At 35.2% G+C, this 72089-nt stretch overlaps 1 long non-coding RNA gene across 1 annotated transcript; it reads right to left on the bottom strand.

Moving 5' to 3' along the window:
- Window positions 1-24420: 24420 nt before the first annotated feature.
- LOC125688212 (uncharacterized) lies at window positions 24421-31791 on the bottom strand. Its single transcript, XR_007374652.1, has 3 exons — window positions 31558-31791; window positions 29490-29533; window positions 24421-26173 (listed from the first exon to the last, which is right to left on the bottom strand). It is a non-coding gene; the product is annotated as an uncharacterized LOC125688212 (long non-coding RNA).
- Between the last annotated feature and the right edge of the window lie 40298 nt (window positions 31792-72089).

The following is a 72089-nucleotide window of genomic DNA, read 5'->3' as shown; positions in this document are numbered from 1 at the left end:
AAGGGGGGGAAAAAAGCATTATTTTATAAGATGGGATGGCACTGCCAAAATGCCACAATGTGCTAATCCAGCTTCTGTATGAAACCCCTGTAAAGTATACTTTATCTGATCAGTTAAAGAAATTTTGACAAATATTACTTTAAACTGCACAGAAGAAAAACACCTATTTCAGGATGTAAAGCTATAACATGATCGAAAGTACAGAAATAACAACAAGGTGGCAAAGTCTTCAGCTGCAGCAAAGGAGCACAAGCCCAAATGCAGCAGCTCTAGATATAGAAACACGGGGGAAGGAAGGAGAAGAAAAAAAAAAAAAAGCTACTGACCTTCGCAAAATCACAGGTAGGCAGGCATCTCCAGATGAAATACCTTTGCCTCTCCTACCAAACCTTAAATGAGGTCTGGGAAGGGATGGAGCCAGAATCCACCCCTTCCAGTCACTCAGGTATATGGCTGAGTTACCCTGGGTTGGCCCTGCCTTTCTACTATGTGCTCAATCACTGCTTCAGGCTGTGACTTAGCATTTCTGCTACACAGGAAAAGGAACAGCAAAAACATACAACTGTATCCAAACATTTTTTGTGAAGATTTATCATTTATATATGTTTTTAATTTATAAAAAAATCTGTTTATATACAAGTTTCTAAAATGCAGAATTCACAGATGTTACATAGTAACAGTGCAAACACAGTATCATAGAATGGCCTGTGTTGAAAAGGACCGCAATGATCATCTAGTTTCAACCCCCCTGCTATGTGCAGGGACACCAACCACTAGACCAGGCTGCACAGAGCCATATCCAGCCTGGTCTTGAATGCCTGCAGGGATGGGGCATCAACAACATCTCTGGGCAACCTGCTCCAGTGCATCACCACCCTCTGTGTGAAAAAATTCCTCCTAAAATATCTATGATAATATATATATTATCTATGATATCTATGATAATAGATATAGATAAAATCTAGATAATAAATATTATCTATGATAATATACAATTGTATGTATATACTCTTCAACACAGGCATAATTCAGTGACTGAGAGCAAAATCCACTTCAGAGTAATGAAATAACAATTCAAATATTAGGAATCAATGTAGTTAAAATGACTGAATATATACTTAATGATGTTCTAATGTTCCAATATTTGGAGAAAGTGAAAAATTCTATGAAGTCATTAATAAAGTTTAAGGTAACAGTGTAATCAAGTTTGTTTAATAACAACAGCTGCATATTTACATTAAAACAAGAACACTGCATCTTTACTGCTTTTTGTTGAGATTTGGCAAACTATGCTTTGATTTGTATTATATTCTAATGATTTATATTTATATTTTAATGTACTCATGTGGTATGTACAGAGGCAAGAAGACACAATGCCATTCTTCTGTGTTTCCCAAATCCCCTTTGACATTGTGCACCAATACAGCCCTCAACCTGTTATTTTTTAAGGCCTTTCTTAGTAATGGTTGAATTGTTCGGGTATGCAAGAAGATGTGGTTGGAACTCTTCTAGCCCTTCTGTGCAACACATTTTTGGAGGTATTATGGAGGGAAAAAGAGATCAAAGCTCACATCACTGTGGGACTCAGGACTCAAATAAAGATTTTGTAACCTCTCTTGGAGCTCATAGGTACTACTCAGGATTTCTATGCAGATGTGCCCTATGTCAATCCTGAGGAATTAAAGGAAGTATTTAAGGGATGTATGGACATGGTATTAAGGGACATGGTTTAGTCATAGGACTCGTTAAGTCAGGCTGAGGTTGGAGTTCACAGTCTTGAAAGTCTTTTCCAATCTAGACGATTCTATGACATCAGTTAAGTAAGATTTAGTTAGTGTAATATATATCTGATAATAGCAATAATGTACTTCCTAACACTTCTGGGCAAGATACAGTGCCTTGCCATCAAAACTGGTGCCTTAGTATACATTTAAAATTATTTAAAAGTTGTAACAAAGTAGTACTGAGTGTTTCTTTCCTTTCTTTGCCACTCTGTTATCTTTTTCCATTTGATGCATCAGTCTCACCTCCTTCCAGTGCCTTTCTGTACCAGAAAGAGCCTTGAGTAAATGAGGCTACAGATTGTGATGGTGATTCTGAAATTCAGAAGCTCTGAATGTAGTGCAACCAATCTTTGCTCCTGGAGAGCTCACATCTAACAGTTTCATTTTGCTCAGGGAGTGTACAGGCTGATCAGAAAGGTTTCATTCACGAAACAGTTCAATTTCAATCCAGATGGCTGGTATTTCACTACTGCAGCAAAACTAAAATCACGATCTGCAATATTTAATTGATTCCTCATTTTGCATATTATGTCCAGTGTATGTACACATGCATTTAAATTTGTGAGGCATGACATACAGAAAGTCAGTCACACTCTTACCCAGTGTGCAGACGTTTGGTGCTAACAAAATCATTTTTTTCTCTTTTTCATATTTTTAGAATGCATTATAATAACATACTGTCACATTCTGAACAGTGAAGGACTCCATGAGTAACATAACCAGGGTAATGTATATAACATTTTACAAATACATGATTCACTGAATTAGTCCCCAGTTATTCAGCATTTCAATTTCAAGATTTCACGTATGGTACATAAGGCATTACAGCTTGGACCCTTCATAAGCCATTGTAATTTGGATTTGTATCCTCCTCCTCATATGCTGCTTATATTTAATTTAAGGTTTCTTCATTATGACCAACTGTTCAAACATTAGCCTTTTGGGGTAAAGATTCTAGAATAAATTCTTCATTCTGGGAAGCAAATTTAACTGCAAGAATTCAATGACTTTAAAGAACAAAATGAGGAGAAGGATTTGTTCTTTTGTCTATGAACTTTTAAAAGATGGAATTATTAGTGATTTTAATCAGAGAACAGAAGTATTACATAGATCTTACCCATTTAATTTGGAAAGAACTTGGACATTGCATCTGAATTGTGTCTGAAGTTACAAAAGCTCCGTATAAATGAAAGTACTTGAAAAAAGCATGGGAAAAAGAGTCTTTAAAAAAAAAAAAAAAAAAAAAAAAAGTTTCTGGTCAATGATTTTTCATAACCAGTCTGAAACTAAAAAGAAGTTAGATTTATATCGGAATATTTAAAGAATGGATAAGATACACAAAAAATAGGAGATAGGATATAAGAGACAGTTAAAAAAAAAAATGTAATATACAAGAAACCAATTAAATGCACTGATTGCTGATTTCCTTGCAAAAGGTCTTGATCATAAATTTCCTCAAAGTTTCCTTTTTTTTCAATTCATTTTTCTTCTGTATGTCTCACTTTAGAGGTAAATTAAAAAAGAGAGGAAACAAACAAACAAACAAACAAACAAACGACTAAAATAAACCTTTTCAAGTGAAATTACCAGAGTGTAAAATAAAAGTTTCACATGTCATGACACTCAGCTGAGAAAAATAAAATGATACATACTTTTCTTAAAGAAAAGTTACTAATGAAGTGTGGCTGGGCATCAGTCTAAAAATAAGAACAAATTCTAGTTGTGATAAAGGTCACTGATTTCTAAACTAAAACAATAATAAAAACTAAATTGATTTAGTATCTAACAGACTAAAACTATGTACTAAGAAATCTAAATGATCTCCTAATGTCAGTCAGCAACGTCTTCTACTGTTTTTCCACTCTTTCAGAAACGCCTTTATCATTCCTTTTTAAAGTACTGCATTATTGTAATGCCAACAAAATGAAATCACAGACCTAAACATATCAGGATAATAAATTCATTAGTACTTCCTACATAGCGTAATCAACCCAGCCATTGTTGCAATGAGAGTCACATTAATGCAACTATAGACACAAAAATGCTAACATTTTTCATTCCTTTTTCCTTTTCATCCAGAACCTGAAGGGGGCTTACAGGAAAGCAGTGGAGGGTCTTTATATTAGGGCATGTAGTGAAAGATCAGGGGGAAATGGCTTTAAACTGGAAGATTTAGACTAGATATTAGGAAAAAATTCTTTACTGTGAGAGTGGTGATACACTGGAACAGGTTGCCCAGAGAGGTTGTGGATGCCTCCTCCCTGGAAACATTAAAGTCCAAGTTGGATGGGACTTTGAGCAGCATGGTGTGGAGGGAGGTGTCCTTGCCTACAGCAGGGGGATTGGAACTAGGTGATCTTACAGATCCCTGCCAACACAAACCATTCTATGTTTCTACAATTCATGGCCATGAACATTTATGGCTTCCAAGTTTCCCTTGTCTATAAATGCTCACTTTTATGAAGAAGAGATGACGCAGAAACTTCCATATAAAGCATAGAGAGAAAAGGTCTCTCAGGGTCTCAGATGGAAGCCTTACTTTAACTGATGAAATGGTATTTCTGCATATACATGTGTAGTTTTGTAAGGATTTTCTATCTGACACAGTTAAGAAAAAAAAGTAAACTTTACGTGCATCATTTTTCCTACAGAGGAGCACCTGCATATTTTTTAATATTCACATTAAATATTCATGGTAGTGAAAATCATACCCACATCCAAAGAGCAGTTCCAGGTGCACATAGCATAACTCATCCATTGACATACTCATGAATGAATAGGGGCGAGAGATGGTGGTGAAGAGAATAAATCATATTAACAAGGACTGATATCTACACAGTAGACAGAAAAGATGTAAGCGTAAAACTCACTTTTTTTTTTTTTTTTTTTTTTTTTTTTTTTTTTTTTTTTGAGAAATACTGTAAAGTCCCCCTTTTTCCTGTTGTTCCCAACAAAAATAAATGCTATGTTCATTTGTTCTGGACAAACGTCACCCTGCAAAATAGGTCTCACAAGGCACTGGCTTGAATCTAATGACTGAATAAATGTTTTCATGTGAAAAATAAGGATTTTCATGATAGTTGCCAAGTGTGTTTTAGTAATTAATTCCTTTTAAATATACTTTTGGAAAATTAGCTATCTTATACCACTTGTTTAAAAAGTAACCAGAATTATGGAAGCAACAGCTTTTATTTTTTTTTGTTCCTTCCTTTTTGTGTTCACTAAGTTAATGACAGATACACATAGGAATGAAGTGTAATTAAAATAATTTCAAGTTACAAAAGCTGTGTAAAATGCATTTACTCCAAAACAATAAACACGTACATGATTAATAGCTTGCAATATGCCTACATTTGATGTGTGAGCATAAAAATGATGCAGCAGCTGAGTAACTTTGAATCAATTCAGCGTTCACCTTGCAGAAAAGCTCATTGTTTACTGCAGACTTAGGTGCTATAACATAATTTTCAAGATCTCTGGCTGAAACTCTTCACAACAGAAAAATTTAATTCTTCCTCTTCTACCGCCATGATTTAGTCCAATTCCTAGAGCAATAAATCCCTCCAAATATCTACAAAACTGTGTGGTAAGAAACAAAACTAGAAAACATAACTACATACTTCTACACAGTGATAAAAAAAGTATAAGCGTTTACATGTTAAGTTTATTTTTTGCAAAAATTTGTCATAATTTTCTGTGCATTTACAGATCATACTTACACAAGAAAGAAAATATAGAAGGGTCCTTAGTAACAGCTCCTTTTTCATTAATGATCATTGCACTTTGAATCCCTGAATACAATGCTGTTCTACTCTGTAGCACAGTAACACTTATTAACTACGCAAGTACACCGAATATGGCAATACATATAAAATGACAGTATAGAGAAAGGGATGTGGTAATACCAAAGACCATTCTGTCTATATGCAGAATTCTATTTTTCTATTTAATTTCAAATGTGTAAGAGAGCTGAGTCTACTTACTGCTTCTCAGCATATTCCTAGATGAATATTTGCTGCTAGTTTCATTTGTCTCACTGGAGAAGTAGTTCTATGTCAGTGATGAGTAATGGTAATACAGACCAGCTGAAGGCTTGTTTAAGGTTAATTCTTTATGGTTCTCATCTAGATTGTGTTGCTGTCAAAGCAATAGTTATGCTGGAATCAAAATCTACATTGAATAGGTTCAGAAAAATCTTTTATTTCTCCTCAAATCTTTTAGAGTGATCTAAAATGCCTGAAAGTCGAGATTTTGAGATACGAATAACTCAAATGGAAGAAACACACAAATTTGATTGACTGTAAGTCACATAAAACAGATTTTGTAGTATGGATGTAATATTTAGTCCCAGACACATCTGCACACTCCAGAGATGTTGCACCTACTTTTAAGTGAAGTGGTGAACTAAGAAAGCAAGTCAAGCTACTAACCCCTAATTTTGTTTTCTTCTAATACTTGGAGTCTATTAATAGTTTAATAGTAAGAAGAGTCCTGAATGTGGTTATAATAGGATAGTACCTGCAATCTTGCATAATGTCATATGATAGAGGAATTACCTGTATTTGTATTTATTTATTATAAATATGACTTCACCAAAAAAAAGTGCATTTCTTTAAATGGACGTGGTAACTTAAATAAATAAATAAACAAACAGGTATGGGAATTCTTAAAAGATATAGACTAACAAAAGTAGCAATTCTTTTTTCTCCTGAGCAAAACATAAGAAGCTTAGTCGAATGTAGAGAGAAACAGTGACTGCATGCAACTAGTGTTGCTAATATCTGTGTTAGCTCCTTGGAGATGCGCTGCATTTATTTCATATCAGATGACCACTCGAGTTTCACAGTGTGCTCTACAGCTCTTTTTACAACAGGGAGCGTTCTGCTCAAGCTCTGGCAAGTTGTCATTGATTGTTTCAAATGTTCTGTATTCAGCTATTCAAAGAATAATTCCCTGGCTTTTCAAACTGCAAGCAAGCCTAGTTTGTCAAATATGCTTCTGAAGATAAAGGCATTTGTAAATGTAAGGCATCTTTAAATTCAAAAGGTGTTTAACTATGTATGCAGCCTTTACAAAGCACAGGCAGCAAGCATGAGACTGTTCCTAGTGAGAGAAAAAAAAAAAACTCAGCATTATTTTCCTCTTTCTGAATTCTGATTTCAAAATGAAGATTTCGTAGAGTTAGTAGATTCAGACATAACGAAGTTAGGAATTTAACCAGTGCATCAGTTTTGCCACACTACTTCTCTATTTTATGCACCATAGAAAATCTAGTACTGTGTCTCCCAAAGAACTGCAATTTCCTTCAAGTATATGCAGTATAGAAATACAGGGGCTAGGAGGCCCCACTGGGCAAACCTGCTGGCAATGAAACAATAAACACATTGGCATATATTTGCATATATTTACTCAGAAAAAAAATGAGGTAAGGAAAGGTCTGAATGGAGGGTAAAAGACAGTGAGACCCTAAAATTTCAGTATTTAATTACTCCTTAAACTATCACTCCTTGATTTTGTTATATTCCCACTTATTTCAAAATCACCTTCCCACAACTCTGTTCCTTTAAACAGAGAAAGGATACAGCAGATTTTCAGCTCTCTTTTGGTTTAACATTGAGATCAACAGCTAAAGATTTCCATTTTTCCCAGTCCAAGTGAGCAGAAATGGATTAACAATAGCCTTGCTATAGAGGAACTCTGCACTAGACAAGGATAAACGATCTTGCCTAGCTACCTTTTCCTTGTTTGATTTGGGCTTTACACGTAGGGACTGGGGTGAAATAGGGATTGGAGGGTTGTAGTGAGGTAGTTAAGATTTTAGAAACCAGATATTTAATGTATTGAAAGAACTGGCCAATGGAGGTCAGTTCATTTGGTTGACCCTGCTTTGTGGGAGGGTATGGAATACAAGACAATCAAACAAGGTGAAGTCTGGCCAATCAGAAAAGTCTGAATTTTGTTCTTAGTTGAGAAACGGGCATAAATAAGTCACTTTAGCTCTTTGTGCATTTATTTCCTACTCATGAAGTGAGCATTTGATTCCTGAAGATCTTCATGTAAATGCAAATGGTTTCTGGTAGAACTATATGATGATTTCTCAGAAGGAAAACTCACATAGCGGACTTCTTGAAGATCTTGAAGATTTGTCCCATCAGTGGACTGAGGATCAGCTGCTGGCACAAGAGGGCAGACTAACCTTTACTGAGGTCTTTGTTAGGTCTTTTCTTATTTACTGCTTGTGGCCTCTTACATTTGGAGCTTGATTCCACAGGGAACTTAGTATATTCTACATCTTTGTCATCTTTGTCTTTTAGGAGACATATTCAGAGGTCTAGAGAAAGGTCATATTTCTTCTATTACTCTCAAAGAATTTCCCAGACTCTGTGATCAGACTTGCCAACCCTACTGAGATGGTCAACTGGTTATTTCTTCTCTTGGTAATATGCTACCCTGCCATTCTGAGCGAGTGTTGTGCTAGGCACCCAGAGTCCCAGGTTGCTGAGCTCAGGAGATGTGTATTGAAACATGCATCTCACAAGCATACCCAGTAAGTTAAGAACATGGCTCTTTAGACAAGTAGCTTTTAGATTTGCGTATGCTATGCAGAAAACCTTCTGAGTGACTGAAAGAAGGAAACAAAGACTAATGAGAAATGAAGACATAGATATTCATGCACTGATTTGAAAAATGAGAAGACTCTACTTTTAAATAATTTATTTAATTAATTTTAATTCTCTAAAATAAATTAAATCCTTTCTTTCAATGTGTCTTCAGCATGTATATCTCTGTTTTCACTTATCCTGAAATGGTATACATCCAATGTTCTAATGAAAATTAATTTTCTTTTTTTATGATATTTTTCAACTTTGTTCATTAAGGCTTTATTAGGGATGATGAACCTATTATGGGAGAAGCTGAAACAGTATTCATTGCAATGTTCTGTCAACCAAGACATCTTCCAGGTATCTGTAATATTAAACTGAGTATGTGTGCTTCTGCATGGGTGACATGGCACTTATGCTAACTTTTGCCATATATCTACTCAGTTCTCATTCTCTGTTAAATTTGGCACTACTGTAGAGATGCACACGAACTCCTTTTCAAAGAACCTCACAAAACGTGTTCAAGTCTTTGCTTCTGACAGTATCTATGATGTCTAAACAAATCTCTAAATGGACATAAAAAAGCAAAATATATGCAAATATGGCACAACAAATGGAGGAATTCCTTTCTGACATTGCTAAAAACATGCCATTCCAGCCTACTTTCCCAAGTTTGTTGTTGTTGTTTTATTATTTTCTTCTCTTCTTTTGTCCTGAAAAGCTCAATCTCAGGCCAGTAGGGTCCAAATTCAAAACAAAGATAACTGGAGGACATTTGTCCAGTTATGGAGAGGGAAAAAAAAAAAACCCAACAAAAAAAAAGGAGTTGGATAGCAACTCAAAAATTTACTTGTTCCAAAAATTTCAAAAATATTTAGAGCATAGTGCATCTCAGAAAATCAATGCTTTTTTATTTATGGAAGCCAGAAAGGTGTCCACACAGAAATTCTTGCAGCCCTGGGGGATAGTCTCACTGTCCAGCTGGGTTTTCAGCACACCAGCACAGTCCTCATGGAGGCAGAATTTCCCTGACAATCCACACCATGCAGCAAAACAGCAGGTGTTACTTCGACCCCAGTATCTGAAGGAGATTACAGATTGCCCTAAACTGAGAGTTGGCAGCATATCAAAGTGGTGTGCCAGACTGTGTGTTTCCTTCCCAAATTAGAGATTCAGCATGCTGGAAGAGATATAAAACATTCAGCTTTTCAAGGAGGCAAATTGTTACCTATTAGTTTAGTTTTAACCCAGTGTTAAATGTGAGACCAGCAACATTATTTTACTACAATATTAAGCTGTGTTACTGACCATATCTTGCTCTTGTGTCAAGCAGTGATTCAGTTCCCAAAAACTTGATAGCTAATGTCTACATTTAAAGAGGTCTAAGAATATTTTTGAGCTCCCTGCACCATATCCTAACTTCGTTACTGAGGTTGGACCACTGACACTTCTTCCCTCCACCCTTCAGCATAGAGTAGTCTGCATGGTAAAACAACTAAGCTGCTTGTCAATTTGGAGGCATAACAGTTCAAGAATCCCAGTTCAGACAAATGTGAAGCCACAGAAATGATAAAGGGAGTGGAGCTTCTCCCTTACCAGAAGAGGCTGAGGAAGCCAGATCTCTTTAGTTTGGAGGAGACTGAGTGATGACTCATTAATGTTTATTAATATGTAAAGAGTGAGTGCCATGAGGATGAATCCAGGCTCTTCTCAGTGACATACAATGATAGGACAAGGGGCAATGGATGCAAGGTGGAACACAGGAGGTTTCACATCAATATGACAAAAAATTTATTTACGATAAGAGTGACAGAACACTGGAACAGGCTGCCCAAAGGGGTTGTAGGGTCTCCTCTGGAGACATTCAAAACCTGCCTGGATGCATTCCTGTGTGTCCAGGTGTTCCTGCTCTGGCAGGGGGATTGGACTAGATGATCTTTTAAGGTCTCTTCCAATCCCTGATATCCCATGATTCCATGATTCTGTGATTCTCTGATTCTGCCGTCGGTGAAGGTCAGTTTGCACATAGCTAGTACCAGTTATCAGTTACCAGGAAGGAGGCACTGCTGTTTTCAGTTCTTTCTCTCAGAAAAGCATGACTGTCATTGTAAAACTTGCTATGTGCCATTCAAGATTCAGCCACATCTTCCGCACCATTGCTCTCAGTTAGCTGTATTCATTCTATCCAACCTCAGAACCTTTGCAGTCTAAAAGTTTGGCATTTAATGTAGGTAGTCATTTACACTCCTGCAACAGCAGTCAGATAGTTACGGAAAGGAAATTTTCCTCGTTTTAGTCATGTACAAATGGATAAAAGAGGTAAAAAATATTTCATGATAAAGAAAATTTAGAATAAATGTGTAAATCGAGAAGCAAAATGCCAGTTACTGTATTTTGCAATAAAATAAAATTCCAAATACTTCAACTTAAAATATTTGTGCATCCTTCCATTTCGATTAATGAAAGCAGTGTTTGTATGAAGTGTGGAGGCTTCCAAAGACGATTACAAATATGCCCAAAGTAGCTCTAACTTTAAATGAAACATGGTGTCAGTGTGGGTTAGCTGCTTTTTTTTTTTTTTTTACTCACTTGGAAATTTGTGTACTATAATTCAGAAAATTCCTTGGTGATCCTTCCCAGTTTTATGAATCTCCCTGAATCTTATACGTGTGAAACAAGATCAGGTCATCTGGAGATAAGAGGAATGAGTGAAACAGAGAAGGCACTAAAAGGTATACAATGAATATTTTAAGCTTGATGGTACTTTTGTGGAAAAAAAGAAAAATAATAACATCTGTGTTGCTGGGAGAAAATATAAAGTATATGTAAGTTCATAGACTTACAAACATATGAATGCACTCAAAACAGAATTCTCACAATGTAGAACAAGTCATAGAAATTCTGTATACTTCAAGAAAAGACAGAAACCAAGTAAAATAGCAAATCATTAAAATGAAAAATCAAAAAAATAGCACAAGTACAAAACACTCCAGAGAGAGAATTTTAGGAAAGTAATAGTCAATGTGTACAAATGATTTGGCACAATGGATTTTGTGTACAGTGAGGACCTTTGTTACACTCATACCTAATTTCTAACTTCACCAGAAAAATCACTACCTTCCAGCTGTATGTGATTGGATTATGTACAGATCACAATTATTTACTGAGCCAAATGGGTAATATAGATGAGACTCCAGTTTATTTCAACACACCACTCAATTACACCATTGAAGAAATAGGTACAAAATTTGTCATCATAAAAAACTTTGGGGAGTGAAAAAATGCACTTTACAGTCATGTTGGCAGTGTTAGCAGATGGTATAAAATTGCCACCATATGTGGTTCTGAAGCGTAAAACAATGCTGAAGGAACAGCTGCCTACTGGAATAATTGTTAGGTGTCAAAACCAGGATGGATGGCTGAAGACTTAATGAAGGATTGGCGGAATGTTGTTTGGAATAGGTGACCAGGTGTGCTATTAACAGAAAGGAGCACTACTTGTCCTAGATGCTTTCAAAGGGCACCTACCACTAATGATATTATTATCAGAGACAAAATATTATCAGAGAAATTAATACTGTTCTCTGTTAATAGCAGAGGGAGGGCAGACACAGACACAGGTGGCTTGATGTACAAGTTCTTTGAAGACCATTTGAAATCTGTATATTCAGAACATCTCTGGATGGATGGATGATCACACTATATTTCCTATAGAAAAAGATAATGAAGGTAGGCACAACAATCTTTGTCATTGGAGTTAAACAATATGGTACCAGATAAATCTACAAGCTGCAACTCAAAGTTTTAAGAAAAGCCACATTTCATATTCTGCTAATGGAACCAAAGATGATTTGTTTGAGTTCAAAGACACTGAAAGCACTAAAGACAATGAAAATGGCCAACAAATTGAACATAAGCAGGAGAGTGACAGAGACAGAAATGTAGAGGTGTAAGATATTGAAACCAAAAAGCATTAATAATAAGTACAAGAGAGAGAGAGAGTTAAAAGTATATATGTTTACTGCACACATTATACGTATATAATATAAAATCTTTGAGTTTGAGATTACCTCTACCACTGCCCAAAATGCAGAATATTACAGACTGAGTCATCTTTCTTTTAGGTTAATATAGTAAACAAGTCCAACACTCAGTCTCCACAGCACAACTGGCAACTGCACCTAGAAAATGTCAGAGGTGCTTGGCAGAACCACTTGTGTGGGATGAAATAGGACTAGCCACGTGTCAGAGGAGTGTAATTTTGCAGATAACAAAGCATGTTCTCTATTAGTTCAAATTTTTGTGAACTGGTGAACAGTAGTTGAACACAACGAACACAACAGCATTGCCAAAGCATCTCTGCTTTACAGATTAAAGACAATAGCACATGTAACTGAAGAGACAGTTAACCTAGCTCAGACAGGATCTCAGAAATTACCAATATGGCCTCACCAGTGCTTCTTGCTCATAGAAATAAGACCAAATAATGGTAAACATACAGAATTTCCTTACCTAGAGAAAAATTAAAATTCTATCACAAAATATTTGCATTTATCATGTGGCCTCTGGGATTTCAGCATATCACTGTTGACCATTATTTCACCTGGAATACAGGATTACAGTCATGACTAGATATCTTTGAAATGTATATTTTTTAAATTAATAACTGTATGCAGAATAAGAATGTTCTTTAGAAATATTTCTGTATAAATATGTCTAGATTGGTGAATATATACGCACGAGAACCTGTACAAAACTTCAAAGCCTGTTCAAACCACCGAGTTGCTTTTTCATATTGCAAGATTCAGAGGCATATCAATTTAGGCATTCTGTTACGATAGGAAGTATTACTGCATTAAAGATCTCCAGCATGAAGAAAAACTGCCTAACAAGAATATAATCAAGTCCGTATAAAGAGATCAACTGCTCCCTGCCATGCTTAATATAGTCAAACTTTTGTTAATGACAGCTGCTCCTGGAAGCATCCAAAATTTCAGAATTTAAACACGATTGCCTTTGAAATTTGAAGGCCTGCAGGAATTGACACGGTTCTTGTTCATATCTATTGAAGTAGCACTGAGACCTGGTTCCTCCTCATTGCTGCTTGTAGAGAATGCTCTTAAGAGTGTGGTTTGAATGACTGGAGGTGGAAGAATTTTAAATAGATTAAGTGGATATTTGTGCTTTATCTACCTCCCAGTCCCTGTACTAGCTTAGGACTAAATCTTTCTCCATCAGGTGCTCTGAGGTTTTCTTGGTATTGTCAGGAATTGTGTCAGTGCCCCAACAGCCTCCTCAGGAAGGAATATGAAGTTACCTTAAAGTCACCTTTATTCACAAGCATTTCTGGTGAGGTTCTTTTTCCTTGATGTTGCATCTCAATCTCTGCATCATTTTCAAACTAGTTTTAATAATTAAATTTTAAAATTACATTTAAGTGGAACAATCTTTGAGTCTGTGTTGAATAACTTTGGCTTTTGTTCAATGCCTAAGAATATATCATCTACATATGACAAATTTATCAATTTTTAATGCTAATACCATGTTTAGGAAAGGTACCTTGGCTCATTAAATATTCCAAAGTCAAGATGTTCAAATTTACAGCTCCCACAGAAGGTTTAACTATTCCTCTGTGTGTATACTTTTCAACAAGACCTTTTACTATGTGATCACAGGCAGTACTTTCGGAGACAACAGATTGCTATTTACTGTATGATGTTAGATTTATCAGGAGAGGGGTAGGGGCAAATGTAGCTTTAAATGTAATATATACCAGTTGTTTAATCAAGTAAAGAAACACTGCCTTTCTTGCTTCCTGAGAGATAATCTCCCATTTAGTAACCACTTTCTATTAAAATAAACAGTTCTACTGATATAAAACTTCAAGAAACATGAAGAGGTACTGGGTTTGCCTTCTGTATCTGTGCAATATATGAAGGATAAAAAAATTATCTCTTCAAAACAAGAGGTGCTTCACCATACCAGTAATATAAGAAACAGCATGGCCCATCATCTGAAAGCTACTTCCACAGACATTAATTTTCTCTACATCTGTTGCCTTTTTGTATAAATAGAATGAAATACTGTATTCTTTCTAAAATGAGATTGATTTGCTTCTGACGGAATTGATTGGAAAAATTCCTAAAAGTCTCCTTGAAAGCAGTGAGATCACCATGAGCAAAGAGTGATGTGTGTGTCTAACAAAAGAAGGGAAGTAGTAACTAGAGACAAAGGAATTTAAAAAGTATTTCTAATTGATTTCTCCACACTTCTCTATGCAGCTACTGTTCCAGGACCAAAGTTTCATTTTCCTTGTATTAAAATACTTCTAAGAGAGAAAATCATTTCCCCTCCAAATATGTGTTCACTATTAGACCTCTACATCCCTTATATTGGTTTATGCAAAATGAATTGTGGGTCTCAGTCCAGTTCCCAATCTATGTAAAACTCATTGCAACTGAATCTCATTGTCCCAGTTAAATAGCCAAGCACTGAATTAGCATAGAGACAAAGAATAGCTCTGAGCAGTAAGTTAAAAAAAGATTTCTTGCAGAATAAATAAGTATATAGTAGACTGGAATAACAGAGACTTTAGTGTTGTATTCATAGTAGACCCATGAAATTTAAAGAGATTCCTATCAGACTTAGCAATGAAAATAAGAGAAATATAAAAATGAAAAATAGAGAAAATAAAACAGTCAAGATCTCAATGTTTTTTCAGAAAGAACTCATTAATACCTATTAAAAATACAAATCAGAATACACATCTTTGTTGTTTCAAAACTAAACATCAAAATATTTCATCTGAGAATGATGAAACAAAATGTACATCTTCCTAGAGGAAAAAAAATATATTCACTTTTCTCAGGGCAAAATATTGAACTATCAGGACAATTAATGTTCCTTAATCGTTCCCTTGCAAATATTTATGCCCAAACTCTGTGGAAATCTAGCCATAAGCATTAAAGATACTGCTAGCTTCTGCAGCTAAGTCGGTGAGGAGTGCTGAAAGGTGAAGTCTGGTCATACTTAGATTATTCCTAAACTCATGTCAGCCATGAAGCAGGGTAAAACTTTGCAAATGGAATCTCCAGTGTGGGAGTCTAATCCTGCAAGCTTCACAATCTCCTCCATAACCTGCCCAGTCTCCAAACATGCTGATTCAGTCTCTGAGCCTTGACTCCAGAGTCCAGAGCTGTGAAATAAAAAGTGTTGTAATGGGCACATGAAGACTCTTTTGGAAGGCACAGGACTGCAGCCCAGCTTTCCACAGCAGGGATGTGTGGTAGAAAAGCACTGAAAATAAATGCTTAGTGATCCCAACTTGTGATTATGCAGAAGAAGACAAGAAAATCTAGAAGATAAGCTGTAGAAGGTAATCTTCGCAGAGATATAGTAGCAGCAACAGGAAGCTGACAAATCATAACTGAGGCAAAGCAGCTGTAGCCTGATGGGATGAAGCCCACAGTAGTTCTTGCTTCCAAGAATAAAGGAACGTGCCTGCTTCAAGAAGGTAAAGCATGGGTTTGACACACACCTGCTCTTCTGTAACAGGCTGGCACAGGCCTGGAGGGTGCCATCAACATCAGCAGTCAAGGTGACTAACTTTGTAAGATACTACTTAAACAGAAACATAGCTTGTGTTTTATGTCAGCTTTGGAAGTTACTTCTGCATCTGCTGCAACAGAGTTTGGACTTTGCGACCTTGAGAGCAAGTTGTAAGTCTCCCAGAAATAACTGAAGTAGAGAAATATATTACTCTGCAGTATTGCAGATGTTTCTCTGTCAATTGTCAGTGAGCTATCACTTCTGAAGAGAATACTGAAGTGTAAGATCTGTCTGCAATCCTCAGTGAAAACATCAGTCACTCTAATTAAAGACCATCCAGAAATTGCTTTCTTTTATAAACTGTTCACCATCAAAAGATAGACTAGGAAAAGACTGCAGCCTGTTGTTGGGATGATACTGTTAAAAAAAAAAAGGAATCTGGCAGATATTGACACCTGTACTTTTGGCAGCAGTTTTTGTTCAAAATTCATCCAAATATTAAATAATTATTCATGTAACTAAAGAAGAAACAAGAATTTCAGGACAATATCAACAAGACAACACGGAAGTTCCCGTTAAAGGGAATCTAACGGTAAAGAGAAGATCCTGCTGAATGTTTCTCTGAAGGGATGTATTGCCAGAACAGTCAAAGTAGAAATAGCTTGGCATAGCCAGTTTATGCTTTGCTCTCTATTCTCAGACTTTTAATACTAGGTAACAGTAGTAAGGAAAACCATTTGGGTTTTGCCCCTTTCCCATTTACACCACTGGAGAAAATGCATGCTTAGTCATTCCTGCAATCTGCTGTGCAAATGCTATCTAACAGAAGAATAGCAAATAGTTGGGGGATGAGTGTTGAAATTACACTTATAAGAAAAACAAAACCTCCAGCTCTAGTAAGAAGATGATATAATGGTGATCTTAAATGTCTAATGGTCCAAGCTGAAGGAGCAGAATTCTGAGGAAAGCAAGCAAATACCGTGTCATTTGACTGGAGTCTGCCAGTGTCAAAATAGGACACAATTGCTTCAGTCATAGCAAATCTAAATCTAACTTAGCAAGCTAAATGTTTTGGTAAACCCCATATCAGTGGAACTTATGAATGGGATAATTGTACGCTGTTAGCTTTTCTTGTTTGAATGATGTTCTCTTTAAAATGACTGCTGTAGTTGCTTACCTTCCCTTCATTTCATTTTTTTCCAAGACTAGATAAATTATATGGTGTACAATACACACATATGTGCACATACACAAAAAAAAAATAGCACAAGAAAAGGCAAAAGGTCTTGTTGTCCATAAGTATGCAAACAATTTACCAGACACAGCTAAAACGCAGGCAGCATTTATCATTGCCTGCTTTCATCCATAAATCATGGCACAAGTTAGCTACTTTATTCAGGGTCAAGAGGGAGGATAGCAAAGAGAGAGATAAAAACAAAGTTGTAATTTTTGTTTTCCTAAGCTCTTGGGTTACATTTCTGTTTTAGTAAGCAGTTCTACTTCTGGGTGAAAAAATCATATTCAAGGAGTAATATATAGATACCATTATATGTTAGTTATCATTATAACTAATAATCTTCTATATCCATTCAGTTTAAAAATTTAGTCTGAGGAAGGAATTATAGCCTTCTATTAGAGATTAACATCAATGCCTATAACAGTCAATGATGTCCAATAGTTTTCTCATTATCCTTTGTTATTTAGGGAATCTTGGACTACATTCTCCCATTTGGACTCCACTAAAATTTTCTAGTTGTATTTGATATTGATTTTGATAGAAATTTTCAAACAGGAGTGAGTGTTAATGTAATTTATAAGCTAAAAGCAGAGCAAGTAAGAAAAGTAACTTCCTTGGTAGACCTGTTCTTTGAATTACTTGGATCTCTGTAGGTTTTTCTCCCCACACTTTGATTTTTATACACAAAAATTGTATAGGCTTTCCCTTACTACTTAAGGAATGGGAAACTGAGCAGGATGACTTCATTTAATACCACCATACTCACTAAAGGGGGTGAACTGCCTTGGAATGTCACGGCCACACTTAAGGGGATTCCACGCTTTCTAATCACATTCCCTGCTTCTCATATTGGACTGAGTCTTAATGTATTGTACTATGACATCTGGATTCACTGAGTGATAAGAAATAGTAGATGTAGTCTATCGGTTCAGTGATATTGTACATTGTAAATGTATTAACATTTTAAAATATTCTATGAGGGAAAGACAACCCTGCAGAAAAGGAAAGCAGAAGAACCAAAGAAAGAGACTGCAAGAAACAGTGAGAAGGAAACAGTGAGAGTGCTTGACGGTGACAGGAAAGAAGGGTGAATTTGCCTTATAATCTTTTGAAGGGGTAGCTAATTAATGCTTATGGAGAAGGGAAATTGTTCTTTATTAAGAATAATGAGAAAAGGTAAAACACAAAAGTAAAGTAGAATTACAGCACTTTTTGAACTACGTAGTCAATGGAGATGACATTGAAAAAAAGAACTGAATAATTAAAAGCCAGCCAGATGTCCTAAATGTATAATCCTGTGTGTGTATATAAATATATATTATATATATATATTGGTAAGTGTTAGAACAAGTTGAACCCAAAGGAACTGTGTGTGTGAAATAAAAAAAAATCATAATATTAAGCTACTTCAGCAAGAAAAGCAGTGTTTAGAATATATTATATATTATCAAAACATGTGAATTGAAGATTAAAACTCTTCTGAATCTCCTACTTGAGAGAATACAGTAATTTGATGTTGTATTTCATAGCTTCATACCTCTGTGAGACTCATATATAGCAGCGAGCTGCATATTCTTCTTAATATGCATCAGAAATACTGCAGTAGGGTTAAGAGAATATGGTATGCACTAAGGGCTAATTCCTTCTACATACAAAACAGTGAATACAACTGTTCTATCTGAAAATGCTTATGGAACTACAAAACATCACAAATTTCTCTTTCTATAAATGTAATAGTACTGAGACTCCTGCAGCTTTTCTGATAATAGTCAAATGGGGATTTTGCTATAGGGATGAGGAAGGGCAAAGGATACTAATTCAAAAAATGTATATTAATAATAATAGAAAAATGCCATATGTCTACTAAGGACATTGTTCCATCTATAATGAGGTACAAAAAGTCATGGGATCTCCCATTAATGAGATAAGTTGGCCTAGACTACATTCACTTGGGAATTCCCACTTGCTTAGCAAGAGAGGGGGAAAAAAATGAATTTTCCATTACAGTGCAAGTGGGCGACCTGCCTTGTAACCCTTATCGTCACATTGCTGATTTGTATGCCTAATGGCCATCTCCCTCCAACTTCAGGTCTGAAAGAACATTGTGAGCTTCTGATTAATTAGAAAGAGCACATGGGCCAGGTTCACTTGCTGCAAAAGCAGTTCTTTTTGAAGGTTATCACCTTGATTTCTAAGGCTTTAACCTTTGGCCAGTATTTGCTTTTACTACTCACAAAGGATGCTTATAATATGCACTTGAAAGAGAATTCCTCTAAAGTATAGCTCTCCACTCCTATATACCATACAGGTTTATAGAGCCTAGAAAAAATCTTGCAGCATTCAAACTTGAGAACAACCTGCTGAATATTATCAGACCTGTCTATCCAAACTATTATTAGGTCAATGGTAGGAGTATTCTAACATTTCTTCCTTGTCATATAAATTTATCTCTTTAGTAAAACAGAAAAACTGACATCCTTTCTCAAAATTAATTTCATATTTTACCACAAAATGATGTAGCCAATCACAGATATAAAATAGTCTGTCTGAATACAAAGTATACACACACAAACATTTTTGTTTCTGAGCGTGTGTTAATCCAGCAGAAGACAGGTAGGATTACAAATACACTCCTCATGTAATCATTGTTTCCTAATAGGTGTGAGCATTATTGTGATAGCTTTTGTGGCTCTCCGCCAAAGCCATCTAACCTTCCTGATTCACTGTACATGGATATGAGCTGCCTAGCCTGGGCTGGTAAATGATTTGAGTCCATGCTGTGGTCCATTACTTTGCTTAGTGTAAATAATTTATTTCCCAACAGATAAGTTTCAAGCGCCAGATCTGGAACCAAACCCAGTACAATTAGTTCTCTACCTACCCCCAGCTGTCTAACAGATACCGTGGGGAGAATGAACGTAAGGTAAGAATGCAGCAACATGAGACATGTTGACATGTGGACAAGGACAAAGATATAGCAGTATTTCCATAGAGTGCTTCTTCAGCTTCCAAAGTTTCCTAACTCTGATACTTACAGATAACCTAGTCAAATCACTCAACCAAATTGGCAAAAATTACAGTTAAGGATAGTTCTAACAAACAAAAGGAGAGAGAGACTGGTAAAGAGAGAGATCAGTAGAGAGTCTATATTTCTTAGGCTGGAGGAAACCAGCGTTCGTAGATCTATCAGGCTTGTATCCAAGAGTCAATTAGCAAATAAGTGATGGTGACCCAGACTAATAGCACCTCTAGATTTTCCTCTACAAAGGTAAAGGAGAAGAGAATAGAGGGCTATTCAGCACTTTTATTAAGAAAGTAGAAAAAAAAGTAAGCAATGAATTGAAAACCTTTCTGATGTTAAATATTACTTAGAATAATAAAATCAGCAAATCGTGATACAGACTTGCAGAGAAGTGGTCAGACAAGATACAGTTAATGAAATATATTTTCTTCAGTGTACAGTACCACAAATGTGTTGAGAAAGTTATAAAAATAAATATACAAATATATTCTTTTCTTTCTGTCTTTTTTTAGCCATTATTAGCAACACATTTAAAATTGATTATATATTATATTATATATATATAATCAGGGCATTTCTACAAATCCATCTACTATGTTTTCCTGTCTCTACTGCAGACTGATTTTAAAGGCTTTTGGAAATCACATAAGAAAAATAGAAGATATATGATGCTTTTTATCCTCACATATCCTCTTCACCATCTGTATTTAGGGATGTCCTGAGCTCATAGCTATGTGTGCCTTTATGAGTATTTGTGGATGTCCCATCCCTGGAGACACTGACGGTTTACGTTGGATGGGTCTCTGAGCAACCAGATCTAGCTGTAGGTATCCTTGGTCATTGCAGAGAAGTTAGACCAGATAACCTTTATAGGTCCCTTCCAACTCAAATGATTCTATGATTCTATTCAATTCTACATTGTCAGTAAGTATGAAACAAGTACTTGACTAGGTTGAAAAAATTCTAACTACACATATGCAATGACACATTACCAACATTTTGGACAGGTACATAGAAGCCAGTGTGGATATTTCTCTGACAACACCACTTCCATATTCAGCTGTGGTCAGACAGGATGCTGACAGAATTATTAGGAACATACAAAAACAATGAATCTAATTGCAGTGTTTCATAAACACAATATGGATGCACATTTTTGAGTTTCTCACACTAGTCTAGTCAGCCCATCTCCAGAAGGATATGGTAAAATAATATACACATTTTAAATATACATGTGTACAAAATACAATATAAAATAAATATGATATAAAAATATTAAAAATATATGGCTTTATATGTCCACAGAAGGGCAATGAAGCTGGTGAATGATCTGGAGTACAAGTCCTATAAGCAGCACCTGAGGAAACTGGAATTGTTCAGTCTGGAGAAGAGGAGGTTCAAGGAAGACCTCATTGCCCTCTACAATGACCTGAAAGAAAATTGTGGCAATGTGGGAGTTGGCTTCTTCTTACAGGTAACAGAGATAGAACGAGGAATGGCTTCAAGTTGCACCAGCAGAGGTTCAGGTTGAATATTAGGAAGAAGTAAAGAAAGATAGGTATTGCATTGGAACAGAGTGCCCAGGGAGGTGGAGAAGTCTCCATTCCTGGAGATATTTAAGGAATGGGTAGATGTAGTACTTAGGGACATGTTTAGTGGGTAATATTGTGGTAGGTGAACAGTTGGACTAGATGATCTTAGACACCTTTTCTAACACTAAAGATTTTGACATATTATAAAATATCTGTACAACATAGTCTACATCCTATGTAATACAAATTTGAAAACATTATCAAAAGTGCTCAATGTTATCTTCATAAAGATTGTAAATATAAGTGGACTTTAGCTTGTAAAGAGACAACAGACAGAAATAAGGCAGAGTTAAAATAGTTACATCCAGCATGCAGCAACAAGTGATCTTTCTATTTTTTCTTATATTCAGGCAAAAATTATATTCATTACTAAACATACAGGATATGTCCAGGATTGGAAGAAAATATAGTGCTCGTTGGGTTTGGGGTGTAAACATATTTCTATTTTTCTTCCAAGTAACTTCTACGGCCATTAGAAATTTCACAACACATTGTGCACATGACTCTTGTAAACTGAATGCAGAAATGCTGATATGTTATGTTTTGTTTGTTTACTTTCCCCCCTCTCCCCCCCTGGTGTGTTTTATCCTCCATATGGGAGCTTCATGAAACAAAATGAAGCCAAGATTTTCTGTTTGACTACAAACCACCTATCCAACAAAGAAAAAAATATAAGACTTTTCAATCAGTCTGAAGCCCAAAACTGTGGAGACCTATGATTGGCTGAAGTAGAAAAGCCCCCAGAGAAAGATGGTTTTCATCCATTTTAGCAAAGAATGTGAAATAAAGACAAAAAAGTAAGATTCTATATTTCACACTTCTTGTAGAAATTTGATTTTCAGCATAGCCTATATTCTTGGAGGATTTCAATTAAGACAAGTCTAATGGTTAGGTCTATGAGCAATGAAGTTATGGGGGTAAAGCAGGCATCATTTAGGTCTTTCTCATTTAAAGTCACAGAAGTAAAGGTATTAAACTAATACCACTCTGCACAAGAATTCAGTAAATTCACAGTTGTTTGGGCATCTATACAAAACAAACAAACAAACAAACAAAACTAAAATGAAAAATTAAACCAAATGAAATGAAACTAAAGTCCTGAAAGACAACCATTACTCTCATTAGTAGTAACATATCAGGAGACTTTGTTTTCTAAGTATGGTATGTGTCGTAGGGAAGGAAAGACTAATAATCCCTTTCTTCAAATAGCTGTCTAACAAAATCATCTCTGTATGGCTTCTTGAATCACAATGGAAATGTTGCAACTCTTGTTTAAAAAATTGTATCTCTTTTAATGATAGAGAAATAATGATGAAATGATTAAAAAAAACAAATCTAATAGAAAATCAGAGGTAAAAACAATGTATTTCTTTTCAAGATTTCCAAGCCAAGGAAAGTAAAATGAAAATTGAATAGATGCCTTCATGTAGGTTCTTTTATAAACAGTTATTTCTATAATTCAGAAGAAGAATGAAGAAGACACTCCAGATTCTGAATTAGCAAAATACAGTTTTACTTGAGAAAATGATCACTGCATACTTTTGATTTTACTTTTTGATAAATGCTTTAAGATATTGCATTGCAAACAATGCACTAGTAGCACATAGCAGTTACTTTGAATTCCTTAGGATTTTCAGTGAAATCTGACATAATCCCACAGTAAATGTGTTCTATCCAAGGGAACGAAGAGGAGTTATGAAAAGATACTATGTTGATACTTGATTCCCCCCAGTACAATTTTAGTTACATGCATAACCAGACTTTTAAGGCAGACAGGCTATCACAGCTTCTGGGAACAGCAGAAAATGGATTTAAGAGGCTAATGTTAGGTGAGGTACAAGGCCTCATATCAGACGTTTAAAACCAAGAGGTCCAGCTTTAAGTAGTTTCTTTTCAGCCACATGACCAATTCATAAGAAAGAAAAGGAGATTTGGACACCTAGGTCCACCATAGGTTTTAAGTTATAACAAAAATACTTGACATTCAAAGAAGAAACCTCTTTGTTGTTCAGGACTTGAGTGGCTGAAAGCACCTGTTTCCCACTCCACCCAACACAGAAATCACAAAATATGAGCACAGATCAGAGAAGCACACTGGGCTTGATCTCTCATAACTGGAGACAGCTAGACAACAACATTTTAAGGACTGTGAAAAGTATCTGCACCACCAACCCCAGTTCAGGATGGACAGTTTAAGCAGCTTAAGTACCTTGACACCTGCTCTAAAATTTTATTAAAGGTCACAAGTCCACAACTGTAATTTGCCACAGAAGGACAGTAAAGATAAACTGCACTGCTACAGAACATGTGCTTTTTATGAATTGGGTGTTATTATATAGAACTTCCAGAAGACATTAAGCACCCGTGTTACAGAAGAGGATACAATGGCCTTGCTCCAGTAATCATCAGCCTAATTAAAGAAGAAAATCCACTTTTCCAAATTAGGTACAGGTGACACAAATTTGGCTTGTTCTAGGTGTGCTATAGCATTTGAAGATAACCAATACTTTACACACACACACACACACACACAAGGATGGCAGCAAAGTAATTTATTTTTATTTTTATTATTATTATTATTATTATTATTTTTAATATAACAAGGTACACAATACAGTCTCAAAAAATCTGCTCCCTCTGTGCCACTCTGAGAACAAGACCTGGATATCTAACAGATACATTTCTGGCATAGGAGCTCCAGCACCAGCTGACAGAGACGCCATACACATATGTAACAGCTACCAACAGACACTCTTTGCCAAGGGACAAACAAATCCTAATCAGAGCATACTTCTCTCCAATAGATCTTAGCTCTGGAGTGTTCCCCCTGTTTCATGTTCTTAAGCACAATTTAGAGACTGAGATGTTGTGATTGAACTCTAAGTTATCCAGGAACCTCTGTCCAGGCATTATCACAGAGATGCCAACTGTCCTAAAGTCACCATTCCCATTTGCATCTCTTCTTATAAAAGGGTTAACTTCAGAGGATATGCAAAAATCAAAGATCTGAAATAAAGCCAGGTCTAGGAATCAGTAATTAAAAGAATTTTGCTTTTAAGAATTTTCTGGACCTTCCAATGAGAATGAAAATGGATTGGTTATGCCAGAAAAGTTAAAAAACAATAAACCAAAAATAACATCAAAAATGCGTGCAGCAATTTAATTGTTCAACCTTTAATTAAAAATGAAAGGTTTTTTTAAGAAACATTTAAGAAATACTCACACACCTCAGTAAAAGCATTTACATTTCACTTTTCCTAGCATTCTGAAGTTACACATGTAATTTCCCGCATCTCACAGTGATAGTGATTCCCATAAACTCAAGCAGATGATTACTCTCTGTTGATGCATCAGGGTAAGTATTTCAAATCATATCAGACAAGTGTAAAAATTTAAGGAGATTAATGAATTTAAGCTTCAAATCTAGCAGGGTATCTTTTAATAAAATGCATTTGCAGTGTTCTCTACAAAGATGGATTAATTTATTAGACATATATATGATGTGATACTTTTCCTTAAAATATTATTGTCATTGCTAACTGCCTTTCCTTTTTAATCAGCTCTTCTCCACTTGTCCTGAATCCATATTGGAAAGAAAGCTGCCACTCTCTTCAAAAATCTTTTCATACAACATCATATGGTATGGAATATCCCTTCGGCCAGTTGAAATCAGCTATCCTAACTCTGTTTCCTCCCGGTTTCTTGGGCCTTTCACTGCAAATGGCCTTGGCTCTCTACAACACTGCTTAGAAGCAACTGGAAACTGGTGTGTTATCAACAGTGTTTTTCTCCTAGAACCAAAACATAGCATCATACCAGACACTCTGAGGAAAACAATTGCATCCCAGCTGAAACTATGACAGAGAACATTACTTTAGAGTAACATAATATTCTGTTTATCTGAAGCTTGCTACCAGAACATGGCAATAAATATACAGAAGCCAGCAGAAGACATTTCCATGCTTGAACTTTATTGCAACTTTTTGCTTTTGACACAATGTTTTATCCTAATGGTCTTTTTTATTCTCTGAAAAGCGCTTTAATTAAACAATAAATAAACATCAGTGAAACATGGATAATTACTGTAGGCATGTTAAAAATGAAAATCCTGTGCCATAACTGCCTGCAAGTCAATGAAAACATTAGTTATAGAAAAGTGTACCTTATTGGATATTTCAATTGTTTACCCTTATACTTTTAATCAGTGGCCATGCAACAGTTAGGAATAGAGAGAAAATCTGGATGTAGGAGACAAGTCACATGAACAGCTTAAAGAATTCTGGGTACATAAGAAAATTCACCTTGCTTGTTAATCTGAAGAATTTGGGGTTTCTTTGTTTCTTGCAATCCTTTTAGAGGGAATGTTGTTTCTTCAAATCCATTTACCACTGCAAACACAAAGATAAGACTGTCTACTATTTTTGCTGAAATACAGCAGAAAAGTAGAAGTAAAATGCTTTCCCACATCCCCCAGCATCTCCAGAGAGACAGCTGTTTTGATTTTGCAATCTGTGTATCATTGTAACTATTGCCACAAAAAAAAAAAAAAAAAAAAAAACAACCAAAAAAAACCAAACAACAACAACAACAAAAAAAAAAATACAAAGGAGTGTTTTGGGGTCAATCTGTTTGTTTATTTGATCTTCTCAATTTAACACAATATTTGCCCCCACTACAGTAGTTCATGCTGTGAGAAATGCCCGTATTCAATAGTCCAGGATCAGGCAGAATTTGCTATTCACAAATAATATAATCACAATTTATTTCATGCTTTTGCAAGAGCAGACAACCATGTGAACCAACCAGAGACATGTAACAGTTTGTATTTCCTACTTCCAAGCACAGATTTCCTCTCCTGTTTCTCAGTACTCAGTGCTTGAGTACTCCAGGATTTACATTCTATCCAATTCTTCTAATTCCCTCAGTGGATGTTCCACCCCTGTTTACTGCTTTGTTAACTGCTCTTCTATTCTTGCTTAGTTTTTACCTGTTATGGTATGCTGGGATAACCTATCAAAGCTGACCTTACCCTCTGACTATCATTCAGACTGCACAGCCAGTTTCTACCAGTACATCCCATGATGTTACTCAAAAATGCAGATATTCTATTCTGCAAGCAGGAATTTATCATGTATCAGAGCTCCTTGTTACCTCTTTGGAGTCATAGCATCTCACTATTATGCAAAAAAAACCCAAAAAACAACAAAACAAAAAACAAAAAACAAACAAACAAAAAAAAAACCCAAACCAAAACAAAACACATTTCTTTCCCCACAATGGAGATATCTCTCTTAATAAAAAGATAAGCCACACCTCTTCAATTCTTAGGTCTGTTACTCAGAATTGCCTAAAGCTAAAAATCTGTTTCTTTCTACCTTTCCTTTTGCTGCCAAGGGAGTAGGCAGCTGGTATTCACCTATGATTCTTTCCTGTCCAAATACACTTGGCATTTTGACGCTGCCTGTCCCACTCCTTCTGGATCCTAACAGCAAGTGTTTAGGGCACACTGATCATCTTCTGAAGGCTTAGTCACCATCCTTCTACAAGCCTGCCATGCTATGTGAGAACACATATTTTTTTATGTCACAAAAATGTGGGTCAGGGTTTTTCCCTAGCTGGAAAATGTTTCTAACTTTGTCCATTTCGTGTAGAGGAAAAATTGTATCTGAGAGATATGTGTGACAATGAAATTCTACAAACTATGTAAGCTATTCTACTGAGAGCAGAACTGATCTTTGAAAAAATAATGGAGGTGAACAACATGATTGATGTCAAAGTCTCTTCAATTCATTTTTTTCTGTAAAAATCTCACCTAATAACATTCAAGTAAAAATTGTTAGTGCCCTTTCTTGTCAGAATTTTTTGACCATTCTCAACATATGTGTGTAACACAAAAGTATCTATCTCAGCCTTGAAGACTACTTGTACCTGGAAAGGCTTTTTCTTTTGAGAATCAGATTCTCAGTATGAATGGATATTAACACCTGTGTTCCACCACACAACAGCAGAATTTAATTTCAAAAGAAAGATAGTCAAATAAGAATTCCAGGAAGCTCATGATACCTCAGAAAAAAATATATGTATGTAGTCAAACATTCAAATTTCCACTGAGAGCAAACTCAATAGAAAATTTTTAATCAAACTGAGAAATGGCATGGACAGTTTTCAAGAGAATATTTCACATGCTTCTCTGCACTGCAGTGAAACAGTGATTTGTTTCCATTCAGTGTGATATGTTCAACATAAATAGAAATAAAATGCATGTTACATCACCCTCAGCAATTAAATTCAGCTCTTACTGTCCTAACGTCTATCCATTTGGTTGAAATCATCACTTGAGTCTTAAGCTAAAATATCTAAAAACTGACTCCTTAAATGTTCTTTTGGCTCTTTCCCTTTCCACGATGTCAACTAGACAGAGAATAGAAATAGTGATACCATATTTCAAGTAGTGGAAATTAGGCAAGGCATTGAGAGCATTTCTCTGAAGAGTTGATAATGGATTCCCATCATAGCTCTCAAAATTAGTCATCAAGTCACAATTTGAGATCAAATAAAGAGCTTTTCAAAGAAAAAGAGTATGAACTGGAAATTAATACAATTAGACTGGAAATTTGAGGTTTTCCAATTATAAGAAGTGAGAATCTGAAGAAATCTCCTGAGTAATAATAAGGAAGACAGCCATGTAACCATTGCTGAAGTGAAATTTGATGACTATTGTAACCAAATTGACTATAGTAACAAAAATTCATTTCCTGAGTTCAACAATTCAGAGAGTCACCTTCAATGCTTATTTTCTAAAAGCGGATTTATTTATTATGGTAATATGTAGCTTCTGAAAATATTCTGAGTTGAGTCTCACTTTCCATCATATGGAAGAGAAGGAATAACAAATCATTACAAACATTTTTACATTTTTGATGACTGCATCCTTAGATTCCTACAACCTAAATAGCAGACATATACAATAATTAAAGCTTTAACAAAGACTATTGTGAAAATTTAGTTTAAGCAAATACTTTATATTTCTGTAATCTCAAGGAGTCCTGGAGCTTGTATGCATATGGAAAAAAAAATTCAAATAAGATTTCAATTAATTAGAATTTGATAATTAGTTAAATTTTTTTCCCTCTCTAAACTCGTAAAAAATACTAAAAAACAAACAATACCACAGCTTATCCAAGTAACATTTTTGTAGAACTCCACTTCTACTCTGAGCACTTTTAGTCATAATGTATAAAACTCCTGCAGAAGAAAAGGATTTGATACTTACTTGCTGATAATTAAATTTTAAAATATGAAAATATCCAGGAAGATTTTTTTCTCTTTTTCTTTGGTCAGTTTTTGAGTTCAAAATATTGGATTGAACTCTGTGACAACAACACAGTATCGTTAGATCTATTTTAAAATAAATGTATTTTACCCATAATTTTTTTGTTACTTTCATTTTCTACTTTCAGTTAGAAAGACCAATATTCAGGATGTTTATATGTTCTATAAGACATGCAATGATAAATAGTGATTAACTTCAGAAGATAAATGTATCACATTGATCTTCAACATCTCTACAGTGCTGAACTTGTACTGACTCAGTGAGATGACAATCAACTCTAGACTGTAGAATCTGCCAGCAGCAATCTTTCCCAGGTTTGGTATTTCAGAGATTTAAATAGCCATATTCTCTTTGACCTCAAATATACCTACCTCATGGCATGCTCTTCAATGTGGTACAATAACTACAGATGTTTCTGCAAATAGAAATGTACAATATTGATATATTAGTTTTGCCTCAAGTTACAAAGCAAACTCTTTTTACTCTAGTCTTGCATAAGATGTAAAATGAGAAACTTTATTTACCAAAGGAGAGTAAAAGAGCTTAATGCATTTACCTAAACAGAATGAAGAGCCAGGAGGCATACAGTTGCTCTCCTAAATAACAAGCAGGAAAACTAGCTAGTTCACCTCAGCAGAAGTACTAGTAACACTGGCACTAGAATAAACTTGTGTGGACTGACTGAGAAAAAAATCAGGCCAGATATTGAAAGACTTCAAACAGACTGGGGAACTATTTTCTGTTAGAAAGAGTAGAAACAAAGGAAAAAATGCTCATTTTCAAGACTGGATAAAGACTATGATTAAAATATGACATGACAGATCTGGGGCTGACAGCCTAAGAGGCTCTTGGCTATCTTATATCCTGTAGTCCTTGGAGAAAAAAAATGACATTAGTCACTCCTTCTTTTCAGTTGGAATCAGTTCTACTTCAAGCATAAAATTAAAAGCATCCTCTTTTAGTCTAAGCAATGCTTGGTTTGTGCTACTTTAGTGGTTTACCCCATAGAAAAAGCTTATCTGTAAGTCAGTAGAAATGCATGCAATGCATTTTTGCTTTCAGATCTTATGAAAACATTTGTTTAGACATACCAGAGCTTTAGTCCAGAACTTAAGTCCAGAATGGTTGTGTACCCTACATGCATTTGCGTTTATGCACGAACACAGCTGGCTAACTACTGTCGGTTGACTAACACAGTGCAAATCTAGACAGGCGAAACGGCCAAGCTGCTCTCTGTCTGACCTGTGATGCTGCTGGCAGAGCACCCTGTATCAACACTCCTCATCCATTTCAGCTGCAATATCCATTGCCTCACCTTTAATTCAGCCACTTCAGTTCACCTGGCTCAAGGCTCTTTAAAGCTGCCTTCGTACTGAGTAGATAGATCACTGTGGCACTGACTTCATTTGTCTGCTGACTGACAGGATGTTAATAGCCCCCAGAGATGGGTGACAATTACAAAAGCGTAGGGAGGAGAAGATGGCCTTCATCTTATGCAATTTACAGAAAGGACACAGGAAGTATCTGGCCAGGCTTTTTGATTTGTGAATATGGGATTAGGCATTCAAACAGACCTCCTGGATTTGAGAAGTACTGAACAATGTGTTGTGATGGTATGGGGGGTAGTAATATACTGTGAATGGCATGTTTTCATGATGCAGATGGAAGATGTTCTTACAGATAAAGAAAGTTCTGCTTAGAGGCTCACAAATTCAGGCCTCAGTTGCAAACTATTCGTTCTTCTGATCTCCTCTCTGCTGGTATCACTCAGAATAATCTGTGTAACTCTCAATCTCCAGTCAGTAAAATAGGGCTGACAGAACTTCCTAGCTCACAGTTTCATAGGGATTGAGAATGGTAATATCTAGATAAGAACTGTAAGAATGTGGAAGTAATTTATCATTTAAAGTTTATAAAACAGCAGTTATTTTTGTATGCTAGAGGAACATACTAATGCTAATAAGAAAAAAATGATTTGAATGTATAGCAAAAATTAATTAATTGAATAGCAAACAATGAACATTCTTTCTTGGCACAAAAATACTGTTGTTTGCCCAAGAAATATTGTAGGAATACCAGTACTCCTTCAAATTCAGAAAAAGACTGTTCATATGCTCAGAGAAAAAAAAAAAAAAAAAAAAAAAAAAAAAAAAAGACATAATTATGCAGAATTCTAACAAGTAATTAAATTTTGAAATTGTGTCCACAAGTATTTGGCAATTATTCGAACAAGCTGCAAACTAAATATAATCCTTCATTAAAAAGATTATTAAGACAGCAAATTCAAGGACTAAAATATGACAGAATCACCAGACTTAACTTGCTTCTGCAACCTCGTTTGTAATCCCTTATCTACAGTAAAATTTGACAATGAGATAGCATATTATAGATATAATAGATACAGATATAATTTTTAAGAAGATAATTGAAGGTTCTTACCTGTAGCATACTAGTCATGTCACAGTACATGACTTTTACTAGCTGGAAGCGGCAGAAGGAAGCCAATATGCAGACAACAACCAGAAAAAAGAAAATCTCTACATTAAAGTAACTGTCCATTCCCAATTTACTGGAACTTCTTTATGGAATTACTGGGAGTCAACTGAGACAAATGCGGCTTAGAAAACCTATGATATTGTCTGAAAGTGTTCTCATGCCTTTAATGAAAGATCAGCTGCTTTTTGGACTGGAATAGTAGGAAAGCACAGTGAACATGTAGTCATTTGGAAGAGCAGGAGATAAGTATTTCAGCAACTCTTTGCTCTTGTAACAGTTTTAGAAATGAATAATTTAGAAATAATGTAAATATAAGATAGAGATTCCTACAAGAATGTAAGGTTAAAGCATAAAAAAAGTTACATTTAGCTTTTTTGTGTATTTAGTATTTTCTTTTTCTTTTTAATTTCTCTGTTAGACATGGTGTGACCTATTTCTTTGCATAATCCATTCTTTTTCTAACATGGTTTCAACAGTATTTTAAGTAGATCATTTTATCACCTCCTCTTACTCTTTTCTTTCTAAAGTGTTTCTCTCACTATTTTCTTACTATTTTCAGCATGCTTTTGGAGTGAACAAGCTCTCTGTGAATATTTCACAGATGGGAAACTGAGTCACACATAAATATAACATTTGCAAATTCTAATTTTGGATTTAGATTGATGCCAAGTTATGTATTTTTCATATCAGAGAAGCTCCCATGTCTGAGTAGAATCGTTGTCAGCAATTCTTAGAATTAGGATTTTGGACTGGTTTCATTCCATCTTAAATGCATCTGAACTTGAAAGAAAACAGGCAATTAAACAGCAGAAATCTTATCCAAAAGTAGAGCCAAAACAGACACAACAGCTCACACCTGAAAAGTGCCATCGACAACAAATGGAATCAAGATATCAAACTCAGATGTAAACATCTAGAATTAGGTGACGTGAATCCAGCTCAGTATTCCTCAGGTTGAAAACCCTTGACATCAACTTAGACCACCTCAGTGGCATCATCCCTCAGAAAGGACAGTCATGATAAATTTAAAAATTGTATTAACATCCCTTGTCTTTCATCAACTGCACTTCCCTTGTTCAGAGGGAAATGGAAGAAAAAGATGCCCAGCCCCTCTCTTGCCTCAACTGATGGGAGAAGCAATTTAACGAAAGCTTGCTTTTACATCTCCTTAATGCTCTTGCCTCAGTCTTGTTCTTCCCTCTCCACCCACAATCCCCTCATACTAAAGACAAAATCCTACAAATATTAGCTGTCAAATCTGTAAGAAGACAAATAGAATACCCCTCTGGACTGTTGTCTATTTCGAGTCAAAAAGCTTGTGTAGAAGAGTGAAAGTATAAAAAATAAAAAAAAAGAAGCCTTTTCAGATTATAATTTAGAAAAGCAGCACTCCATAGACATCTCCTGCAATATCCACCTGCCACTGGGAATTTTACAAGCCAAGTGGATGATTGTTGCACTGGCTGCAAATGAATCTCAGACCTCCATTATGGAAGTGTTAATTCAGCCACCAAATGAGCAGAAGTACACAGAGTAAGGCTCTCTCTTCCCCAAAAGAAAGATTTTATTTTCAGTCAACATACTCTGCTTGCAGGATCAGCTGTCCTAAGACTTTTGAGTTTGTGTTCCAAATGTACTCAAAGATCCTAAACAAGTTTGAAGCTCTTTCGTACAGACATCCATATATATAGGCAACACACTGCCTTTCCTCCAGAGCTTGCAAACCTAAACAGGCAAATCAGCATGCAGTAGCAGAAAATGCAACGTGAACAGACATTTTTTGTAAGTATCTTCAGTACTCTTCTATCATTGCTGTTTCGTCATTTGGATATATTTATAATCAAGCACCTTATTGATTCTTTGATTTTAGACAATTGTAGGGCTATTCTGAATATCACTCCCTCAGCATGGACATAATGAAAAGCAAAACTCCTTTGCAAGATAGCATGAATCAACAGAAGCCTTTGTCCCATAAGAGTATAGGAGCAGGCAAAGCCACATCAGAAGCATGAGGTGAGAAGTGTTTGATAATAACAGAGAGAGGCTAAAGGACTGGTGGGCAAGCTCTGCTGTCTGTCAGAATTGACCCAGTTCCTCTGTTCTGCTCACAGCTGATTTTACGCATTACAGCCTTTCCTGTCATACAGTTTAGCAGCAGTGCATTCTGCTTTCTGCAGTTCTAATTTGTCACTCTTCTCCATATCTACATTCTGATTTAATTTGCATGAATAACTTTCCCTCTCCCCACTTTCTCATGCTTTGCCAATCATTCCTTTTCAGGAGCCTCAGCTATTTTTAAAGGGAAAAATGGAAGAGAATTTTTTCTACAATTGAACAGCTCTTCATCTTTTCATTCCCACACCATGTCCTCAGAGGCAAAGGTAATCTTGTGGGCTTTCTCCTGACGGAGGAAGCTGATGGTGTTTCATTCTCACAGTAGGGTGTAGGGAGCTCAATGTCTTGTCATTGGCATAAATGTTTAATATCCACACAGGCAGAACTGTCTCATGATGGCTTGCTAATTATCCCTGTAGCAGACTGGATCTGATGCCCTTAAATTATTCTCCTTATTGGCTAGGCTTTTAAAACTAATCACTCATCATATTTTCAGAAAAATCAAACATAATGTTTTCACAGTAAAGGTTCTACCAGTAATGGGAATGATACTAAAAACAGAGCAAAAGAGGACAGTGGTTTCTTTGATCAGGCATCGTTCCTAGCCATGCAGACTGGAATTTGTACGATGAGCAAAATTCCACTGAACATGAGATCTTCCTTATACCCAAAGCTGTGGGCATTACCTCTGCTGAATGAGTAATTAGATGCAATTTGCAGAAAATTAGCAAATTTTTAGAGGATTCCGTTTTAGTTACAGTAGATTTGGTGGCATAGAACTTGAAAGTATGATTCAGCATTACAGCTACACAATTCATTGAGCATTTGTGTGTCTCTCTAAAGCAGAAACTGAAATAAGAATGACTGTAGAATCCATTATCAGGTGAATTAAAGCAGACAATTACAAAAAAGTAAAACAGTTTAATATTCTTTTTGCTTTCAAGCCATCATCGGCTCAAAAGTATATTCAAAAATATAGTTGACATCCTCTCTTTCTGGTACCCAGTTAGGATGCAGAAAGAGCAAGGGTTTCTTCATATTGTATTCTGAAAGAAGAGAAATGAACTACCTTTCTCCTTTTCTCTAATGCAACAGAAACACAGACAGATAAACATAAGCTGACACACTGAGAGTGAAATGAATGGAAGGTTCTCATAACATAAAAGATTAGAGTAAACATACAGAATGAGTTCAGAACAAAGCCTATCTTAACAAAATTCTTTATTTTTCCATGACCGTGTATTATTGACTATGTTACCTAATGAAGCCTGGAAAGATTATTTTGGGAAGATACAATCTATTTTTCATTTACAGCAAAAAAATCTAAGTCTTTATTTTAAATGCAGAGTTTAAATGCTGGCAATTGAACATACAACTACATTCAAGTTATTTACGACTGGTATAGCATCAATTTAGGTGCAATATGTGTTTTAAAGGTTCTTATGCTCAATAATAATAAAACCAGATATCACTGATATACAGCTTAACCATGAAACCATTAATGATTACAGAATCACACAAATCCATGTGAGCTGAAACACTGTTGTCACCACCATAGGCATCTCATCTACACATGGAGAATAGTAGACAATTGAGAAACTCTATCTAAAAAATATACCTGTATAGTTGTACTACCTGTGGGGAAAAAAAAGGAAATAACGAAATCCCTTCAGAAAGCAATAAGGATGGGTATTTTGCTCGAAAGGTGTGGATTCCTGAATCATTAAGCTGGTAGACTTCCAAATTATACTGAACAATAAATACTTAACTCCATTCTACAATATTCTGTTAAAATGTCATTTCAGCCTGCTCAACATATGAAGCCTATTATTGGTATAAGCAGCTGGTAGCCATGCCTCAACCTACTTACGGATATACTCAATGCTCCCAAAACCTTAGGGAGAATTTTTCAGCAGCTCTGATTTTTCTTTTTATTAAATTATCAACTTCTTATCCTCTCAAAAAAAAAAAAAAAAAAAAAAAAAGAAGAAAAAAAAAAAAAGTGTCATCCCCTCTCTGAAGGCACTCAGCCACTGCAGATTTTCTTTGTATTTTTCTCATTTAGGAGTCATTTCTGCTCTGTTCTGTCATAAGTCAAGTACCTTATGACAAGTCATTTATAAACTTTCTTAATACTTTCAGACTCATTTCCTATTATTTTTTTCTACAGCTAGAATAATCTCTGCAGAATAGCAAATTAATAAACAGTATAACTGCTGTACACGTGACTTGAATTTCTATGGGTAACTACTAGTCTGTGTTCTCTGTGGGAGGCAAATTCACTTATGAATCCACTGGCAGTTTAGAGTAGGTAATTTCACCTGTTTCTCCAAAAGATCTGTGTCTGGAGCATATGTTGATTTTGCTGACCAGTTTATATAGTGGTAAATGCAAGCTTTTGATAAACTACACTACTATTAAAACAAAACATTGGCTGCATTTTAAGTTAGTACTATTTCTTATCAATGCATAATGAAGGATAATGCACATAGCTCTAGAGCTCATTTTGAGTTTCAAAACAAGTTACAATGCAATCACCTGTTAACCTTTTCATCCCAAGGGTTTTTCTACAAAAAGCTAATATCCTTGACAGCTCCTTGTTTATTTTCAGATCCATTCACTATTTGCCACTAGTGACCTTGCAAGCAGATTCACACCTTGCAAAGTCCCTGACCTTGTAGTCATTAAAATCAAATCACACACTGGGCAGGCTTCCATATTCATTAGGACAGCAAGAAGATAGATTTGAACATGGATCTGAAGTGACCAATACATTCATCAGCCAATTTCCATAATCTTCAACAATTTCAGCTTGCTTAGGGATATTACCAGATTAATTGATACAGAAAATTTTTTGCAACAAAACAGTAGCAATGTTAAACGAATGCAGTATGTTTCTAATTAAAAAGGCTGTGATAAAACATAAGTCATAAATTACAGGTTGTCCTATGAATACTCATATGAAGTTACAAGACAAGAGCTCGGGTTTTTCAAAACATGTTGTTAGTGAAATCTAAGGAAAGATCATGTCTACAACTGGAGGAAACTTTGTATAGGATATTTTGGGAAAAAAATAAACTGGAGAATGCTAAACAACCTTATTCATTTCCCGTGCATCCATTTTGTAAGCTTGTTAGCAAGATAAAATAAAATTTTAACAAAATAAATGAAAAAAGGATTAATGACAAGCAAAAAGTGTAATATTGAAATCTGAAGGAAAGAAACTAAGATCAAAGGTAACATTTTCCCTGTAATGTTTTGGCATACATTTAACTTTGTCTACAAAGTTCTCAAGTAAAAGTGAAATTTATGTGAATATATTCTGAGGGGAAAAAAAATATATCGTTCACATTGGGAATATTTACGCATGACCTTGCTTGAATTTAAAGGGAGAAGCATTTGAAAGAGAGTGGTATAAAGGAAAAAGTTTCACATATATAAATAGTAAGTCTCAACTGAATCACTCACTGTCAAAGAGTTTACTCAAAAATCTGTGTTTGTTCTCATCATGAAGCACATTTATAGTAATACTATTCAAAAACATTTGAGATTATATGGTAAAGGCCAGTGTTATATCAAAACATTTTCCAAGGGACTGAGCTTCAATAATTTGGTCAAAGGTCTCTTTGCACAGAAGGCAGTTGAAGGCAGGCTGTAAGCTCCTCTTGAATTTTTAGCTTTTTTTTAATTATTATTTTTATTGTTGGTGTCTTTTCTTCCCTCTTACATTCTGCATGGGGAATCCACCTACGTGAGTTTTCATGAACACACACATTAGAAACTTTAAAAAATCAGATTTCTTACTCTTAGTCTTGAAACCTTAAGTTATACGTTGCTAACTGGCTTTGCATTTTCATTCTGGCAGTTATTTTATTTTTCACTGAGAATAGGCACAGTGGTGATAGCAAATAAAAACAAAGAATTGTAGAAGACCACTTTTGATTTAGAAGGCCTTGGCCTGATTAACAGCTTCCAAGTGACATTTGAAAAAAATCACTTCTTTTGAGAAATTTCTCCAGCCCTACATCAGCAGAAGTTTATAATGGCAGTGTCCTGCAGACATCAGTAAAATCACTCTAGCTACTCTATGCATATAAGCCAGCATATAATTTATAAATTATCTTCCACAAATACAAACTTGTTTAAAAAACAAACAAAAAAGACTAAACACATTCATATCTGAGAAGACAAACAGTTTAAGGATGAAAGATAATTCTAGAGCTGGGATCTTCAAGAGAGAGGAAAGAAAAGAATGACAGAAAAATCAATACTGCTTTGGAAATGCATTCCCTGAAAAAGGAAAAAGGCCATTGTCTTGAGAATCCAGTGTATAATAAGCAAGTGGCTATTTCTCCATGTTTGTTCAAGACCATGTGATGGATGTCCTGAGACAGCATCTCTAGAGATAAAACCAGTGTAATAGACTTTCCATACTACTGCACAGTAAACTACTTGATACAGAGCAAAACTATCTGTATCTTTCGTGTAGTAGTCAAGCGTTTTTCATTTATACTGCCCTATCATAACCTGTGCTTTGTTCATACTGGCCAAAGCTCAAAGGCTCTGGCACCCATTTACACCATAAATTGAAATAATGTGAATGACTGTATATAGTTCTACAAAACTTGTCTAGGGAGTTGTGTGTGTAATGAGAACAGTTTTGTAGCCAAGATTCTTTCTGTGGTGAAAACTAAGACTGCAACTTTCTTCTTTCCCTGGAGAAAGCAGGCATGTTCATAGCAATAAATGCATTGTTTTGAAAGCAACTAAAGCTGGTTAGTCTTTATTGAATTAATGAAAAGAATATTCTTTCAAGAAAATAAGATTCATAAGCACAAAGGCAATTACCTTACCACACAAGAGAGACTTTTCATGTCATTACATTGTATGTCCCAAGTATTCAGCAAATTAAACGTACCCTTGATACTTCAGGAACACAGTCATTAAGAAGGTGAGTGCCTAAAACAGTATGTATTAATTTATTCATAAGTACAGAATGTTACAGTAATAGTATTGCTGGAATGCAAACCATAAATACTATAGCTCTTTGAATTCAGAAAAAAAAAAATATTGCAAAACAGTGATGTTATTTCCTATTTTTTATGGAGAAAAATTTTCTTATTAACGTTTTTAATATTATTTTATAAACTACTATTAAAAATTAAAATATAATTATCAGTCCTTATTTATTGATTGATGAAATCAAAGATTGATGTAATAAACAAAAACAACAACAACAACAACAACAAAAAACCCAAACAGTTACACCTTCTCATTTGAGACAAAACCACTATAAAAATATATACTACATACATAGAACTTTCTTACAATTGACACTATGTGTTTACACAGTCTGCATTCTGCTGTTGGCACTAGCACTCTAACTCCATTTTTAAACACAGTTAAGTTCACAAAGGAGTTGAGGATCATTAAGATTCTGATTTGCTGAGGGGCTGAGAGCCAGCACAGCCCGTTGCCTCCAAATGACTCTATGATCTCTTCTGCATCTTTGAAAAACTAAAATCATGTTCAGAACATTTACTGCATTTGTAATCAGTCCTATAAGCCACAGAGTTTGTGTATATATATATATATCTAAACGTGAAAATTTCAGGTGCATGTGAGGCCATCAAGAAACTGAAAAGCACAAATCCAAAAATCAGTCAGCATGCATGGAAATAGTCAAAACAAGCACAGTAGAGCATCAGCACACATCATTTACCTGCATAAAAGTGGCAGGTATACTGCACTGCAGCAGACCAGCATAGCATATTTTTAGATTGAGTGGTGCATAATCCACATTTGGACTGTATTTGAATCTCTTTTAAAGTCACTGCAATACCTCTGTTCTAATGAACCTTCCCTTATTCAGTTCATTGATGTAATTATCTGACTAGTTAATTTCAAACAAAGCATTATGAGACCATATTCTATTTGCCAGGTAGAATCACATTTTTCTTGTTTTAGAAAGATTTTGCTGCTCAGCTTCCAAATTTCTTCAGCAGTTCCTCATGGCTACAATTCCAATGCTTCATTTAAGGTAGTCTTGTGTATTCTGTCTAAACATTACTTCTAAGTTTTTCACCTATAAATACAACATAACATATCTCCACACTAAAGTGTTATGCTATTCTGTTAAAAATCAATTTCCTGAAATTAATTTTTTTAAAATAAGGATGAAAATGTAATTGAGCATGGATTTCCTGTTCACAGCTCCAGCTCCAATTCCAGTTTTAATATAATTGTTTCTGTGTTTAGTACTGATCTTGAAAACGCTTAGAAAGCTGGATAATAAAGCACAGCTTAAAGAAGCAATAATTGTTCAGTATAAAAGGTCGAATTTTACAAAGGTTCATCATTTTCCATTCATAAAAGGGAAGGGTGCTTAAAGTAACCATGAAAGTAGGAAGAAAAAGTCAGAACACAAACCTGGTACACAAGCAGAATTAAACTGTGCATCTCTGAAAACAATAGGCCAACTCACGAGCAAAATAAATCACATCAACATTCTTTGTCTCTATCAATTTGCGAATTACTTGCTTGGTGGTATCCCTTCTTTCTTAAGGGTAACAAAGGGTGCAAGTGTTATCACAGAATCATAGAATGGCCTGGATTGAAAAGGACCTTAAAGACCATCTAGTTTGAACCCCCTGCCATGGACAAGGTCACCAATCACCAGATCAAGCTGCCCAGAGCCATATCCAGCCTGGCCTTGAATGCCTCCGGGGGTGGGGCATCCACAGCCTCCTTGTGCAACCTGTTCCAGTGTGTCACCACCCTCTGAGTGAGAAAATTTCCTTTTAATATCTAACTTAAATTTCCCCTCTGTTTAAAACCATTCCCCCTTGTCCTGTCATTATCCACCCTTGTAAACAGCTGGTCCCCTCCTGTTTATAAGCTCCCTTCAAGTATTGGAAGGCCACAGTGAGGTCTCCTCGGATCCTTCTCTTCTCCAGGCTAAACAAGCCCAGTTCCCTCAACCTTTCTTCACAGGAGAGGTACTCCAGCCCTCTGATCATCTTAGTGGTCCTCATCTGGACTCATTCCAAAAGCTCCACGTTTTTCTTGTACTGGGGGCTCCAGGCCTGGACACAGTAATCCAGAGTAAGAAGCATGATCAAAGAAGAAAAGGTTCTACAGTCAAAAAAGTATAGAAAGATAGCATTTCAAAATGAGATTTAACACAAAAAGATCCTATCAGCTCATAACAGCTGCAGCTTAAATGTAGGTGGTGATTTTTTCGTGAAGCAGTAGGTAGTGATTCTTAATATACCTTAAATATAATTATCTCAGAGTATACAATTGAATTGTTTATGAAGAAGCCAATGCAATTTTTACTTATTCAGAAATAATTCAGAAATAATAATTAAAAAATGTAATAATGCTACAAAAATATACTGGCAAACTTACTGTATTATCTATCTCTTCAAAATATGTGTGTTTTCTGGAGGTGAAAAATGAGCTTTTTTGGTGGATCTCTCAGTGTTGCTGAATTTCAGGAATCAAAAAACAGACTTCTGACTAATGCGTAACTTTGTGTAATCACTGGATTAATTTGGGTAATCATCTTACCCAAAGGAAGAAAAATTGAAGAAAAAAAAAGTCCAAATAGTTGTGAATCAGGCAAATTTTATACAGACAAGACTTTTTAGTTTTTTTTAATCATTCTGAGGATAAAATTTAATTTGAATCAAAACAAAATTCAGCAGTTCTATGACTTTCTACCTAAGAGAATTGTGAAGCATTTTAATCTCAAGAAGACTACACATTCAGTGGAATATAGTTTCATCAAAAGGTACATAACTACCTCGATTAATTACAGAAAGGTATGTGATCTTCTATCTGATTAATGATTATGATTTTTTTTGTCTAGAGGGAACCTGGAATGTCACTGAGTAGGGGACAAAAAGCAAAAATGAGAACAAGCAGAAAGCTGCTGTTCCTTCAGTCATGAATAAGACAAAGGATTTGATGCAGTGGTTCCACAGGGATTCTGTGATGCCAAGACTGGGATTTTTGAAACTGAATTCTCCTATGCCACACTTCAACAAATGGTAGTCAAAATATTTTAAATCATTATTGATGTTTACTGATATTGAATATATCACAGAAGTTTAGATGAATCTTGAGAGTAATAGCACTTGTTAAATATTAACAAGATTTAAAATATCAAGTAATGGCAGCAAGAGAGAGGGACAGAAGAGAGAGAGAAATAGAGAGGGAGGGAGGAAGATAACTGTGAATAAAATACCAAAAATGACGATAAAGCAGAGCAGAGTACTGCTTGGAAATAAAAATATGTTGCTTCAGATAGCACCTGATAAATCTACTATGAAAAGGTAACTAGTTATTTGGATTTAATGGCACAGAATTCCAGTGGAACAAGAAATGAGAACTATCCATCCTACATCTCAAGTTTATACATCAGGAAAACACCTCAATAAATAAAAGGAAATATGATCTGCACAGCAAATACTTCAGACCCTAGAATCAAATTCAGTTTACAGAAACATAACTTTGGTAGCAAAGAACAGAGAATACCAGAATGCTAGCTTTACAGATGGGTATCCAAAGATATTATAAGTTAATGCTGTAGAGGATCGCAATTACTGAAATTTAAACTGCTTTGAGTTAAACAAGTGCTCAGTGCTTTACTGTTAATGCCGAATGGGACAGGCATTTCATGAGTACATAAAGGAGACAGGATTTATCTTTCTTAGCATTCAGAATTTTCACTGGAGATGTCACCATGATATCTGAACATCAATTAAAATCCAGAGATGACAAAAACTTGAAGTTGCAATTATGTAAGTTGGGCTATTTCCCAGGCGATATTTACTGAGATTTAACACTCACAGCTCTCAGGACAAATATACTCAAGGTAAAGTTATGACAAGGACAGATTCTGTCACTTCTCTCTTGTCCCAGAGGTTTAGCTCTACTTTTTCTCTCTTTTATGAAATGAGGCCGCTTTCACCTCCTCACTGTGTTTTCCCTAAAGCAAACATTGCAGACTGCTAGCAGGCTTAAAGTGTCATCTGGCTTGAATGTATCATTTTAGCTAGTGGCCTCTCTTGCCCAATTGCTCCCAGGGTCTCACTTGGTCTTACTCTGATCTCTTGAGACTACTTCTCGATCCTGACCAAAGAGAAGAATGGATATCAAGCATGGAATTGGACACATGAACACAAGACAGAACCAAACTGCATGCAGAAAGAAGTGACCATGATTTAATGGAAACAAACTATTTTCTGGCCCAGAAACAGTTAAAAAACAAGCAAACTATCAAACAATAATAACAAAAAGAAACACAGTTTTGGGGCTAACAAAAAAGGAACGAATAATAATATATCTGTAAAAGCTGACTCATAAAACGTGTGAAGAAAGGTATGCATTTTTAGAGAAGAGATAAGGGATATTAGATAAAACTAATTAAGTATGGGTTCATGATAATACTGTATTGCTTTAGAAACTTTCCATTACTATTTTTATGGTGCTGTATTTAGACTGTACTAGTGAATTGCTAGAACAGCATAAAGGCAGGAAAAGGCAAAGAAATTTGAAACAGCAAAGTAGTAGTGGCTCTTGAACATATGGCTCACAAAACAAAACTGAAAATATTTGTCTTCTTCCTAAGGAAACTGAATTTAAAAGTGAGCACAGATCTGCATAAATACATGGGATCAATGAGCAGGCAAGTTAAGTGTTTTAATTGAATACTATCAACGAAGAGCAGAATGGCTACAAGCTAACAATATGGTACAGTTAATTTGACTTAATTTTTTTAAGACTTGTGCAGTTCAAGCATAAATCTGAAATACATATACCAAAATCCTCTTTGGACTCGCCACTATCAGTGTTACAGTACATATATATGTGCACATCTGCATGTTAAACACATGCACAAATGTCATAATTTACAGCTAAATCATTTCATAAAAGTAACTTTCATGAAATATTAGGGAAAGAAATTCAGATTTATTCAAACATTCATTCAGACATTTATGAGAACTTAAAAGAAGAAGCAGTGTGTGTTTCCTCCATGAACACATGTGAATGAGCAAAAAGAAGTGTCATTCTCCAGTTAAATGTGAATAATGATATTCACTATAAAGTTGAGACCAAGTGCTGCAGTTAACAGGATGCCAAAAATCATAAATAAGACAGTGTTTGCACTGATCTCATACCCTCTGATCTGAACTGTGGGATATACACTAGTAATTCTGAAGTAGGCCGAAAGAGGTTTATGAATGATTCACAGACCTACAAATTCAGATATTCATTAGAAATGTTATCCGGTAATACAGATACTGCAAAAATTAAGTAGAAGTGACACAAAATGTGAAACAATCGGATGACATCTATCAGATCAAAGGAAGTTGCACCCAGCTGCAGGAAAAAAAGTCACTCAAAAAAAAGATGATCTAGTTCCATGGATGTCTGCTCAGTATATGCTCAAGGAGCTGTTACAACAACAACAAAACCAGTGCTTTATAATTCTTAATTATTTGGGAAAAGTAATAATGGAAAACTAATCTTTAACTCTGTCGTTCTGCTCTGAAAGTAATGCCTCCTATTTTATTACATTGACTCATGACATCAGAGTCAGATATGATATGGAAGTAGAGGTTGAAGCTTCCCACCAATACACCATTACATTTTGTTACCTTGAGACAGATGGCAGCAGAGTGGCAGTCTGACAAAATGGTGAATGACACAGAAGTGCATACGAAGCAAAGGTGTGTCACTGAATTCCTCCATGGGAAAAATATGGACTCATTCACATTTATCAATGTTTGCTTAACATCTGGAGATCAAACAGTGGAATTGAGCACAGTGAGGTGGTGGGTAGGTGGTTCATTTCAGCAGTGGTGACAGGAACATGGGAATCAAGCTACGTTTCAGACAGCCATGCAGATTCTTATGAACTTGGTATGCATGCTCTTTTTCACTGCTGGTGAAAATGCATAGCTAGTGGTGGTGAATAAGTAGAAAAATAGTGTTTTGTAGCTGAATTTGCTCTATCAAGTAGATAGGGGCTACTTGATGGTATTTTGTATAGCCCAAGTATGTGGACTTTTTGTATCTACTGTACTTTCCATGGAAAAAATAGTAGGCAATAATTTTGGAGTGATCTTCAACCACGTTTTAAATTTTCTAGGATTGTTTAAATAACGTTTCATACAATATGATTCACATATGTGAACAAGGCAAATTATATGACTGGTTCTAGTCCTTACTGCTCTTTCTTGCAGCTGACAATATTCCACTTTAGGTGTTTGAAGTGACTGTGCCCAGTTTCTTGACAAGAAGTGTTCAGTGCCTCTTTTTACTGCTTCTCATTGCTGCTTGTGGTTTCCTGACCTTTTTCTGCATCATGTTGCACCCACACAGCCACTGGCAGGGCTGTCACTTGCCAGTTTCCAGAATAGGGAACAAAACAGGATTAAAAACAAAACTTCCTTCTCCTTGACTTTATTTATCTAAATCAGTCCTCATATCTGATTTGATATATTTCACACCCTCACAGGCAATTTTCAGGGACTCAGCATTGGAAGATACAGTCAGGAAAAGAGACCACTTAAACTGTCATTGCAGTACCAGGGAACTATATTTTCATTTTGCACTTGAATCACCTGACAGCCTGGCAACAGAGTGAGCATGATAAGAGATACAGATGAACAACTTACTTCATCCGAAGTTATTGCTAGTTTGGTTAAATTCTCCTGAAAATACCCTTTCTATTTTCTCACCTCTTATTCTCCTACGCCATTCTAGGATATCCAAGTTATCAGAGAGTCAGATGGATGTAAAATTAGGTTACAACATTCAGTACATTCATAGCTACTCCTTTTGTTAACACCACTACCAAACATGCAGTGTACACTTAATGGAGTAAAAAGAAGACTAAATTAAAATAAAAACAAAAATCTTATATGCCATCCATTAATCCACCTTAAGTACCCAAATATCCATCTGTCCCAATAAAATAGTGCATTTTTTCTGTAAGGCTTCTCACTTGCACAGCCCAGAAGCTCTGTGCCCCTGGGCTAGCAACTTATTTAGTTGCCTTTCTGTTAAATGCTGGCCATTTTGGTATTAAATGCTGGTATTTTGGCAGCATCCATAGCAAGGCAGATCTGTGGATTAGTTTTGATTAACTTTTGAAGATACAGTAATGTGGCTGGCATGAGACAATGAAATGACTTGAGTGCACAGTCTGAACACCTGCAAGGAACTGTTTCTGGAGCAAGGCATCAAAAGTGCCAGAGTAGGTGCACAGGGCAGGCACTGGGCACAGCTGGCCACCTGAGATTCTCCATAAGTGCCATCACCAGCACTCTGCTTTAGAAACTGTGGGATTGCTGAAGTCATCCTTAAAATGGGGATTTTAGGTCATTTCTAACCTTGTGAATGTAATCTCTATGTAAGAAATAACCTTTTATATTCCAATACATTTTTACCCATAGATACAATGGTGTAGAATTTACTCTGTATTATACTACTTTCAGTTAGCCTGTATCATTATGAAGTAGCACTTTTCGTTCATTGTAAAGCCCCAGAAAATCTTTTTTGTCCACAAAATCTTTGCTCAATGGAATCTTTGTGAGTTCTAAGTCATCAAAAAAGTACTTTGTTATCACCTGCTGTGTGTGTTAATGCAACACAAATGGAAACTGAAGAAATCTTTCTGCACTGTTTAGATTTTCTGATGCTAAGTACAGTTCATACAGCTTCTATTTTAACATTATTTTAAGAACTCATTTATTCTCTCACTTAAGCACTTCTTCTGGTAGCCTTAGTAACAGTAATGATACAATCTTAACCACAACTTCTCACCTAGGCAGTGCTATAACAGTGCAGACATTAGTGTGCCGCAGAGTTATTTGAATGCTTACTTGTCAGTGTGTAAGTTCTAGCCAACCTACACTTAGTCATTAGTGTTATGTAATGACAGTATAAAAACTGCCATCATTAAAATTAGACATTTTGACATGAGCTTTCCAAACAAAAAAAAAGAAATCATTCTCCATATTGAAAGTCACATCTCATTTCCATAGGCCCATAAGGAGTATCTTCTAGAAGTGAGAAGAAGGAATCTCAAATAACTTTTATGCTGTTCATCCATCTGCTGCACTTTTGTTTTCTATCACAACAATTAGAGAAAAGAAATTCCTGGGCTGAAGTTTGATGCAGCAAACATTTGGCCTTCAGCATGATAAGGTTATTCTATTTGAGTAATGGCCCTTGAAAACAGAATGTTGTGTACTACTGAGGGCCAAATCTTCAGATGGCATAACCTGGCATAACTCCACTGATTCAGTAAAAAGGATCACAGACTCTCTGAGCAAACGAGGTGTCATTTTAAGCTTGGAATGTGCCCCTCGCATTGTGAACTACTGTAATTCAACTGAATAAGCACTGCTAATAGCTGAAAAGCAAGTATTTCCAGAAAAATGTTAAATCAGGCTCATAGTAAGGAAAACTCCAAGCAGTAATTTGTCAGGAAAATTAAAAATCTTACAGACTACTACTGTAACAATATTGATACTGATATGCAGGACCTTTTTCTCATTTGGAGTATTATGTCTAGCAAATTCAACATTGAGATCTTCCAATGAAATTTTTCTATTCCATACAGGTGTTAATTGGTAATACAACTAATATAATAAATCATCTTTCATTAACACAAACCATTTGATATTAAGCCTATTATTAAGGCTGTATTTTTAGAGGTTAGCTCTAGTGTATGTATTTCTTTACAAAAGCAGATAACAGTGATCAGTCATGCATTGGGCCATTGAAAATAAAAAGATAGGGAGAAGGAGTATAACAACGGAAACTTTATTAAGAGTAAATTTTGAAAGTGTAACAAGGACAGAACTTGACCTTCCCATATTTATATATAAAAAAAGAAATTGATAAACAAGACAGAACTTTAGGAAGACAATCCAGAAAGCCAAATTTGCTGAGAAGGAAAACAAAAACAAAACCAAAAACATACACAAACAAAAAAACCCAACAAATATTGGCTTGTCTAATTTAAAATTGAGCAAACTGTAAATTGATCCTACACTAAAAAACTGATCAAGTATTAAAAAATAAACAAACAACAACAAAAAGGTGGGGGAGGGGAGGGAGGGAGGGAATGCTTCACAATTGCAACAACTGTATGCATTCTCATTTTCCCATTAAAAAAGAAAAAACAGAATAAATTATAATTGTACATTTAGGATTAAAAACTACCATTTGCTCTCTAAGTACAATCAGTTCTGACTGTCTGCTCTTATTAACCAGCTTGTCACCAGAAAATGCTCCTTATTAAATCATCCAAATAATAAAATAAATTGTTTCTCCTCAGGTAAAATTAATACATCTGTACTACTATTGTATTTCCAGCATTTTGCACTTTAAATGTAAATACTATCCATTTTTTTCATTATGAAAATGTTATACTGATGTTTATGCTGTTAATTCAATTTTCCTATGACTAATTTTGCTGTTTTTCAGTGCATATCCAACATCCACTTTGTGAACTCATACAATTGCACGTTGCAGGATCAAACAATTTCTGCTACTGGACTGTGGTCATGTTGCAAGTTTCAAACAGGAAAGTCAAATGGACAGGCAATAGGAGGGCACCAGAATTCAGAATTTACTACTACGATTTCAGAGCATGGAGTGAAAGCAGTTCATCCTGATAGAGCTAGGAATGTTCATTGTACAAGTTTGAGATTAACCATATTAATAGTCTGTAACACATCTTCAGCACTTTATGAGGAAGGCTGGTACAGTATGAAAAGATAATGTAAGCATGGGAAAGTCCCATGTGCAGCCAGATTAGTGCTGAATGAACAAAGAAAATTGAATCAAATTTTAAAAAGGAAAATGTGTGGTATCACAACTGAGAGAAATTTATTAGCTATGGCTTCATGCTTTGCTCTAAGATACTGATTTTAAGAGTATTTCAATGTCTTACTCACTGTATTACTCTTCAGTTTACATTTGAAGCCTGGGTACACCAAAAAGTGTGGCTACTTACCCACATACTTCCATAGTAATTCCACACTGGAATGTTTTAGGATTATGAAAGGAAATGCTGACAGAACAGCAATTTCAGGAGACACTACATTTTCTGAAAGACAGTAGGGAAGAGAGAGAGGAGGGAAACATTAGAAAATTTTCTTGCAGTTTTGGGAAACAGCCCTTTCCACAGAATACAACCACATACCATGCCTAGAGATCCTCATTCTTTCAGTGATATGTTCCAAAGTACCAAAGTACCTGTTCTTTTTTCCTGTGACTTTTAAAAATGTTGTTCTAGCTTAATAAATTTATAGCATCTAATCGATCTTACCTTTCTCTTAGACAACATCTATATCATAAGAAGTCTACAATAAAAAGTGAAGAAATGCAAGAAAATTATGTTTTACTCTTGCTTTCTACTGAAGATGTTTTAAATCTCTCTCATCTCTGCTACTCTCCATCACATAAAGACAAAATAAGATTAAATGTTGTTTAAACATCCTAACATTTCATGTTCAGAACTGCTTTCTGAATATTCGAGTTTAGGAGTGTTTGGGTTGGTTACAATATTTCTGAAATGATTTTGCTCTAACATCAATCATAGAAAGCAAACCATGTAACTGCAAACAAAGTCATAAATTTGCCTTTTAAAAAGATATGAGAATATTCAATGAAAATCCTCAAAAGCACATTACCATACATTGCTTCTCATGATTTTAAGATGTGTAATGCCAGAAAAAATATACTAAAAATAATGGTGAGATGCACAGATATTGGGCTATTTGTTCAACTTTGGGAAAGGACATATTATAAGTAATTTTTTTACAGAAATCTCAAAGCAGTGAATTCTTTATTGATCCTAATAAAAAGCAGGAAAAGTAATCAAGACCCTCAGAAAATCTCATTATATTTGTAGCAAAGAACAATCAGGGGGAAAAAAAATTCTTTACAGCAGACATATATCCTATTTTTGTAAGCTTGATTTCACATAGCTTATTTGCACTGAAAGCAATCTTTTTAAACCAGTAGATTTCTCAATAGTAACTGGTTAAAGCATTTTTAAATCCTGATTAATTAAAATGTTTATTGCATAAAGCATCTATATTCTTTATCATATTTTACTATTTTCAGAAGTGCACTGTACTTCCTTTTGATTCTTCTAAAATACTAAGCAGCAGAATCTCAGTTTAAAACTGGACTTTCTATGACTATTCTATATTTTGTAATATTTGTCCAGTGTTGTACAGAAGCTATGCTAAAGAGCAGTCTCTATCCTGAGGATCTCAAAATGTTTTATTAAAGATAAGCAAAACTTTGTCATTCATACTCCACAGATGGGAAACCACTGTCAGAGAGATATATAATTAGCAACCCATGGTCACAAGTCAGGTCACTTGCATAATTGCTTTTTTTAACATTATGACCAGACCCCCATTGTGGTCATTTAAATGAGCATACTTTATGGACAAAATATGCCTTAAAATGACATTTGCAACACACTTGGAAAATCACTGTTAAGTCTCAAAAGATCTGAACAAAGAGTACATCCATGATTATCACACTAATATGCAATCAGGATTGATGCTTTTCCTATAGATTTAAATAGGAAGACACATTTGTACCAATACTGCAATGATTCTGTGTCACACAATAGTTTGTTCACCACTCCTCAGTCTGCCTGTTTTAGCAATTCAGCTCACATTGTCAGGAGCCCCTAGCATGACTTTGCTGTCATAGACTTACATAAGTGCATGGGATTCACAACCCTTGTGAAAATAGAACAGCACGTCCTTCTGCTGCCTCTGACTTCCAGACCTTCCAGTGCTATATATTTCCTAGCCAGTATGCTCTTAAGTTGTAAAGTACCTCTGTTGATTCTGCATTTTATAAAGTTGGACTTGTAAATGAAGATAGCAACATTGAGCCACAACATCTATCTCTGAAAAAAAACAACATATTCTTCCCTTTGAAGGTTTAGTCTATGTGAAGGTAAGCAGCCAAGAAAACAGTCATTTTTCATGCATTGCAGCAGATCTTCTTAACACTGTTATTTACATAGTATTGATTTGTTATGTTTGGCCATCTGTTTGTGGGTGAAATACTGTAGGCATATTTCTTTTCTTTTTTCTTTTTTCTTTTTTTTTTTTTTTTTACTTTGCTTAAAAAGCATACCAAATTCTTCTCATTTTTTTCCTTATAAGTACTCTATGTTCTTTTCATCCTGATGGAAAAATTCTACATAAAGATAACCCAAGACATTAACATTACTGTTAGTGAAGTATCATCTTCACTAGTGAGTTTCTTTGGTACTTGAAGCACTGAATGGATGGGAACTTTTTTCACTCTAGAGAATGTCTTCACATGTTAGAGATATTTTTCCACTTTTAAAATAATATTAAATGGAAACCGTGGTTTCACATATTTCAACTCTGTGTTCCATTTTAGATATTGTAAACAGTGTCAATAATTTTGAACCCATAAACGCTTTTAAACAGCAGATCAGGATTGCTTAAAGAAACCAACAAAAGAAACAAAAAATTTTACAATGACAATACGAAATCTGCAGTTGACTTCAAATTCAGTTAGAAGATAACCCGCTGTACTAATACCCTGGAAGCAGTACCTTGTATAAATCCTTTAACAGCAGCTACTTTGAATACAGTAGCTGATCTGAAATGCCCTGTGATTTAAATCCAAGTAGTACACAAAGTAATTCTCAAACAATTGAATCTGATTTAACTTCACAAAACATCTGAATTTGAGTGTAGGAAAAGCAAGCATTTCTAAAATCTCACTTTTAACCTTAATCTCTTTTTCTAACTCTTTCTTGAAGTACAGCACCTGCACATCCATCTCAATTATATGTTCATGTATATACATATTTTTAAATGTGTAATGTATTCAGTTTACTAAGAACAGTTTCTAAGGAGAATTTTCCTCAGTTCTAAAACTAGCACTACAATTTTCAATGTCTGGTGATAGTTTGTTCAGCAAAATGCAGTAAATATGTTCTAAACTGCTTTTTTGAGCTGATATTTATCATCTTAGACTTGTTTGCTTTTTTATCCTTTCCCTGTGCAAGAATTTTTTTTAAATAAACAAACAAAAGAGATCAAACAAGCAAACAACAACAAAAAACACCCAAACACAGAAATACCATTTCCCCTCAGGTTCAGCCTATGGCATTTCAAAATTTATGAGAGAAAACTGGGACCACTCAACTCCAGATCATTTATGATAAAATCAGTGTTACATGGAACTATGGCTATTACTATGGTACTCATTTGCAAATAAGTATTGTGTTTATACATAAAATCAGCGCATAAAATTCCTGATTCAGGTGACTTCTCTCTGGACTGCAAAGAAAGAAATGTAATGTTTGTATTAATCCATCACCAGTCTAATCTGAGGTTTTACAACTCCACTACTTGTCTTTCTCAAGAGGAATAACAAAGGAAGAATGCAGCTGAAGTGGCTTTCTACTAGCAGCTATTTCTTCTATTAACCAAAGCCATAACGGAATGAGAACCAAAGACTTGCTAGGCTAACTCACTTCCTGTAAGTAGATGACCCTGTGAAGACTTCTAAATCATTTACATATTTAATTTTATAGTTTATGACATTCAGTGGTATTGATTCTTATCTATCCCTGAAGCCCGTAGCCATGCGGATTCAAAACCTCTTTTATCCAGGTTCTTAATTCTCAGTCCTTACACTATACATGGAAGAGTTAGTGGAAAGGACCAGTTCTGTGTCTCAGTCAATTCAGTTTAGAGCCTAGTGTCTTTATTAAATCATGGGAAAAAGTAAAATTCGGGGCAAATGTCTACTTCTGTCAGCTTTACTACTCAGAGGATAACTTTCAGCTAAAAGATGGAGATGAACAATTGACAGTGGCTTCTTCCTAGAGGCTGCAGCAAGATTCAGTATCATCTATCTGTCTCTATATCTCAGAGCCTCTGGAAGCTATTATCTATTCTCAGTATCTCTCATCTAACTTACAGAGCACTTCAAAAGGGGAAACAATTTACGAAAGCCACAATTCCTCGTCTAGCAATATGAAACTAACCTCATTTGGCTTTCCACTACTTCAGTTGTTTTTTGTCTGTTAAGCAGCTCTCTGTCTTTCTCTTAAGCAAGAATAAAAGTAGTGATTCGTCCACCGTTTGGTTTTCAAATGCTGAAGACTTAAGTTTCTTTAAAAAGATCTGTTGGTCGTACAATAGAGTGGTTTGGGTTGGAAGGGACTTTACAGCTCACTCAGTTCCCATTCCCTGCCATGGGCAGAGCTGCCAGTCATGAGATCAGGTTGCCCAGGTCCCCATCCAATCCAGTTTTGAGGGCCTCAAGAAGTGGGGAATCCACAGCTTCTCTAGGCAACCTGTTCCAGTGAAACACTACCCTCATAGCAGAGAATTTCTTCCATATATATGGACACTTTTGCAGTGTGATGACATACTGCTGTTTTATCAGTTTTACTTGCATCATACTGATGCCTATTTGAGCCTTAAGAAAGTCTATAGTGCACCTTGTAAGGTTATTTCTATGGACCAACATTTTAAATAAAATCAATAAATAATGTGACCTGAAGGTACAGTGAGCTGTTCACGCTGCCTGAGAATTGCTAGAACAAATATCCCTGAGGCTCATAAACTTCCTGTTGCTTGTCTGGTAGACTTCAACACAAATTTGAATGATTCAATTGGACACACTAGGACAAGTGAACCTAAAGGAAAACAGGGAAAATCAGTCCTCTGACATGACAGGAATTTTGAACTTTCTCAATTACAGGAACCATAGAAATATCCAAAGTAGAAATGACATTTAGAACCAGAGCATAGTATATTTCTACCTGAGATTATAAAATGATTCAGAAAGTATCTTTCTTCTCTTCTGACAGTTCAGATTTGTAATTCAGTCTCTTGCTACATTTTCATGAGACAAAACCTTGGTTCCCTTTCCTTCTATGCGCCTGGCTGCTAAACTATTCCATGGCATGCTCAGGGACACAGGTCAGCACGAAAACACTGACTGGGACAAAAGAATTCCCAAAGAATGCAGAAAGGAAAAACTAGATTTCATCTTCAGCTAGTACAAGAAGGAACGTCTTGTTATCTTTCAGTGACTGCACTGATACACACAACTATTAATTTTTCTGGCAATTAAAACTGAACACAGAGTACAGCCACTCTCTTAAATAACTATTCTAGCACAACTGCTATCCCAAATTTAATTTAGCTTTCCAAAGGTACACATAGCAATACAGCTTATACATCCACCTCCATGAGGTATAGCAGTGAAAACTTTTTAAATGACTGCGTATACATCTCCCGTGTAGGCAGGATAAAGAAGTGCAGATGTAACCCTTTCACTACACCAGTTGCAGTTAAGTGGTAATAGGCCATAGAAAGGCTACTGATACAAAAATAATAATAATAATAATAATAATAATAATAATAATAATAATAATAATAATAATAATAATTTGCATGAGATAGCTGTCTGTTAAGTGATGTTTTCACACTGACAATGGCTCCAGTGTACCTGGTGCTATACTAGTAACAACTACAATAACAAGACAATTTTTTTTTTTTTCTCAACTGGTGTCAGTAATACTGATTAAAAATTTTTTTCACTTGGTGTCAGCATTATCTACCAGTTAAACAGTGGCCTCCTTCCCTCATACTATCTACTTAGTACAGACTGATAAGGACCAAATATTTGAATGCAATAGATGCAAAAATGAAATAACTTAGTTAAACATTTAGTGTAACATGACTTCCACTTCTTGTTCTCTGTTTACATGCCTTTCATTTGCTATGGAGCAAATTGCATTTGAAATTTATGATGGGAAAAGAGAAAAGAAAAAGCCTTTTCATTTAAATGTCTGCTGGATGAGGCTTCACATTATCTCACTTGTCCTTAGCACTTAGCTTGTGCCTGGACAAGAACACCACTAAACACAGTATGTTTTTACTAATGTATGGCAGACAGCTATGAGAAAATAGTAAAAGAGAGAGAGAGAGAAAAAAAAAAAGAAAGACCAGGACCTTCTAATTAATATAGTGATGTCTCAGCACCATCACTTAGCTGATCAATACCACAATCGATACTCTCATTTGCAACTTTATGGGTACTTAAGGGCAACAAGCCATCACATCTTTTAAAAAAAAAAACATCCGTACATAAATCATGCTTAGCACTGAAGGCAAATAATAAATGCTTATCCAACCAATTTTTTTAATGGTTTTCTAAAGCAAACTAACTTCCATCAGTTAGAGAAATTCAACATCAGAAACAAAACCTAACTTCAAACTTGCTTAATAAGGGAAAGAAAAAGGCAGCTTTCAAATGTAAGAGCTTTATTTTACCAACCAGAATAACTGTTTCTCCAAATTTAATGTAAAACTTCCCTCTAATTCTCAACCCAAAAACCCAAGGAAAAACTGATTTGGACTTTTTTCCATGTTACCATTTAGCAAAGAAAGCTTGAAGCACCAGGAAGTCACAGAGAGGTGAGAAAAATATGACAGACCTGAAAACACCTTCCTAGAACATTCTGAAATGTACTTAATCACTTTCAAGGAAAGAAAAATAAGCAAATGTATTACATAAAAACAAACTTCAATACTGATCAGAACAGAGTGAGAAGATTGGAATTTTCTGTTCTCACTAATTTGCAATTCGGGAATGCTTACTGATAAAGTGAACACCAATTTAAAATGTGTAATCTGAGCTTTCCTTCAGATAGAATGTATTGCTGGAGGATATTAATATTTTTTTTAAAGTGAATTTTATACATTCAGAAACATTGCAGATTGAACAAAAGCTAATGACAACGAATCATTCTGGCAGTCTTACAAAATCAGATTTAGAGCTTAAAACATCGGGCCTCAAATTCTGGGATGTATTCACTGGTTTCTTCCAAATGGAAAACAATAGCAAAGAGGATCAGAGCAACTAAGTTTGAGAGCCACAGGCTAAATAGAAAGTTATTAAATTGAACAACAATTGAAGTTATATGAAGATTATGGTGGGAAACTAAATACTGCATATTATAAACTTTCTGGTTCTCTGAAGCTTCTAGAGATGAATAAATTCAGAGACTGATTATTAAACTAAGTCTTTTCTTCTATGGAAGAAGTAGAAATAGATTAATCATTCAACAAGCTGCCTATCTTACTCCACATTTTGGACTGGGTGGGCAAGTGCACAGCTAAATAAATAATCTATCTACAGCTTACTGTAGCTTTGGATCGTGAACACATGCAAACCCAGATATGAGTACAGAGTGAGAAAAGAACTCCTTCAAAGCAGCCCTGCCAAGAAGGACTTGAGGATGGATGAAAAGCTGGACATGAGCCAGTCGCATGCTCTTTCAGCCCAGAAGGCCAACAGCATCCTGAGCTGCATCAAAAGAGGGGTGGCCAGCAGAGAGTGGGAGGGGATTGTTCCCCTCTGCTCTGCCCTTTTAAGTATCCATTTGCAGTAGTGTCCAAGCAAGGGACCCCCAGTACTGGGATAATTCAGAGCTGTTCAAGCAGGTCCAGAGGAGCACAACAAAGATGATATAGGGCTGGAGCACCTCTATGAAGAAAGGTTGGGCAAATTAGGCTTGCTCTGTCTGAAGAAGAGAAAGACCTCATTTTGGTCTTCCAGTAGTTGAGGGAAGCTTTCAGGCAGGAAGAAGATGGACATTTTACATGGTCTGATAGTGACAGAATAAAGAGGAACGCCTTCATACTAGAAGAGGGGAAATTTAGGTTAAATGTTAGAAAGAAGTTACTTATTCAAAAGGTGGTGAGGTACTGCCAGAGAGGTTGTGGATGCCTCATCTCTAGAATCATTCAAAAACATGTTGGATGGCATGCTGTGCAGGCTGATCCAGTGGGTGGCGGCCCTACCTATGACAGAGGGTTGGAACTAGTTGATCTTTAATGTCCTTTCCAACCTAAGCTGTTCTACGATTCTATGAAAACTCCACTATGCTATCAGGTGTACGGCCAGCGTACTAGAGGCCTTTGCATCAGAATGTCACCCTTCTTTAAATAATTTAGTGAAAATAATGAATGTAACTTGCATTGTTTATTAATCTCTCATAGCACAGAGTCTGATGGAAGTTTGTTTCAGTCCGTATATCTCTTGTATCTGATCCTCACAGTGCTGAACATGAGCTTCTGAACAGCAAACTTCACAGCAGAGATGCAAACTGAATCTGTGCAAGTCCTTGTCATATAGATAAAGTTGTTCTCAAAATGATGAGGAACAGATTACTCCAGTACCTCTGTACAAGGGTTTGCATTCATTCCCACAAGTATGTCCTGTCACTATAGTGAATATCAATCCATAAAAGATCATATCTCCTTGCTGAAACTTCATGACAACTCCAATGAAGATACTGTGAGCAAAAAATCTAAGCTGTTCTCTCATGAAAATGAACATTTTCTGCTGCTTTTTAATTCAATTTGCCCATCCACTACTAAATCACAGCTGTTTTTGCCCCGAAAAATCTCTTTAGGGTTCAATTTATACTTTACTTCCTGCCACCAGCCAATTGCCCCCAGAATAGGTTTTGTTCTGTCCTTACTGAAAACCTTTAAGAGCCACATATTATTTCATGTATTACTCTATTTATAACACATCTGTCCTACATTTGATTGAAAGACCTAGCAAATTACTTGAAGTTTTGTTCATTCAAAACTAATCTTCTAGTTCAAAGCCTGTCAGTACAATACATCCCCTGATAATTTTGTTTGTGTGCTATTTGGCAAAATGATCATAATACTTTTTGACGCCAAACAAAGGAAACATTTAGAATATCATGTCTTCAGGTGTCTGGTAAAACAAAAGCCATCCTTTCAGTCTCTACAGAATATTACAAAATATTAATCTGTGCTGTAACTAAATGCTATCTGTGTTAGACTGGACATATTTTTGATAGCTTAGAATCAGCCTGGAGAACTAATGCTATTTATTCTTTATCTTCCTGACAGAACATCTTATTTGATTTTCCTGCAGTGCATACAGTATCCAAATCTCACCTTTGCAATAAAAACAAACACTAGTCATTCACCTTTTCTCTGCAGTATTAAATAGACATTCTTGCACAGAAAAATAAGCATTTCCATCTTCACTCCATCTGAGAAAGTGTTCCCTTATGAGTTACAATATTTCTTGCATTTAAACCCAAAATACATAGGGATACAATTTATTCACTACTCTAATATCCCACATTTAACATGAAAGCTGTCAGTCTTCTGGTGTATATCACTTTTGTTAGGCATTTTAGCTGTACTGAACAGCAGCATAATATTTATCAGCATTTCACACACTTTGTTAGTTTCATAAAATATAGTAAAATGAGCTAATTAACTAACTAATTTGGTTTACTTGTTTAAGTAATGAATTCACACAATGCTGCTTCCCACTACTCAGTCTGCTCCATTGGAGGAGTAACAGGAGTATTCACTTTTGCAGAGGTGAAGGCAGGTGGTAAGTGCTGCAGCAAAAAGGATGATGAAAAATTGGAGGATGCTACCAAGATCCGCTCATTTTTTAGCACTGATTGCTTCTGCTGACTGATTGCTATAGAGACCAGTCATCAGCCCAAGAAGGAGCTGTTATTAGCATCTGTGGGCAGGAAGAAAGAAGGGAAGGAAGAAAAGTATATCTGGCTAAAATGAAGATTTCTGTTGCAAAGGGAGGAAAGATGAAAGTGTTAGTGGTGGCAGCAGCAAAACCAAGAAAAAAGGAGGATGAAAAACAGAGGGAAAAGAGTGAATTTGACAGAAGCAGTGCACATGGAGAGCCAGATGGCAAATCCTGATGCTCCTTCAGGCTTAATGGAATGGGGGAATGTCATAGTCCGTCTATTAGCATTTTCTAATTCAGTACATGCTCTCTGCCACACAAAGAGACCTCACAGACATGTAGTCTCTAATCAACCTCACATCCTTTCTTACCCAGTTCCCAGAACTGCTTTCTATGTAAGCCACTGATCACTTAACATTTATGGATTATTTTGAATAAAAAATAATAAAATGCAAAGGTTCAAAATTGAGAATCAGTGAAAATAATTTTGTAATTATTAATGACTATATTTTATTAAAATCAGCAGAACTCCAATTACTGCAAACCTTTGAATACTTGAAAGATTTTTAAAAATTGCTACATCACAGAACCTAGATAGCATGAATTTTATAGGGTCTAAGGAACATAGTAATAAGTTGCTCCCTGGCTGGATGATAACAAATGCCTGCTAAAATATTAAATACATATTTTTCTTTCCCTAGTAAATAGCAGTACCAAAAAGCCAGCTCCAAATGGTGCTTTCCAAAATATAATTCATATTCTCTTTTCCAGTGTTCCCTTATTGCATGTACATTGGTACACGTGAAACACAAACACTTGGGAAATAATAAATATGTATCACAGCAAGAACTCAAAGACAGCAGCACATGAAAGTATGGTGATGTTCACAGATTTTGATACAGTCATACAAAGTGTATAAGAGGGAGGAAGGAGTTGCACTTTTTCTACTTCCATAGCTTTCATCTGAAATCAAATGCATGAAGTTTTGAGGATGATTATTTTTGCATGTATTTCTACTTTTTCAGACATCCTGTGAGAATTTCTGCACTACAGAAAATGATAGGATTTCTATGACTACCAAAAGCTGTGCCATTGCCTGTACCATGAGGGATACAGATAAAGAAAACAGAATAGAAATCCAGCTATGCTCCACTGCTTTGTGGTACAATCTAGAGTAACAAGCAAGCTGTTCTACAAACCATTTTGCATTTTGAGATTTCTGTTGATTTAAATTTAGAACATCAATAATGACTTTTATCATGTAATTTTTTTCCTTATGTTTTCCAAAATACTGTTGTGTTTTTAATTATTATAATGCAACAGTGGTCAGGAGCATCTACCAGTCCAGGAGTTCACATATGCATATTCTGTAAAGAGGCAAGGATTTGTTAAACATGTCTCAACTCTATATATGTATGTCTGTACTGAACATGCAGGTAATGTTAACAGAAAAGGATGTAAGCGTGCTTGCAGCCTGCATTTTTCTATTAACTGAAATAGAAACAGCGGTATAATGCTTTTTATTTATGGAGTTTCTGGAATATTTTCTATTTTAATTTGTATTTCATTTAATGTAGATTTAAGTGCATTTTCAAAGAATAGTTTATCTTCTGATAAATTAGCCAGTAAATCTTCAGCTGGTAATAGGTACTTAATTTTATCCAATGAGTTTGTACAGGATACCCTTCAGCAGTTGTAAGAAAGGTATCCCATTTCTCTCCAGAATCTTTTTCCCAGAATCTTTTATGATTCTATAATTCTTTTTCCCACATGAAATTGTACAGAGAGAATTGTTGCTAGGTAAGACATCTTTTTTTCTGAAATATTCGGTTTAGTTCTAAAAACTTTTCTCTTAGTACTCTAGTTCTAAGACTATGTCTGATTCTATTCATATCAAGAAATACTTAGAAAATTAAATTCCATTTGAACTGCTCTACAATAAGAAGATATTAAATCTGCTTTATTTTGTATGGTTTCCTTTCTCAGTGTTGACAGTCATTTCAAAAGATTTGGGTTTCATCCTCCTAGACAACATATTGCTTTATAATTCTACTCTCACTGATACCAGAGGATTTCAAGACTTCTAAAGGCACCAATATGGTTGAATGGCACTGAGACACAGCCAAAGAGTTTCTGTTCATAGCAACTAAGGTCATTACAGGATACACTGCAATAAGTTATAGAGCAAAATCAGACATAATCTATGATGCTCTGGAATAAAGATAGCAAGCATTAGAGATAAGGGTGAAAAAGATGGCAGATCTAGATCAAATTTTGTATTTAAAGCAATTTGAAATGTTAATACGCAACTCTTTTTTTCAGCAACAGAGGATCTGCCTCACCTCTTATACCACCTCTCACCCAACAGTATTTGACTTGTGTGATAAACTGAATTTCTGATTATGGGCTGAAGAATATGTGAGAGCTAATGATAATCTAAAGCTTATTATTTTCAATTTCAATTTTTTACAATGCAAAAATATTATATTTTACCAATGCACTATGCTGTAAACATCACTATGCAGCACATATTGCGGTACTTGTATATTTATTTATTTGTTTGTTTGTTTAAGATAAAGGGCTCTGTCCTCTCTCACCCACATGTCCTTCTCAGTAAACTTAATGAAATCACAAGCCTCCTGCCTGGGCTTACTCAAATGCTTGTAAAAACATCCACGGTGGAAATATTAAAGTAGTTGACATTTAAGTTTCTATGTATTAATGACTTAGTCACAGTATTTATGTAATACATCAACAGACATTTAAAAAAGAGAATGATCATAAGCCAGTAGGCTACAAGAAAGTATCCTAAGACAGCGAAAAGCATTTAAACAGTAGAATAGGAGTGTTTTTCCCTTCTGGGTAGCTGGGAAGTATGAGACAGAACACATGGCTCCTTCTTGAGAAATTCAAACATATATAGCACAGATTTTGAGTCAGTGTAACATTACATCTAAAAATGATGCTCACAGTTTGGCCTACAGAAGATGAAACACTGTGTCATAAGAAAGAATTGAAATTTGCTTACATGAATTCTGCTACAATAAAGAAAATTAAACTTGTATGGATGTAAACAAATAAAACTCTTGTGTTTACCAGAAAAATAAATCTGGTATTATAATTTCTCATAAATATTCTCTTACACGACTGACTTATTCTATATTACACATAGACACATATACATAGACTCTACCAACTGATTGTTATTATTATAGATTATGTCCTTAAAAATTCAGATTCTTCTGAAATCAATCCATCCCGCTCAAATATTTTAAAATAAGACAAATTTTAGAAATGCTGGAAATAACAGAGAGACAGACAAGTACTCACAACATAGTTAGACTCCAGAAAGAGGCTAGTTCATAAAGTACAAAGCGGAAAGTCACAATGGCGTGGATGCTATCAGGTGACAACAGGCTTCTGCCACCCTAACCAATGTGCTACCTTCTTTTTTGTACTCTAACAAAAATATTTTAACATCCACCCAAAAAGAAGCATTTTCCTTCCTCTTTAAGCTAGTAAACTGCCCTTCTCACGAGATAGAAATGCCAAAAGTGTGATATCCTTGCATCTTTATGTATTTCTACAAACCTGCATAAAATGCTGTCATCATTCCAGTGCATATCACACTACTTTGCAGACATAAAGTAGCCAAGGAACAGGCCTGTAATACCAAACACTGTGAAGTTAATGATGGTTTTGGAACTTTATTCTTTCATATTTCCTAATTCTGAGAGATAATCCTGTTACTGGAAAATCACAACAGAGGACGTTATTACTAAATTTTATTTAAGCCAGTTTTTCTATCCCAGTTATAATCAGGAATAAAAGCTAGACACAGTAGCCCTAATGGATTCCAGTGGCATTATTCTTCTTTATTTTCTACTAATTTGTTGTGTGAATTTGATAAATTTTAGCAGTCAGGGAAGTGAAAAACTACCTCTGTTGGCTAAAGCCAAGAACAGTTTACACATGCTAAATCAGGTTCTCCAAACAGCTGTGCCTCTGTACCTCCGTCCAAAACTGCTAGTTGAGTCTTGGGTCTTCACTGAACAGGTTGCCAGATGCATGAACTAATGCCAAATTGAATGGAGTATAAACAAACATCTAGTTGGATTTATATTTGGACCAGCAAAGTTGGTACATTTGTGTAACAGGGTCAGATTTAGGCCTACATGTCAAGAGAGGCATCATACTGTATTGACCAATTGTGCCATCTTGCTCTTTTTTTAAGGTAATCTTATTATGTAATGAATTATGGTAAGAAAATTTATCACTAATGAATGTAAGTTAAATAATCCCTCTAAGCAGTTGGATACTAAGTGAAAATATTTCTGCTGTACTTGGGCCAAGTCTGGCAACAGTACAATATTTCTTCTTATTTTTCTACAGATACTGAACATCATTACCTAATTTTTACTAGACAAATGTTCATGTAGGAGACTAAATCTTAAAAATTCTTTATAAAATTCCCAAAACAAATTAACTCAGGTCACAGAAAAGATAATAAAACTGGAAAGTGTGATGGTGTTAATTGTGATTGTAAACAAGAAAGAGGCTTATCTCAAATTTTGTAAACTAGAAAGTCTTTCATTTAGATTCTTACCACTTAATGGTCATTTAAACATCAAGGTTCCACTAACAACAGAGTAGGAGTGACACCAGAACAAAGATTTATTACCAGAAGTAGTTCAGCTGTCACATAATATTAGTACCTTGAGGAAAAACTAAGAAGGGGAAAAAAAAACCTCCCAGTTTATTTGACAGGAAATGCTTCAAGGGACCTTTAAACCAATTGAACAAACCAAACAAATAAAGAAAGGAGAAAATTAAAGCATCAGCATTAAAATACTACAACTGCAAGACAACACTATTATGGTATTCAAGGAAGAAAAGAAGTTGAGTTATTTTCTGAGACAAGGACTCCAAAGTGAATCTTTTACTCAGCCAAGAGGCTTGTACCTGATAAGCAGTTCCCACCGGAGGCTCTAGATTAGGTGCTCTCTCAGGAACCATTTGTCGAGTGAGAAAATAAAAAGGGGAAAATTATTATCGGCAAAACACAGTCAATTAAATAAGGTAAAGAATGTTTCAGCACAGAAAGATCAGTCTCTGAGAGACAAGTTCTGTGCAGGAGTTCAGTCCTAGCCAGAGAAGTGCGATGGCTGAGAGCCTTTTCAAACATGTAGCAGAATGATGGTTACTGAGCAGTGGGAATGCTTTACCTCAAGGAGTGCGTAGGCATCTTTGCCTTGTCTATCTCTAGACATTCTTGCAGAGACAGACAGGTGGGCACACACACCAGAAACACATCTGCTTGAAGATGCAATGAACCTTCAAGTACTCCCAGCACAACTGAGGACAAGGGAGTAATGGATTGCTAGGCCATTAGATTTTCCATGATGGAATAAACAGAAATACAAATACCGCAAATCCTGATATGCAGTAAAGCTAAAACTGCCTGACTCAAGATTCACTTGCCAGTGACATCAAGAAAAATTATGGATCAAGCCTCTGGGACTTACTTTAGTTTCTCATTTATAAATAAATAATTTAAAATAAAAGGACTCAAAACTGCATGTTCAGTTCTGTGAGGGCTTTTGGCCACTCTACAACACTATGTCTTGTTGACACACTGCAGGTGTTCTACCTGGGAGCATCAGCAATCCATGTTACTCCCGCCATTTACTTTATCACCAATCCTAAATAACCTGAAAAAATCTTTACTAGTTTTCATGTCACTCAGAAGTTTTCCTCGCACCAGTGAGTATCTCAGCTGCAGCATTAGAACAAGAATTTTAGTTCACTTTTAAGCAGCAGAAATAGTGAACACGATCCATTACCTGATGTGCTTGGAACACCATTTCATTCGCTAAAAGAAAATATTCTAAGAGGAGGAGCCAGAACATTAATGGCTGACTAAAGCTATTAGCCCTGAAACTGTAAGTTAGAGATGTGAGTCAAATGCTGGTTATCTTTTGCACTGGTTTAATTCTTTCCTTCAATGACCCCAAGGGAAAAAGCGTATTTCTCTAACACAATCACATGAAAGGTTTAACTCATTTTTGAGCTCAGAAGAGAACCAGGGACGTATCTCCTTAGTCATTTGTTTTTTTTATTAATTAAATGTAAACTGTAATAAAAATATGAAGTGAAATTAAAGCTATAAAAAAAAAAAAAAATAGAAATACAGGTAAATAACATGAATGCAACTGTTTCTGTGGTCTCAGGCAAACTGTGTTATTTCCACGTAAATTAGTTCAGTTTTGAAGAGGAAGAAGGGTGATATTTGTCTAATGCCCTGCACCAATATGGCCCACTTCCAATCCAACTTCAGAGGCTTTGGTCTCAGCAGAGAAAAAGAGCTATTAATTTTCTAACATAAGCATGTGGTTTGAAAGTAAGTTACATGTAAACAGCTACAAGGAGGATGCTCAAGACACTCCTCCCTGTGATAATGAAACCTACTAAGGATTTGGCAATCTTGAAAAAGTGAAATACCAATATTTTCCTCCGGTTGAAATACCCACTATAAGTGTATTAGAAATATATCTGACACAAACAACCATAGATTTGAGAAGGAAATTACCAAATGAACAGAAGGTAGAAACACTTTTCTTTAAGTCATTTCACAGTCTCATCTCCCAGGAATGAGAAAGTTTTGCCAGAAAGATTAAATTAACAATTAAAATACTTCTTTTAAAGAAAACTATGAAAGTTTTGCCTTACAGGAAACAGAAAGATGAACTTTGGATCTTAGATCATTTCAATATCAGAAATAAGAACTTGCTTAGGATATGTCCTTCTAAGTAAAAATCAATTTGATTTCCATAGTTTTTGTTTTGCTTTTTTTTTTTTTTGCACCTAACATTGTTAGACTTCATGCTGAATAAAAATGAAGAGTATCTTGTGCCTATATTTTTCAAAAACTGAAGAAATAATCTATCTTGATGATAAAAAGCTATGTTTTGTTTAAGGGAAATATTTACAACAAAACAATCCTAAAACATCGCTATATTTAGTCATAAACATAATTTTGACAGTCATTAAATAATTTAAATATACACACAAGTCTAACAAAGGGAATCTGTCTCATCACATTCATTGTTTAACATCTTAGAGGGTATAAAATTCAACCTAAATCACTGAAACAGCCCTCTATTTACCAAAATATGACAAAAGTTGTCCAGGTATTTTTGGAAAATACATAGTTGTAGAAAGTGCAATATTGGCTTGCCCAAAAGTGCAAAGACAGCAGTGGCCTTTATTACATTGCACCTGATCCTGTTGTTACATATTATAGCTATCTAAACACAAATAAAATCCAAGGATAGAATATTGCTAGAGAAAAATAAGTATTTTACAGAAGAATGCACTCCAAAAATATTGTGTATGAGATTTTAAAATCCTGAAGATTTTCTAGCCAACAGTAGCTTCCTCTAAAGCGAGATCAGTATGTGCTATACTAATGTGGATTTCCAGCATCCAAATATCTACTGTTTAATTAGCTGGCACACACACACACACACACACACACAAACACCAAAAAAAAAAAAAAAGTGAAAACCCTGTTAATACATATGCTGAGAGATTTTTTTTTTTTTTTTTTAATTATAAGATATTGCAGTGGAAAGGCAGATATTCTGATAAAAATGATCTAGAAAGAAAAGAAAGGAAATTTCATCTTGCTCTATTCTGAAAATTATGTGCAACTGGAGGAGAGTGAAGGAGATCTCATTTGAATCACACAGGTAGCAGAGAAAGAAAACATTAGTATCATCTTTCTACCTGTAAGTATGAAACAGAGGAAACGAAAACAAGGTTTTTTTTGAGGACTACTAGCATAGGTTAGACAGGAAATAAATGAAACTGAACAACCCCAACTGACAACTGACAAGTAGAATTTTATTGCACATGCATGTGTGTTTTACCTTAATCTTCCCAGAATTTCCTCCACCAATAATAGGTGCATGGATAACTCAAACAGTCAAGAATAAATAAAATCGGAAAACAAAGGAAGTACCATAACATCCAAGCTGTCTGAAAAGCATTCACCTTTTGCTCTACTTTGAAATTTAAACTGGCCTGAAGCCCAGAAATGGCAATATGTAATTCAGTACCTGTGGCAAGTCTAAGACTGATATGTTTTGACTTGTCAGTAGAGAAATTAAAGCCTAAAATGATTAGAAAAAGACAATCAAGAGCTTTCTAGTAGAAACGAGGAATTTTATATCAAATTACTAGCTTTAAATGGTACTACCATACTTAGTATGAAAATGGGATTTTAGAGTTTTAAAGTTTTTTGGGGAGTACTCACAATACATTTGTAAATTTGTTTTTTGTTCAGATGTCATGATTCAGAATGTACCTACTAAGAAGAAATGGATTAAAACAAATACAATAAAAACAACAAAAATAGAATGTCTTATAAAATTATTAGTGTTTAATCTTGGACATATTAAACTTGTCAGCATAAACTATACTCACAGTGTTGAAAAAATAAAAAGTGTTTCTACACTAACTGGGGACCTACTTTACTTATTGATTTGCTTCTCATATACATGACACAGGAAGATATGTGAAAGGGTTCATTGGCTCTTGCTTGCAATGGCACACATAACTCACTCCTGACTGAGCACTCTGGGAATTTAGCTCTTTCCTTTTGGTGGACAACCATGAAGCTAAATCCCATGGAATAAAAACTCGTATATTGTAGATGTGCATGCAAAAGTAAAATCAGAGATCAGAAATGAAGAATGTTGGGGAATTCCCAGAGTGGACTAGTGTTTGCATCCAGCTTGACACCTTGTCCCATTGGCCAGAAGCCATGGATGTGAGTGTTATTCTGTTCCCTCCTTTACTGTAGCGGAAAAAGTTTAAGTTCAGGACAAGCTACAGTATTTTTGACAGAAACACAAATAAAACACCCTAAGTGTTATGTGTTTAGCAAGTGCATATGAATGTCAGTGGGCACCATTTTTTCTGCATGGTGGAACTCAATGATACAGCTTTGTTTCACATGCACTTCCTTGTCAGACTGCCCCTCTGCTGCCATCTGTCACATGGGAAGAAATTGTAATGGAATATAGGTGGGAAGCTTCAGCCTCTACTGCCATACCATCAGCATCCTGTTCTGACATCATGTAGTCCACGATAACAAAATAGGAGGTGTTACTTTCAGAGCATCTCTCATAATTATTGTATGGTTAAAAAAATCACAGAACTCTTCATAACGTTGTTTTTTTTTTTTTTTTTTTTTTTAAGAATTAAATAGCAATCAGTGGTGCTCCATAGTATCAAAACAAAATATAAAAGAGGTAGCCGAGTTATCATATAACTCTCTAATATATAAACATAAGTTGTATTCTAGTCCATAAAACCTTTGAAAGAAAAGCTTTGAGATTTCATTTTTACAAAACTAGATAGAGCAATTCTTTGTACTCAGATCATATGAATACAGACCTGTCTTCAGAAAACTACAATAAATGTAATTTAAAAAACTTATGCTCATTCAAAAAAGCATAAACAGTGCACATCATTCAATCCATTCATACATGAGCATAATAGACCACCAAAGCATATAAGAATTTAAACAGCTGTTCAAATAGTTGTTACCTTTTTTGGACAAATTTACAGATCATTATGTGGATTGAGGTCTGACCATGTACACAGCAAAGGGTTTCAAGGTGTTTTTATTTGGAGGTTGTGCTTTCATTACTAAAAGATAGCTAAAACCACAATTTACTGCCATGTGCTCATGGTTCTTACCTCTGATTTCACTTTTTTCTTTGTTTTGACTCTTGGAATAGTATGTTCAGCATTCACTTTTTATATTTCACTGCAAATTGTTTGCAATAACTGTAGAAGATAGATTATTTTTTTTTTTTCTCAAAGTTTAATTCATTACTTAAAAGGAACTTGGAGAAGTTCAGGAGAACAGCATATAGCAAATAAAAAGAAAACAGTATCAAAAATTTAAATCCTTTGAAGGACTGTAGGCCTTTTAAAATGTTGCAAATAGATGACAACATTTAATTTCCAAGGAATCTGAAGATACAATCCACATTTTGATCTGGAAATGGTTGTGATATAGATGTAGTCATATTTTCTGATTCACTGGCACTTGTTTCACTCCAGTTTTACAAAACAGATAAGACCAGGTATTCCAAACCAGAATTTTATAAAGAAGTGCACTCATAATACAATATTCATATTGTCAATGCAATACACAATCTTTTTTCACTCTTTCATCTGTAAAAACAACTATTTAAAATTTCTAAGATTTTTCTTATATTTCTTACTCAACATTGTTTACTTTCTGTAATTTAGTGACACCTTTGAAGCTGAAAAACCATTTTCACATCATAATATAAACCAGACAGAACTGAGATACTGAGTAATCTATAAAAACGGAAGGATTTCACTCACATCAATCTATTCAAAATTTGTCAATTGTAACAAGAAATTGTAAAAAATTGTGAGAACAAAAATGAATAATCAAGAACAGAAATGATAATCAAGATGGAAAAAAATTCTACCTGTTCTCAATATCTGTAATTAAGACATAAAGTGTTTTGACAAATATTACTTGTGTGCATTCATTTTGGAAAATGATACCTAGATGTACTAAAAATTTCTGTTAAAAATATTTTCTATCATCTCTCTCCTTTTATTGATGTTACTCCAAGTAACATTTAGTGCATACATCAAGGAAAAAAAAAATAGCCATTTAGTTATAACTTCATTCTTACTTTTAAATTAATTCAGGTAATCACTTTCTATGCAAGGAATGCAGATTGGATCATAGTTTCCTCAACAGTATAGATAATTTCCAGTTCCAGTTCATGACTCTTAAGATACTGTAATAATGGTTCTTTAAAAGGAAATTGCTTTTATTTATTTGCATGATCTAAAAAACTGGAAACAAAGTACAAAGTCGTGTAATTATTTCTTTTCTTTTTGAGATGGTAACACTTTACAGCAATCAGTTATCAATGTCTTGTTTTCTATTCTTTTTCAAATACAAGACATATTTAATAAAGTGTGAGAAAGGAAAGAACAAGTGATTTTATACCGAACAGCTGTCAAAGACCTTCCTTTTTTCCCTTATAGACATATATACTAAACGTGAATGTTATTGTAAAACACAAAAAGCAAATGTGATTTCTTGTAGCAATCACCTGTCAGAATTTTCATTATTTCTAGCACTACAGGACTTACCTTTTCCTTATTTTGGAGCCCAATATTTAGAGGAAAATCTGGTTCTAACCAGAGCCTAAATATGAAATTATTTCACCCAGGAGGAGATTTTCTTGCCCTCTGCTCGCCATTAGTGAGGTCAGGCCCAAGGCCATTCTCTGCAGCCAAGAGGCTGCTCTCTGTTTGTTCACACAATAAGCAAGTCCAAGGTCTTGTTTGCTTGTGGCATAGTCTACTACTCGTTTGCATAAAAGCAAGAGGTTAAAAGCAAGGAGGTAAGTAATTCCTAGAAGGTAAAGGCTTTTGGAGGAAGAGTGAATTTCTCCACTTACAATGGAGGAATAGATCACATGGAGTTGTGAAAAATTTCTACAGAGATCAAGAAAACTTGGAAAGGAGGAGACATCGTTAGGTGAAGAAAAGTTAAAAAGAAAAGTGAAGAGAAGGAGAGTAGGGGTCTATGAGAAGACAAGTGAGGCAGCCCTTAGACCTATGGGAAGGAGAAAAACTTCCCTTAAGTACATGGAGAAAGATGACATAGCTCCAAGCTACTAAAAGTTTCTGCCAGTTGGAGAACAAAATGCTTCAGCCCTACAGGCACACTGTGGACAGGGACTGATAAAACGAAGTGGCTTATGAACAGGTCTGCCTCTGTGTGAAACATCATTTTGTCACAGTTTATTTTCTAATAAAAGCATTACACAGATTCAAACCCTCGTGAGTCTCACTGAAAAAGAGAGAAAGTGAAAAAGAGAAGGCAAATCCACCTGAAAGCTCTAGTTATTGAATTAGCCCTCCAAAAGGGAGTGCAAAGGAATTAAGGACATAATCCACACCTTCACTGACTTCAGAAATGCCACCAATTCAATGGGCTTTATAATTTGAAGGCATAAAGAGTAAATTTCTGAAATGTTTTAAAAAGGAAAGATATTAGAGGACGCAAAATCTGAAATTACTGCATCTTTTCCAACAATGTAAACCATATATGTAGGCTTTTGGTTTGGTTTGTTTTCATTGTTTTCAAGTCTTTTGAATCATAAGAAGGAAAAAGTAATAGAAACCAAAGGACAAGAAATACTGTGCACAGAAATGCTTTATATGAATCCCACAACTATATGAATTTTGGCCAATACTTTTAATTTATCTGAAGGTAATGTGTGAGTGTTATAAGAATTTTAAACCACTTTACATCTTTTTTTTCTACTTCACTGGAAACCAATCAACACTTCCTAAATGTCTCAACTGCCGTCCACATATCTGAGCACCTTACTAAACTAGTTCATCACTGCTCATGCAGTAAGATCTACATTTGCACTGATCACCTTTAGAACTAATGTAAAGTCAGTTTAATCAGTCGTGGCTTGTAATGGTGATCCTGAATGGTCTTTGAGTATAAGCTGAAACTGTCCTTATACTTTTTCTAACTTTCATACTACATAAAGTCCCTCAGAAATCTATCCATCTCTACCAGGTACTTTTGTGAGCTGTTCACACTGCCCTACGATTATCAAAATTCCATTTCATTACCTCAGAGCTTCTGTCTTCCTTGTGTATTTTCCTACGAGCAGCAGTTGTTGCATCCACCTGAATTTCCAGCTGATAATTAACATTAAAAGTTTTAATAAATTATTTAAGAATTAAGAATGTTTTGCATTGAATGATCAGTATTTTTAGCCTCATTTCCTAAAGAAAAGAAGATTTGTCTGATGAAGATGTTTGCATTTATCTCTCTTGCCTCTGGGATATACAAGTGTCTGTTTGTCCTTTGATCCTTCACTGTAACTTTGAGATTCTTAGCTAATTTTAACCAGGTCTGACAGAACAGGACAGATATCTCAGATCTGCCAGTTTCATTAAAACAGTGAAGGAAAAAAACTTAATCTGTGCTTCCTGACAAGCAAAATATGCCTGCTTCTGATTTTGTAATAAAGAACCAAGATCCAAGTGAAACAATAAGAATGCTTTCATTCACATGAAAATTCTCATATTTCTGGGCAGTAGGGAATCCAACGATGAGATAAAATACATAGGAAAGAAGGCATCATTAGGTCCATGTGCTTTATATGTTGGCACAGATGATACTATCAGATTACTAGTAGGATTTCTTAAAAAAAAAAAAAAAAAAAAAAACACAAAACAAGACAAAACAAAAAACAAAACAAAACAAAAAAAACAACCAAACCTATCACAGTGCACAAGAAAAATATTGAAACAATTCACAGTGTAAATAAAAAATATTTGTACCTCTGTCTTCGCACGCTGATCACCTTCACATGAGCAACAAGATAATTCTGTTCTAAAGACTGCAGTTGTATGTATATATATATATATTTGCATGAATTGTTTTGGTTTCTTAAGACAATCATATGGAAGAAAGTTTACTAAGAAGGTTAAATACGGAGGGTAACATGCCACATTCTTCTCCAGTGAGACAAAACACATGGCAAAAGGACATTCTATGATGTGTGATGCACACTGATTCCAAACTGTTAATCATCTAGAATAAGACACTACATACAACATTTTTGCTTCTTTCAGTTCAT

This window comes from Lagopus muta, chromosome 1, assembly GCF_023343835.1.
Source record: "Lagopus muta isolate bLagMut1 chromosome 1, bLagMut1 primary, whole genome shotgun sequence".
In the NCBI taxonomy this organism is placed as follows: Eukaryota; Metazoa; Chordata; class Aves; order Galliformes; family Phasianidae; genus Lagopus; species Lagopus muta.
Note: the sequence above shows the minus strand (reverse complement) of the source record. Positions and strands in the feature narration are given on the sequence as shown.